This window comes from Pipistrellus kuhlii, unplaced genomic scaffold (assembly GCF_014108245.1).
Source record: "Pipistrellus kuhlii isolate mPipKuh1 unplaced genomic scaffold, mPipKuh1.p scaffold_m20_p_12, whole genome shotgun sequence".
Taxonomy (NCBI): Eukaryota; Metazoa; Chordata; class Mammalia; order Chiroptera; family Vespertilionidae; genus Pipistrellus; species Pipistrellus kuhlii.
Window position 1 is genome coordinate 17,325,706 of NW_023425427.1, and position 65,735 is coordinate 17,391,440.

Sequence of the window (65,735 nt, forward strand, 5' to 3'; positions counted from 1 at the left end):
GACCGGAATTGAACCCAGGACCTTTCAGTCCCCAAGCCGACGCTCTATCCCACATGTGTCAAACACAAGGCCCGCGGGCCAAATCCGTCCCGCCAGGCCTTGCAATGTGGCCCGCACCGCGCTGTCATCACTGCACTCCGCTGCGTTCCATCACAATGACAGTTTATGACTGTTCAGTAAACCATTCGGCCCGCAATTTAGGCTGGATTTTAGATTTTGGCCCCTTCTCTGATTGAGTTCGACATCCCTACTCTATCCATTCAGCCAAACCGGTTTCGGCGAAAGAATTTTTTTTTAAAAAAAGGTGATAGAAGAGCAAAGAAGATATAAGTGGATCATGCAGAATAAATAAAGCATTACCTTTTAAGAATCAGAAGTCTTCCCAAAGAGAAAGGAGAAAAAAAGAGATTTTAACAAGAGAGTGTTAAAGCTGGAAAAGAGCCAAAAAGGGCTGTAGCTTAAAAAAAAAAAAATTCACTGAAGAAGCGGTGGTGTATGTTGGCAAAGAGAAGTGCAAAGTTGAGGGGAGGGAGAATTTATAGTAGAGGAAGTTGGTGTGAAGTTTTCCTTTAAAGATGCCCAGCAGAGCAAAGAAGGAATGAAGGCAAAGGCCACTGGGAATAAGGTAGGGCTGGAGCTCAAACAGCACAGGAGAAAGAAAGCAACTGGGCTCCAAGTGGATTTTTTTTTTTTTTTAATTAACTGACCCAGATTTTCTTGTTTGAGGCCAAAGGCAACTGCAGGGTTTAAGAATCTTAAAAATAAATTATAAAGATCCTAATCCTTATAATTGCCATTGGCCCAAGATAACGTAAATTATAAAGACCATAATAGAATTAGAATGAGTTTCTGAGAAAAATACCAAATACCATTTTAGAAGAGAAATTGCACTTTATTGCTATGCTGTAGAAATACTGTCATGAATCAGCCTGCTTTAGGTCCTAGCCACTTTGGCTCAGTGCATAGAGCGCAGGCTGGGGACTGATGAGTCCCGGGTTCGATTCTGGTCAAGGGCACATGCCTGGTTGTGGTCTTGATCCCCAGTAGGGGGCCCCGTGCAGGAGGCAGCCAATTAATGATTCTCTCTCATCATTGATGTTTCTATCTCTATCCCCCTCCCTTCCTATTTGAAATATATATATATATATATATATATATTCAATATTTTTTAATATATTTTATTGATTTTTTTTACAGAGGAAGAGAGAGGGATAGAGAGTTAGAAACATCGATGAGAGAGAATTATTGATCAGCTGCCTCTTGCACACCCCCTACTGGGGATGTATCCACAACCAAGGTACATGCCCTTAACGGGAATCGAACCAGGGACCTTCCAGTCCACAGGCCGATGCTCTGTCCACTGAGCCAAACTGGTTTCAGCTATTTTTTTTTTTTAAACTGCTTTTGCTTTCTCTCTTTATCAGCCACAGGGTAAATATAGAAACTTTGTAGCTACATACAAAGACACAGAAGATAGTATGTAACCTAACATATATGGTAAAGCTGAGTTACTTGTCTTTGTACATTGCAACCCAGTGCCTACATCCCAAGAAGTGTTTTACTTGGTTCAGGATACACAGGGCAGGTTAAAAGACTGAACAGAGAAAAAAAATTAAGGTTAAAAACAAAGACCATAATATGAGGGAGAGGAAAACTAGAAGGGCTATGCTACTGATATAGAAAATAGAGACATTAAAAACATGGAATTCAGTCAAGTCAGCGAGGGGAAAATGGAGGCAAGACAAAGGAAGACTCAACACTATGTAACATCTTGATAGCTTCACTTTGAATTTCAAATCTTGAGTCAAAATTTTCAATTATTAAAAAAAATCAACAGATTTGAATCGTTTGATATAGTCATGTAATTTAAAATAACTATAAAAAGTTGCAAATCAATGTCTTTTTTTTTTTTTTTTTTAAACGAAGACTTAATGGCAGGCAATAAAGCTAGATACCAATCACCTTGCCTTTAAGCCACTCACTGCTCTTCCTACTCAGGGGACAAAACCAAATTCCTCACACCTGCATTCAGAGCCTTCGTGGGCGGGCTGGCCTGACTCAGAGGTTGAGCATTGACCTATGAACCAGGAGGTCACCACTGGATTCCTGGTAGGTGCACATACTGATCAGTGATTCTCTCTCATCATTGATGTTCCTATCTCCTTCTCTGAAATCAATAAAAGTGTGTGTGTGTGTGTGTGTGTGTGTGTGTGTGTGTTAAGCCTTTAATGACCTAGCCACTGCTGTACCCAAACAACCTTAACTCCCCTGCTCCCTAAACCGGCTCCTCACTCCCCGGTGCACAGGCCTCCTGACCAATCTTCTCTCCCTAGGGGTTGGCCATCCCACCTGCCTACCTGACATGGCAGTCTCCCTCCGCCTACAGGCTCTGGCTGCCCCAGGCCCACACTGGCGAGGGGCCGTCCTGCAGCGTCTCCGCAGCCCTGCAACCCTCCCTTCCTTCCTGGGCCTCCCGGGCGCGGATTCTCCGTTTGCCGGGGCCCCTTCCCTCCCCACGCGAGGGCCTTCTCCCTGCTCCAGGCCCTTCTCCCAGGGGCTCGCCCCTGCCTGCCTCCGCTCAGGCACAAGCTCTGCACTCGGCCTCTCTTAGGACTTTCCCACCTGGGGCGAAACCAGACCCTGGACGTCCAGCACCCCCTCCCCACTCACCCTCTCTCACCACCCTCCCGGGGCTCCCCGCAGCCCCCCTCTGGAACGCCGGTTCCCCAAACCTCCCCGCGGTCGGCCGCAGCCAACCCTTCCTATCCGGCCCGGGCGGCGGGGGTCAGCGGTGACTCACCGGAGGGGAGGGCTGGCCGGCGCTGGGGGCCGGAATGCGCTCACTTCCTCGCCGCGCACCTGCCCGGCGCTGCTGGAGCGCCGCCCGGCCGGGCCTCCGGCGGATGTTTTCTGTCCCCGCGCCGGCGGCCGCGCCAACCCCGGCGCCCCCTCACCTGGCACCTCCGGGGCCGCAGGAATCACGGGGTTGAGCCCTAATTGCTAACACTCCTATACACACACACACACACACACACACACACACACACACACACCCTCAGAAGCTGGGCCTCCAGCCCCAAGAACCTACAAAGATGCGCACGCAACACACCCCAATAGACATGCAAATGGATTCAACCAACACCTCCCCCGCCACTCCCCCACTCTGGGAGAGGGATCTTTCTTCCCAGAAGAGCCCCCTACTCCTACATCTTCAGTACACAGTTCTCACTTCGGTCCCCATGACCCCCCATCAATGCCAATCCCCACGGGGTCCCCCGTCGCCTTCCAGCATCACCGCCACCACCTGCATGCTCTCTAGCTCTCCTCTAGTGCAGCCCCTAGTAGGCTGGCTCCAGGCTGCAGGAACAGAAGGTAGTCTATGGCTCAGCCTTCAGGTGTCAGCTAGTGTCCCTCCCGCAGAAAGGCAGCAGCAGAGCGCCTGACCTCTGACCAGGCTGCTGGGCCCTGTGGTAGGCAGGCCTCCTGATTCACCTGCTCCAGCCAAGGCCATGCCTCCCACACAGCGGCCTACATCAGGGCACCCTGCTTCAACCAGGAGGTTCCTCCGCTCTCGGCACTCCTCTCAAGTGGAAAGGCCATCAGCCCCGGTGAGGGTGAACGTGTGGTACCATCTGCATCTCCTTCCATTAGGCTGTCTCCTTGGGAGAGGGCAGAGAGGGAGTTTGAGGTGGGCTGAGGAGTTGCTTTTGAATAGTAAAGAGGTGAAAGGCAGGGTAACTTTCTGTAAAAGTCAGCCAGTCTTGGAGTAGATGAAACTGGAGACTTGGATGGAAAATAAAATACATGCCAAAGTGATTGGCCCTGTAGGCAGGAGGGGAGCACCTGGAATAGGAGCCTGTGGGGTGTAGAAAAATGAAAGAAATCTAGGTTAGCCAGAGGACATTAGTACCAAAGAGATAGCCAGCATTAGAGTAATCAGAAAGGAGAAACGTGAGAGTTTGCATGAGTGAGGATGGAAAGAAATGGATCAAAATCCATACGAAAAAGCAGGAGGACTAAGTAAGCTGGTAGGATAAGAAAATATCTCTTCCCAGGGTAGAAATGAGGGTACTGGCCCAGGGAAAAGTTTTATCAGCAACACTGTTGCTCAAACCAAACACTTAGAATCTCAAAGACACGAAGACCAAAACCAGAATGCTCCTAGAGGTAGTTTTTGAAGGAGGTGGTAGGGATGACATGGAGCATGAGTGTGAAAGGGACACAAGTCCATGTCTGGTCATAGCAGAAGCTCAGTGTCACTTAGAGGAATATCTACCCATCTTGTCTCTGAGCTCTAGTGCCATCCTCAGTAGCTGATATTTTCTGAGGGCTATGTGCTGGGGACAGATAACATGCATTATCTCATCTAATATTCTTAGCAACCCTATGAGTAGTTCTATCCCAATTTATAGATAAGGAAACAGGTTTTGAGAGGTGAACTAACTTGCCCAAAGACACACAGTTCTTAAGTGGAGTCAGGATCTGAATCCAAGTAGTCTGACTCTGCAACCTTTGCTCTTAATCACCCATCTTGGGTTCTCCACAGCCTGCAGGAAACCCAAAAGAGGATGTTCAGGGATGAATCCCTAAGTCCTCACTCCGTAACATACAGGAAACTGGGGTGGCTCCTGCGTTAGAGCATTTGGAGGAAATGTTCCTCTGAAAGAACCATCGCAGTCGGGGAGACGGCGTATCTGCTGTACGCTTGGGTGATGAACAATGGAGAACCCATCTCTGGATGCCTGTGGAAAAGAGACAACCTCCCCCCTGACCCCCGTCTCTGAAGGGCAGCCATGTCTCTAGGATACTTCAGGGGGACCCTGCCCTGGGGTCTGAGAGAAACATGCTCCACTCCAGGTGCCTGTTTGCTCTCCTGGAGCCTCTGGCCGTCGCACCCTACAGCAGCTCCTCGGTTTGGCTGGGGCACAGGATTAGCCATCCCCAGGAAATGCCTCCCTCCGGTCCAGGCAGGGATCCCAGCACATCCACCCCTGGAGAGAGTGTGTGTGGTATTGTGGGGTGGGGTGGGAGATGGTGGAATGCTTCCTTCTCTCCAGGTCAGAGAAGAGATCTGGGGACCACCTGGGGGCCCTCACCCCTCCCACCTCCTTGTTGGGGGAGTGCCCAGTCCGGTGCCCCTTCCATGGCCACCTCCCTCCCCCTAGCTGTGCAGGGGCATGAATCAGCTCTCACAGCTTGTTAAAGCTGGACCTCTTGTTTTCATGCCCTCACCCCAGGAAACAGTTACAGCTTTTCCAGCTCTACTCAGCAGGGGGCCAGGGTCCTCACTTTATAAACATCTCCAAGCCTGTGAGAGCAGAGGGCACGGAGATGGTGTGAGACAGGAGCCCAGGAGAAAAGACGGACACGAAGACTTGAGGAGAGAAACAAAGAAAAGCCAGGGAGACAAGACCGGAGGAGCCTGACAAGCCAAGAGGGTCCCAAAGGGCTGTGCTCCAGGAATGGCCCTCAGGATGCTCTGGGGTGGACAGGCTAAGGGGATCCCGCGAGGCTGGGGGATCATCTGCTTGGTGATCTCTCTGCTCCTTCAGCACCCCGGAGTCCACAGCAAATGCTACTTCCAAGCTCAAGGTAATGCTGGGTGAGGCATTGGGAAAGGAAAAGGAGCAGAGAGCATTCACTGGATGGAGGGGGGCTCAGAGATGATTGGGGTCACTCAGAAACAGGAAAGACTAAACATGGGGAGAGCGTGCCCTCGGCTCTCTCCTACCCCAGGATGATTCCGTCTGCCGCCACCGCTCCCCTATACGCTAACACTTCCTGTTCTTCCCTAGCCCCCTGCCGCTATGAGGGGAAATATTTCACCCTGGGCGAGTCCTGGCTCCGCAAGGACTGCTTCCACTGCACCTGTCTGCATCCTGTCGGTGTGGGCTGCTGCGACACGTGAGTGACCGTAAATGGCCAGAGAGAGTGGCTCTGATGTGAGAGAGGGCCGGGGCATGGTTACTAGATTCTGTCGTGCTAGAGTGAACAGAACAGCAGTCTGAGGCTGGCTGAACCTGAAGGTAACAGTAAGAGTGTGAGAGAGAAAGCTTCAGGCTACGCAGTGAGGGAGGCAGGGGTGGGGCTAGAAGGAAAATATTGCTGCTATGAAATAAAAGTAAATCCAGCTATGATCCAGCTATGGCGGTGAGAATTTAGTTGGGGGAACAGAGGGGCCCTGAGGGGAGCTCTGGGAGGACTGTGGGGAGGAAGGGGATGCGGGAGGGGAAGGTGGCCCTTCACTGTGCTGACTCCTCCCCCATCCTTTGGGTCCCCAGGTCCCAGCATCCCATCGACTTCCCTGCCGAGTGCGAGGTCCGGCAGGAGGCGGGAACCTGCCAGTTCTCCCTGGTGCAGAAATCTGACCCTCGGCTGCCCTGCAAAGGGGGAGGGCCTGACCCAGAGTGGGGCTCGGCTAACACCCCTGTTCCTGGGGCTCCTGCTCCCCACTCCGGCTAATCTCAACCGACCGCCCTTCTGCTGACTGCCCACTGCTGCTGCCACTTCCAGGGAAACCACTAGCAGCTGCCAATTTATTCCGAATAAATAAATTAATGCTACAGCTGAACGCCTGCTTCTCATTGTCCGTGCCACTGGGCCCCCGGTGGGGACAAGGGGCCCTACTGGAGTCCAGGTGCCGGGTTCTGAGGATCCTGAAGGAGGGAGTGCTGCGGTGGGCCAGGTTCAGATGGTTATGGTGCTGGTACTGGGGCCCGGGGCTGCATACGAGGCCAGGGTCGGGCTTGTGGGCAGCACCTTGATGGGGAGGTCCCAGCTGAAGGTGTCCACGGGCACTTGCTCGGGCCCTGTCCAGGTGACAGGCTCGGGCTGTTCCACAGGAGGCAGGAGTTCCAAACCCGGTTCTCGGGATGTTACAAATTCAAAATGCAATCGCCACTTCAGGGACACTGGAATAAAGACATAGACAGGGGCGTTAGAAGCTAGAATTAAAAGCCAATGGCAGGGCATGGTTAGCAAATTACAAAAACCTGTATTTGGGAGGAGGGGGAGAAATCACAGGACAGGGAGCTAGGATCGAGGTTTGTTGTTTTTGTGTGTGTTTTTTTAAGTAATCCAGTGGGTTAACCAGAACGTGACAATAAGGACAGCAACGTCAAGAATCTAATAGCCCAAATGTGAGACAGTCAAGATTTGATAGCCTAAAACCGCGGCTCGCGAGCCACATGCGGCTCTTTGGCCCCTTGAGTGTGGCTCTTCCACAAAATACCATGGCCTGGGCGAGTCTATTTTGAAGAAGTGGCGATAGAAGAAGTTTAAGTTTAAAAATTTGGCTCTCAGAAGAAATTTCAATCCTTGTAGTGTTGATATTTGGCTCTGCGGACTGATGATCTGCCAACCCCTGGGCTAGGCCGTGGTCGGCAAACCGAGGCTGGCCCCTTGAGGGTTCTGACGCCACTTCTTCAAAACAGACTTCTCCAAAATAGGCCGAAAACCGACTTCTGAGCACGGGCCACAAAGCTTCAATCGCACTGTATGCGCGCCTGCACGTGGTATTTTGTGGAAGAGCCACACTCAAGGGGCCAAAGAGCCGCATGTGGCTCGCGAGCCGCGGTTTGCCGACCACGGGGCTAGGGAATCAGCGATCAGTGAATCGCAGGTCCCTGTGAGAATGGGTAGGGACGGAGAGCTCCAAAGCGGTTCAGCGTTTAGGGGTCAGTGCATCTAGAAAACAGGTTGAAGAGCTCAGAGAGTGTCAAGGGTCAGACACTGGATGCAGGGTGTGTGTCAGTGTTGGGAATCAGGATCCATCACATTGTACCTAAGAACGGTATTTTGCTCCCTCTCCCCCACCTCCGACAGTGGTCAGGGTCTCACCAATGGCGGTGCAGAAGCCTGGGGTGGAGCTGAGAGGGATGGGGAGGGAGAAGCTGGTTCTGGTCGTATGGAGGCAGGACTCCTGGTGCCGGGCGTGAGTCACGTGGGACACTGCGGGGGCACCCCCTGCCCCACGGCGCCGCTGGTACTCCGGCTGCACCCGCTCCTCTGTCTGCAAACTCACTGAAAACTGGGAGCAAGAAAAGTGTGTGCCAGCAGGCACCGGGAGCTGCCGGCTCCGGGTGAGAGGGCAGCCCACCCTCAACCTGCTTTACAGGGACCCCACTATCCACGTATACATACCGCCCTCTTTACGCAGGCCCCTCTGCTGCCCTAGCCCTTCAGGCCCAGAGTCCCATAAGCCCCTCTCCCTCCTCACCTGCAAACACGCTACAGTTCCTTCCCCTAAGTTTAAGGTTCCCACCACGTCCTCGCCAAGTCTGTACACAGATTTGAAGATGCCGAATGTCCCAACTTTTCCTCGGCCATCACTGATATTGTATAGATCTGGGGAAACAGGACACTGTAAGCCTCCAGTTCACACTGGAGAAGGCCTAGGGCGTGGAGCCAGATGCCAAAAGGTGGGGCTCTTCTTTATAATCTAATCTGGGGGGAGCTATCAGTGGATCCTCAGAAGCATGCGGCAGGGAGGAGGACTTGCCCCTGAGACAGGAACACCTTGAGGGGAGGAGGGGGTGAGACAATCTGGAAAGGATTCTCACGGAGGCTGCGGCAGGATGTGGCCGCCATGAGGCGCTCCCCAGCCAGCTCGGCTAGCCATGTATCCTTCTTCCCACCTTCATCCTCCTCCAAGAACGGACTGGATGGGGCCACAGCCTCATCCTGGGGAAACCGGACATCCTGAAGGCCTAGGAAGAAAATGAGCAGAGAAGTAGTGCTGGGAGGGAACAGAGTGAGAGCAGAAGGTGGGTCTGGACTCCAGCCTCAGAGGGCTGGAGGTAAGGGGGGACATGGCTGGGACACACATCTACACCTCTTCCCCAGAGCCCTCCCGCTACGGCCCCTGCATACCTCCCCTGAGACCAGGAAGCTCCCCTCCAGCCCCTCTCACAAGCTCTCTAAACCCCACTTCTGCTTTGGTGAGGCTCTTCCTAGCCCTTCCCCCCAGGAACCCTTACTCACCTGTCAGCACAAGGACTCTCAGAGGGACCCTGAGCAAAGTGATGGGTGAGTTGACACGCTGGCAGCCGATGGTCAGTTTGTAGACATACTTAACTGACTGGCCTCGGAAGGAGGGCGGTCCCTCTATGGGCAGCACTTCGCTGTAGGAGTCTGGTTGGGAAGCAGCAGTCAGGGCGGCGGAGGCAGGCAGAGCAGCCCTCCCTCCGGGGAGCTCCGGCGGGGTGGGAGACAGTCACTTACACGATTTGGACTCCCCGGGGTCCAGCCTCAGGTCACAGAATAGGATCTTTGGTGGAGTGGAAAGGATACACTGACCCCTCTCACCTAAAAAAGACAAGGACCGCAGTTTAACGATCCCGTTGGCCGGTGCTGGACGAGGCCAGCACATCAGGTGGGGGCAGTAAGCACTGCCAACAAATGACAGCTCACGGTAAGCTATCCCCCTTTTCTTGTGAGATAGCAACAGTCTTACAGCCCCAAAGCAACAGCTGCATTCCCCTCCCCCACCCCACCCCCATACTCCCAAGGCACGGAGACTGTAATGACCCGCTGGAACAAGTTAAAACGTCACCCTTCGGACACCATTACCCCGTTCCCACCAAATGCCCCATCTCTAACCTCGGTGTGGTAGAAAGACAGTCTGGCTCTCAGGCTGAACATCTGGCTGATTGGAGTCCGGGGGAGGCAGTGCTACTCGACTCTCGCTGGCATGGAACTGGCAGTGGATCTGGGCGCTGGCCCAGGCCAGAGCCTCACTATGGGAGGGAGTAAGGGAGGCATCAGCGGGGAGTTCCTGACCTCACCAAAGCTCCCCCAAACGCCCTCCCTACCACACACACTGTCTAGGGACCAACATGGTTAGGTGCTGTCTTAGGGCCGGGAAATCCGGGACCCCAAAAAAGAAGCCATTATTACCAGAAGGAAGAGGGGTGTGGGGAAGGCAGAAGAGGGCAAAGGGGATGAATGGTGGTGGGAGACTTGACTTTGGGTAGTGAGCAGCACACTGTACAATATACAGATGGTATGACAGAACTGCACACTTGAAGCCTATATAATTTTATTAACCAACATATTCAAGAAAAAGAAAAAGAGACCACTGAGTAGAGAAGTGCACTGTGGGTAAAAGGGAATGGGGAAAGCGGGAGGACGGAGAGTGGAGGGCTATGTCAGCCCCATGGGTTAAACGGCCTCTGCTGCAATGACAGCACAATGCGCAGGAAGGGGTGTGTAGCCACAGGACCAGCTGGGCTCTGGCTCCGCACTGCAGACACCAGGCCTTCTCCCAGAGGGCCACTCACTCCTTCAGCACCAGCACTCCCACCTGGATGCCGAGGTGGCGGTGGGGGGCAGAGGGTTGGTGACGGTCACCACGCACTCCAGCGCCTCCCCCGCCAGAAACACAGGACCTCGGCTCAGCTCTGCCACCACTTCGATCATGTCAGCTCCTGACTCGGACCTGGGAGGGAACAAAGCGGGTCAGAAGCCAGGCCCACGGCAGGGAGGGGTGTCTGCGTGGAGCCCGGGGGTGAGGACGGAAAAGACGGGCGGCCAGCACCCCGGTGTCGGAGGGAAGCGCCTGCCTCTGGGTGCGGGGAGGCGGGCGGTAGGGGCCGGCGCTGCCCAGGCGGAGGGGGCCGCTCGGGCCCCAGCTGCCCTCCTTCCTCTCGGTACCTGGCTAGTCCCCCGCCCCCCCTAAACCCCCAGCCCGGCCTCTGCCCCCTTCCCTCAGGTCTCCACGTCCCGTCCCCGACCACGGACCCCCGTCACCCGGCGCCCGCGGCCCGGGCACCGCGCCAGGTGGACACGGGGGTCCCGGCGCTCAGAGGCCTCACCTGTCCGCCCCTCCCGGCCCGGCCCCGAGAGTGACTGGCGTCCGCGGTGGAGGCGGGACTTCCCTTCAGCCCCCTCCCGGGGCCGAGCCCCTTCCTGCCGGAAGCACCCGGCGGGCCGGACCGGAAGGGGCTCGCGTCCTGCCGCCGCGGGTCACCTTCCCACGGCCCCGGCACCTGGGCGCGGGCGCTGTCCATCCCCGGCCGGCGGGACCCGGCGCCCACCCCAGGGGGACCTGGGGCCGCGGCCCGGGTTCAAGGCGGAGGCCGCCGCGCGCGCGCCCAGGCCGGTCCCGGGGGCGGCGCCTGGCGGGCGGCCCCTCCCCTTCCCGCTGGCCCAGTAGTCGCCCTTTGGCCGGGCTAGCTCATCATCGCGGCCCAATGACGACGAGGCCCGACCCTTCCCGCCCAGGCCCCGGAGAGACGACGACGGGGAGCCCGAGGCGGCGGCTTCACTGCCGTCGCCTCCGCCGCCGCAGCAGCAGCCACAGCCCCCGGGCTCCACGGAGGCACCTGCTCGCCGCAGCTTCTTCCCCCAGCGGCCGACCCTCCGGGACGGCACCGGCACCGGACCCCGATCGGCACCCGCTTCTGCATTTGGTTGGCGAGATACTTTGTATCCGAAGGCGCGGGACCTGGGGCCATCGAGGTCGTGGGGACCCAGGATCCAGGGAGCATGGGAACCGGAGTCCCCGCCTCGGAGCAGACCGGCTGTGCCAAAGGGGACCCACGGGTTTACTGCCCTAACGACACAGGAGACTCTGAGGCCGTGCAGGTTACTGACTGCGAGAGCCCCGAGGACAGCCGATCCCAAAATGAGCTGGGCTACAGCAATCCGGAGGACCCTGGGCAGCTGATGGCTTCCTACGAGGGGCAAGCTGAGGGCTACCAGGTGCCTTCCTTTGGCTGGCGCATCTGCTTGGCTCACGAGTTTGCTGAGAAGAGGAAACCCTTTAATGCCAATGACATCTCCCTCAGCAACCTGATAAAGCATCTGGGCATGGGCTTGAGGTGAGTAGATCCCACTGCCTCGAGTCCCGGAGGCTTCACTTTGTTCCGGCACAAGACTGCCGGCAGGAGTGGGCAGGGGTGAGAAAGCAGGTCCGTGCCTTGTCCCAATCAAGTGGCCTTTATCCCCAACGTATTCTCAGCCTTGGGTTTGAAGAGTAAGACCGGGTCACATCTTGTTGCAACCCTTTCCTCCCAGTCACCTGCCTTTAAGTAGGAAAGAGCAGAAACATCTAGGCCTGCGGCCAGCCTTTCCCGTTAAGCTCCCTCTCAGACACTCCCTCTTCTCCAAAGGTTGGTCTTCGGAGTTAGCTCTGTGTTGTGGTAGGATAGGAAAGGATAGTGTGGCCGCTGAGGTGCTGACACAGTGTTGTTTTATTTGGGAGGGGGTGGGTCTCAGAATCCCCTGAGCAGCAGGCACACCGCATTCCAGTCCAGCACCCATCACGCTGTAGTTCCCAGGCTGCCTGCTCTCAGTCCTGAGAGGGTGATGAGGGGTGCTGTTCGCTCCGCTCTGATCAGAGAGGCACTGCCATAGTGTCCCCAGAGCTCTTAGGAATAGCCTTCCAGAGCCTTCCCTGGTGTCTCCCTTGCCCCCGCACTCCCTACCGAAGGACTGCAGACGCCCGAGGAGCTCACTCTGGCTGTAGGACTCCTCTAGAGCCCTCCGTTCCCCAACGAATTAAAAAACGAGAGATGAGAGAATGAGACCTACTAACAGGAACAGGTGGATGTGAGGGCAAAGGCAGGTCATCCTGAGTCATTCTACAGTAAACACAGAGCCATGGAGGGAGTCTTGAGGGCTGTGAAATGCAGCCCTGATATGCTTCCCTACCCTGGCTGGGTTGCTCAATGGTTAGAATGACGTTCCATTCACCGAAAGGTCGAGGGTTGAATTCCCAGTCAGGGCCCGTGCATGAGGCAATCGATGGATGTTTCTCTCACATCGATGTGTTGTTGTTCTCTCCCTCTCCCTCCCTTTCTCCATCCCCTATTCCTTCCTCTTTCTCTAGAATCAATGAAAAAATATATCCTCTGGTGAGGATTTTAAGAAATAAATAAATGGATCCTTTCCTTTCCCATTCAGTGCTTTGGGGTTAGGTGGGGAGTCCATTTACCTAAGCCCAGCCCTGGGTAGTGGGAAGGGTCTGGTCCTCTCCTTTGCTAGTAACTCAGGGTGGCCAGCACCAGAGAAAAGTCATCCCTAGCTCAACGTTTGGGTCAAAACAGAATGTAGACACCATGTTTTATTTGGGAGGGGGTGGGTCTCAGAGCCCAGGTGCTAAGAGAAGCACTTTGGGGTGCATGTGGTGGGGACATTGAGGTCAAGAACAGATGGTGGCTCAGTTGGTTGGAGCATTATCCTCTACACCAAAAGGTTGCAGGTTCAATTCCCAGTCAGGGCACATACTTAGTCGGGACACATACGGGAGGCAACCAATCAATGTTTCCCACATTGATGTTTCTCCCACTCTCTCTCTCTCTCTTTTAAGATGTTTCTCATCAACGTTTCTATCCCTTTATCTCTCCTTTCCCCTTCCTTTAAAATCAATAAAAATGTATCCTCAGGTGAGGATTTAAAAGAAAAGCAGGTGGGTATCCTACCCGTGTCCCTCTGTGTGAGCTGAATCAGAGGCCTGACGCTACGCTCAGGCCCCTGGACCTTGGCTTCCCATGTCAGGATAGGGTGCAGGCCATTGACACAGGCTTTGGAATGGGATGAGGTCTTGCCCTGGGGAGAAAGCAGGGGTGAGACAAGGAAGACTTCTGAGTGATAATTCTTAAGTTGGGGCTGAAATTATGGAAAAGGCCAAATAGGTCAAGAATGGTCAACTGCCAAATTCAGGGAATGGGAGAAACCTAAGAGAAAGCTGAACTGAGGGTACTCTAATCAGGAGCGCCAGACAGACAGAGTTCTCTAGGCCTCTGTGTGGTAAGAACTCAGTTTGATTGCTCTCCCTTCCAGACCGAGTCCATTCATTCTAGTTCTATACTAGATACTCCTTTGTTCTGCTTGTTCTCATATCGCATTTCTTCCTCATTGCCCTAATGCCCATGCACTCTCTTTCTCTTCACCAATCCTTTCTGGCCTCTCAGAGTCCAGTTTCCTCTAAGTTGTCAGGAAGGATCATCTGCCATCTTCTCATCCTTTGTCTTCCCTCCCTTTCCTCCTGCCCCCCAGAATGTAACTTCCCTATTCTTTAGGCTCGTTTCTCCTCCCCTTGCTCTGGTCTGTGTTCCTCTCTCTTATGCCCCACTGTTTGTACAATCATGTAAATTCAGCAAATATTTATTGACTGTTGACCATGTGCCCTGCCCTGTGCTTGAAGCAACGGATAACAATCAACTAGTCTTTGTCACTGTCCCTTTCCCCAAGGAACTTAGAAGTATGTCAGACTCACGTGAGGAACTCTGAAATAACAAGACAGCATCTGATTGGGAATTGAGATAGTGTATGTACAAGTAATGGTCATACCTGACACAGGTATTCCACTTTATGGCTTTCCTACCTAGTATGTCATTTGCTCATTCCATGAGGTGGGTAGTTTGATAGGACAGGAGTCATCCTCATTTTGTAGATGAGGAAACTGAGGCTCAGAGGGTTACTTACACAAGTGCCTGGTTGTAAGTGTTGCGCTTGAATAGTGACTATAAAATGGCTGGGTAGGGAGTAGAATTGGGAGAGAGACTTGCAGGGCAGGGGTTGCAAGAAAGTAAGATTAGAAGACGGGTCTAGGACAGATGTCATTGAATCCCAAACAGAACCAGTTGCCCATGGGACTCAGAGCTGTGACAAACCCAGGGAAATGTGGAGGTTTTTTTTTTTTTTTAAGACTTTACCGGGATATTACAAAAGAGCAAAACCACAAAGCTTAAGCTTAGAAATCATAACTGGTCCTTTCAACACCTCGGACAAAAGCTGCCGGGTAAGTAAAGCAGTGGCAGTGGAGTTAGAGGTGAGGAAAGAGCAGAAAGCTCCTGAGGAGACTAGAGAAAAGTAACAAAGTCAGTCCCACACTGTAAGCGGGGGACTGGGAAGATGAGGGGACCTTGTTCTGTAGAGAAGCTGAGAGGAGGAGGTTTGGGAGCAAAGGTGTTGGATCCCTAGAACATGTGATGGGAAATCACAGCTGCGTGTCCAGAGAGAGGTAGGTGGCTGCAGCCAGGAAGGCACTGCCCACAGCCCTTCCGTTCACTCTGCCTCTTGCTCTCAGGTACTTGCAGTGGTGGTACCGGAAGACTCAGGTGGAGAAGAAGAAACCTTTCATCGACCTCATCAACAGTGTACCCCTGAGACAGATCTATGGTGAGCCCCACCCCAGCTCTGCCCTGCTCAGAGAGGGCGCAGAGTGAGGCAGAGATGTTTCCACTTAGGCAATCTTTACTGCCCCATATCTTAGAGGTCCCCCCCCCCAGCTTTATTGATATAATTGACGTAACATTGTATAAGTTAAAGTATACGTGTTGATTTCATATTCCCATGGTTTTTAGAGGAACCCATCTTCATAGTCTAGAAAGTGAGAAATGGCTTGTTTCCCTCTACCCATTACCCTAGTAACGGTCCTCATTCTCTTTCTAGGTTGTCCCTTGGGGGGCATCGGGGGAGGCACCATAACCCGAGGCTGGCGAGGCCAGTTCTGTCGTTGGCAGCTTAATCCTGGAATGTACCAGCACCGGACAGTCATTGCTGACCAAGTAAGAGCGAGGTGGTGGAGGAGAGGGCCAAGACAGTACCTCCCCACACCAGGAAGGACCTCTTGGCCAGTGTAGGATGTGGCAGGCAGATGTGTAAATGATTCAGTCCAGTAAGACCTTTTAGGATGCTTTCTGTGTACCCAGCTCTGTGTACTATAGGGATGAGACACTCACAGAGTACACACTCCTTGAAAGAGTTGACAGCCCTGCCTGGCACCTCTGTGCCCTCCATTTCACTAATAAATGCCTCCTGCCTACGTGCTGTCCACTAGCTGAGCCAGTACCCAGCGACAGAGTGCAGAGAATTCCCAGAGCACTTCACCTGGTTGAAAGAACACATGGTAGGACCAGACGGGAAAACAAAACCAATGACTGCAAATGCCTGAGGAAAACAGATGCATATAAAGCACCAGCTGCTCACCCTGATTTGCCAGCCCTCAGCCAGAGGCCAGCTCCTCTGCTGGTGATCACTCTCTGGTCTCTCTGGCTGAGGGCCTGAGAAGCCCCTCATCTCCCAACACAGACTTCTAGCCTTCTTCCCTTTCTGAAGCTTTGCTTCTTTTCCCTCTGTTCCTTCCTGGGCTGAGATTGCCAGAGGCATGTGATCTACTTTTCATCATCTCTCTCTAGTGACCTCTCATGTTGAGCTGTCCACCAAGTTCCTATTTCCTGTCTAAGGGATGCCTCCAGCTTCAGCTCATCTTCAAAGGAGAAATGACTAGCAGACGTTGAGTCCAATTAATGACAATGCCCTTCCTGGTTAGTTTTACCAACCCTGCCCAATGGTCCCAAGCTTCCTTTCTGGCTCATCACTCAGGTATCCCCAGGGGAATGCCTTCCAGAATCATGACTCTACAGTTAAAGTAATTATTGCATGCTTAACATGTGTTAGCATTTTTGTGTAATATTTAATACTTAAAGACAATCCTTTAAGGTAAGTATATTATTATACCCGTTTACAAAAGAGGAAACTAAGATCTAAAGAAGTTTAGTAACGTGCCCAAGGTCATATGGGCTGGTAAAGGGAAGCGCTGGGATTCAGTTCCCTCTGTGGTTCAGAGTCCATGGTCTTGCCCACCCTTTTGTTGTTCAGTGTTTGAACGTCAAACTTATGAACCTATGAACCAGGAGGTTATGGTTCAATTCCTGATCAGGACACATGCCCGGGCTGCAGATTTGATTCCCAGTGTGGGATGTGTAGAAGGTAGCCAATCGATTATTCTCTCTCATCATTGATGCTTTTGTCTCCCTCTCACTCCCTCTCCCTACCTCTCTGAAATCAATAAAAATATATGTGTTTTTTTTAAAAAGAGTCATGGTCTTAACCATTATCTACTATTACAAAACAAAAAACAAAACAAAAAAGGTATATATATGCTTAGCAATATCAGACATACTCTGAACCAAGGGAAGAGCTATCAACCCCTCAACCCCTACCCTCCAGAAGCTTAAATCTTTTTTTTTTTTTCCCCAAGTTCTCACCTGAGGGCATATTTTTACTGATTTTTTAGAGAAAAGGGTACGGAGGAAGAAAAACATTGATTGGTTGTCTCCTATATGTGCCAACCAGAGATTGAACTGGTGACCTAGGTATGTGCCCTGTCTGAATTAAACCTGCAACCTTTTTGTTGTATGGGATGCTACTCTTACTAACTGAACCACCTGGCCAGGCAAAGCTTAAATTTAAAAAAAAAAAAAAATTTTTATTGATTTTATAGAGGAAGGGAGAGGGAGAAAAAGAGATAGAAACATCAATAATGAGAGCGTACCGATCAGTTGCCTCCTGCACACCCCACGCTGGGGATCAAGCCCGCAACCCGGGTTTGTGCCCTGACTAGGAATTGGACCATGACCTCCTGGTTCATAGGTTGATGCTCAACCACTGAGCCACGCCGACCAGGCAAGCTTAAATTTTTCCTGGGGCGGGGGGGGGGGGGTTATTAGGGGACTTTGAGAAAATAGACACTGTGAGGCCACATCAATGCCAAAATGAGAGAGACACTGAGCACAAAGGGACACCGCTGCAGACTTTGCCCTTCTCTTCCTACTCATGCCAACTCTGCCTGGCTGATTGGGAGACATAGCTGGAGAGGGGAACCTCCGGGAACTAGAGAGGGTCCCTGCCCTCAACCCATGGAGCCGTCAGAGTCAGAATGTCGATAAACACATTGTCACGTATCAGAGGCTGGGGGATACACAGGAGAATGACTCAATGATTGAAGAGAAGAGATGGCATTTGGCCTCAGCCTAAAAGAATGGGGGTGTTTCACCAGATGTAGAATGAGCATGGGCAAAGGCATGGAGGAAATGTAGTGTGCTCGAGGCATAGATTATTTGATATGACCAGAATATAGGTGCTTCAACAGGTAATGAGTCTAATGAGCAGGGACAGACCAGATCAAGGTCTTGAAATCCAAGTAGAAGAGTTTAGTCTGAAGGCCGTGGGGAGCCACTGGAACATAAACAAGGACTAACACATCTTGATTTGTCCATAAGAAAGATCATGATACCCAGGTGAGTAGGGCTAGAGGGTAAAAGCAGAGATGGTGAGGGCCTGGCTTAGGGCAAGAAGACCACGGTGGTGAGAAGGGAGAGGAAGTCTGGGAGATTGATGGAGAAGGAGGCCAGACTTGGTGGTGACTCCCTGAGCTTGGGGAAAGGCCTAGGGGTGAGTGAGGCTGTGGGGCAATGGTAACCATTGCAGGCTCTGGAACCGGAGGAGCTACTTTGAAGGGAGGGAGGCTAGTGTGAAGTGCCTGTGGATTACCAGGTTCTAGCCTATCTTCTTTCTTGGTTTAGTTCACAGTGTGCTTGCGTCGGGAAGGGCAGACTGTGTACCAGCAAGTCCTGTCCGTGGAGCGCCCAAGTGTCTTGCGCAGCTGGAACTGGGGCCTGTGTGGGTTCTTTGCATTCTACCATGCCCTGTATCCCCGAGCTTGGACTGTCTATCAGCTTCCTGGCCAGAATGTCACCCTCACCTGCCGCCAGATCACACCCATCTTGCCCCATGACTACCAGGTGAGATTCCACCTCTGTGTTTCCTCCATTGTCCTCCCTTCCCTGGGACCTGTCTCTGCTGGAAGTCCATGACCTGTGAAAGAGGTTGGAGCATGAACATTATACTGGGTTTCCAGGATCACTGCCCACCTGGTCTTCTGTCTCCTGGTAGATAGCCTGCCTGGGAATATAGGGGGATGCTAGTGGGAATCAAGAATATTTTGGGAGGCCCAGGCGATGTGGCTCAGTAAGTTCAGCATCGCCCATGCAGCAGGAGTCCACTTGTTTGATTCCCAGTCAGGGCATATGCTCAGGTCGCAGGCTTGATCTCTAGTAGGGGGCATGCAGGAGGCAGCCGATTGATGCTTCTCTCCTATCAATGGTTCTCTCTCTCCCCCTCTCCTCTCCTTTCTCTGAAATCAAAAAAAATTTTTTTTTTAATTCTTTTATTGGGAGAATATATTGGGGGTATTTGAGTCAGGTCCTTGGTACGAGGCTTGGCCATGGAGAGTGGGCCCAGGAGGAGCCACACTCGGACCATCTGAGTCTGATCTCTTGCTCCCAGGACAGCAGTCTGCCTGTAGGAGTCTTTGTGTGGGACGTGGAAAACGGAGGCGATGAAGCCCTGGATGTGTCCATCATGTTCTCCATGCGGAATGGCCTGGGAGGTCGGGACGATGCCTCAGGGGGTTTGTGGAATGAGCCCTTCTGTCTGGAGCGAAACGGGGAGACCATCCGGGGGCTGCTGCTGCATCATCCGACCCTTCCAAATCCCTACACGATGGCTGTGGCTGCACGACTCACGGTATGGAGCAGCCTGTCCTGTACTGTACCTTAACCCAAACCCCTACTCCCAGCCAGCCCGAGCCCACCCCATCCCACGATGCTCTCTTCATTCCCTAAACACCCGAGTCCCACTCACCACGGCCCATAAGCCTGTGGAACTTGGAGGAGGTGGGAATACACAAGAGCTAGAGCAGACTGGAAGCCAGCGTTCTTTAGAGCTTCCCTTTACAGCTTTTGGCCCTTTAACAGGCAGACACGACGGTAACCCACGTCACAGCTTTTGACCCTGACGGCACTGGGCAGCAGGTGTGGCAGGATCTACTTCAGGATGGACAGCTGGACTCCCCTGCTGGTGATGGGGGGTCTCACAGGGAGGTGGTGGGAAAGAGGCTGTCCCTGTCTTGAGAGCAGGTGGGAGGCCTGGTAATGAATTGGCCTTGCTCCCATCTTTGGGATCCTTGGGGATGAAGGCTTCTGTGCTTCTCTCAGGTCCAAGCACCCTCTCGCAGAAAGGGGAAGGCATCGCTGGGGCTGTGTGTGTTACGAGTAAGCTGCCACCTCGAGGCCGGTGCTGCCTGGAGTTCTCACTGGCCTGGGACATGCCCAGAATCACGTTTGGAGGTCAGGGCCAGGTCTACCACAGGTGAGGGGACAGAGAGAGTATAGGGATCCAAGGTGGTAGGGTCTGACCTGGAGCCCATGTTCTTATCCCTCCCCTTTCTTCTCACCCCAGGCGATACACAAGGTTCTTTGGCTCAGATGGTGATGCGGCACCCGCCCTCAGTCACTATGCACTGTGCCAATACCCAGACTGGGAAGAGAGGATCTCAGCTTGGCAGAGCCCAGTATTGGATGACAGGTGTCAATGGGGCCCATCTCTCCCCTTTCTCCCAGGCACTCACACTCCAATTAGGACTCCTTAATTCACTCTCCACCCACCAAAGGCAGCAGAGTTGAGCTGGGCTTCACTTGGTGCCCCCACTCAACTGAACCCCCAAGTCCTTCCTCTCCTGGGAGGTCCACACTTACTAGACCACCCCCTCCTGACTCCGCAGGTCCTTGCCTGCCTGGTACAAATCTGCACTCTTCAATGAACTATACTTCCTGGCTGATGGAGGCACAGTGTGGCTGGAAGTTCCTGAGGACTCCCTGCCGGAGGAGCTGGGAGGGAGCATGTGTCAGCTCCGCCCCCTCCTCACGGAGTATGGTCGATTTGGCTACCTTGAAGGTACGGGCTGCTGGTGGCCATAGTATGGCAGGCCGTATCTGTGAGGCCAGTTAGTGCCCTACCACCAGGCAGGATGGTAAGTGTTGCCTGCCCAGGTCACTGGTTGGGATGAGGGGTAACTGGCAGGTATAGAGTGTGACAGCGCCCCACCCCCAACTCCAGAGGGCAAGCTAAGTAGGGAGGGGAATACGAAGAGGAATTCTGGCAACATTGTGTATCCCTCATTCCTCCAGGCCAGGAATATCGCATGTATAACACATACGATGTCCACTTCTACGCTTCCTTCGCCCTCATCATGCTATGGCCCAAACTCGAACTCAGCCTGCAGTATGACATGGGTGAGGGTCTCTTTTGTGCCTCTTCTGCCCCCTTTGCTTCCCCCGACCCTTGAACCTTTGTGGTCCCTCACATTATCCTTTCCCCCAAAATATACCTATACCCTGTTTACTGGTTTCCTTCTGGGGTCACACCCACAGCTCTACACCACCCCAAGGCTGCCCATTCTCTCCCCCCACTTGTATGTTTGCTTCCCCAGCCCTGGCCACACTTGGGGAAGACCTAACATGTCGACGGTACCTGATGAGTGGGGTAATGGCGCCTGTGAAAAGGAGGAACGTCATCCCCCATGATATTGGGGACCCAGGTAAAAGTCCTTCCACCTCAAGGTCAGCTTCCCTCAACTTTTGCACCCTCTCCCTACCACCAACACAAGTTAACCAAGTTCCCTTCCCTCCTGCAGATGACGAGCCATGGCTCCGGGTCAATGCGTATGTGATCCATGACACTGCTGACTGGAAGGACCTGAATTTGAAGTTTGTGCTGCAGGTTTATCGGGACTTTTACCTGACAGGGGACCAGGGCTTCCTGAGGGACATGTGGCCTGTGTGTCTGGTAAGGGATGCATGTACAGTGGCCAGTCCAGGAGCATGACTGGTGTTTGGGGACAGATAGCTGGCTGTTGTCTTTCCTTACCATCTAGGTCTTCCCTATCTTGCTCCCTCTCTAGGCCGTGATGGAGTCTGAAATGAAGTTTGACAAGGACCAAGATGGACTCATTGAAAATGGAGGCTATGCAGACCAGACCTACGATGCTTGGGTCACCACAGGCCCCAGGTTGGGGGACAGGGATGTACAGGGGGCCTGAGATGGCAACTAAGCACCAAGGGATGTGGGCCCAAGGAAGAGAGACTCATTGCCTGTTATATGGCATGGGAATGGCTGGAGCTGCCAGAGTGACCCCTAAACCCGTTTTCCCCGTCAGTGCTTACTGTGGAGGACTGTGGCTGGCAGCTGTGGCTGTGATGGTCCGGATGGCTGCTCTGTGTGGGACACAGGACATTCAAGATAAGTTTTCTTCCATCCTTAGCCGGGGCCAGCAAGCCTATGAGAGGCTGCTATGGAATGGTGAGTTGGAGTATTCCTAAGGAGTCTTAAGGCAGCTGTGGAAATACAAGGAGACTTACTTTTGCCCTTCCTCCACTCCAGGCCGCTATTACAACTATGATTGCAGCTCTCTGCCTCAATCCTGTAGCATCATGTCTGACCAGTGTGCTGGCCAGTGGTTCCTGAGGGCTAGTGGCCTAGGAGAAGGAGAAACTGAGGTGAGAGGGACTAGGAGGAGGAACCAGTTGGGTTTTTCTGGGAAGAAGCAAGTTTAAGAGACCGTGTTTCTGCCTTTGCCCCTCTAGGTATTTCCTACCCAACACGTGGTTCGTGCTCTCCAGACTATCTTTGAGCTCAATGTCCAGGCCTTTGCAGGAGGGACCATGGGGGCCGTGAATGGGATGCAGCCCCAGGGTGTCCCTGATAGATCCAGTGTCCAGTCTGATGAAGTCTGGGTGGGCGTGGTCTACGGGCTGGCAGCCACCATGATCCAGGAGGTAATGCACTGCCTTCCCCATCTCTCCACCATCTGTCTCATGGCCCAGCACTTCCTTAGCCCTCAATTATCTGCACTGCCTAACGCATGCCATCTATTCACCTAGAAAGCCTGCCTCTTTTCCCTGGCATGCATTACTGCTCTTGCCTTTAGTCACCTGTCTGTGGGTTAAATTTATCTCCCCCATTAGCTGGGAACTGCTTGAGGGCAGAGACCCCATTGCCTCCATCTGTCCAGTTCAAGAGACCATTCAGGGGGTGCCAACTAATGTGACTGCCATCTCTCCTTACAGGGCCTGACGTGGGAGGGCTTCCAGACAGCTGAAGGCTGCTACCGAACAGTGTGGGAGCGCCTGGGCCTGGGCTTCCAGACCCCAGAGGCATACTGCCAAAAGCGAGTGTTCCGCTCTCTGGCCTACATGCGGCCACTGAGCATCTGGGCCATGCAGCTGGCTCTGCAGCAGCAACATAAAAAGGCCTCCAGACCAATAGCTGAACAAGGCACAGGACTAAGCAAAGGGTCTAAACTCGGACCAAAGGGAGTCATGGCAAACCCAAGTCCAGAGTGAACCCCTGAACTATGGGAGGGAAGCACTAACATAAATCCCACCTGGCATTTGCTCTTCCCCATCATCCCAGTCTTCTGCAACCCTGAGCCACTAGGACAATCATGCTTCCCTTCCCTTCTCCCCACCAGCCACACCAGGAAAGGAGTTGAGGGTAACCCACGCATCAGAACCACTTATTTATTTCCTTATCCCATCCCCTCACTGCATGAAATGTTCAAGGTCAGTTGATTCCCCCAGGTCCATTCATGGGGTGATAGACATATATGGGTACAAATAAAGGACCCAGAAAGATGGTAAGTGTGGTGTGTTTGAGCCCTAAGGCATCCTGACAGGGCACAGAAGCTAAAACTAGCCTTCTCTTATTCCTTTTCATTTGGCCTCCCATCTAGCCTGAGTATCTGCCCTGCAAGATAACAGATACAGGGCTGTGGGCAGGGAGCCATCCCTCTTCTCTTGTGAGATTTGCATCCAGGGGAAGGATGGGACCCAGGCAGGCAAACTTTGAAAAGGGATCAGGGAGTGGCAATTTCAGAGGAGGTTCTGTGCCAGGAGCCTGAGGCATGTGGGAGGGCAGGCAGCAAGAGTTGCCAGGAGCCTGGAGCCCACTGTCTGAGCTATCCTTTGGTACCTCCGACTGCAGGGCCGACAGCTCCAGCAGATGAGGGAGGGCACGAAGCTGGCGGGATAATACTGAGAAGAAAAGACTCGTTAGAAGCAGGCCAGGTTTCTCCCACTAGTTCACCCATAAAACTATCCTCAAGCCCCTCACCTCCATGCTCAGCTGGCAGGCTCCCCCTGGTGCCAGAGGAGTACATAGCAGGTGCAAGGGCGAGACAGAAGAAGAACAGTAGGACCTGGAACAGGAGAAAAGGAAATGTTGAAGAGCTCCGGATTGCACCCATCCCTGCACCGGGAAGCAGGATCTTTCCTTCCATCACCATCCTTACCAGGACGCAGGCGCTGCTGCTGTTAGAGATCTGAGTCACCACGGCCTGCAGTCTCCTCAGCTGGTCCAGGAGGGACCTAGAAGATGGGACAGTTAGCAGCCCTAGCCTGGCACCCTGAGATACAATGAAGCCTTTCTGTAAAGGCCACCCCTCCACCTGTGCACTAGATCCTCTAAAAATTTAATAACATGTACACCTGTATACATGAGAGAGACCTAGAAACAGTAATTCTCTTTAAGTCCTGTTTTGGCAAATGACTTCCTCCTCTCTGTGGACAAAGTTCTTCATTAAAACAAATACACACCTCTGCCCTGCCCTGCCTTAAACTCCTTTGCAAACAGTCAGTGGTTCTACACTGCCTAATTAGCTACACACATAACCCTCACCAGGCAGTCTAGGTTCTCTATGTTCTGGCTCAACTCACCTATGTTAGGGTTCCAGCCAAACTGAACTATGCTGTGTTATCTCCCTAAAATGCTCCTTCCCATCTATATTCCCCACCCCAACTCCCAGAATCCTATCTATTATTAAATGTCATCTGCCCCATGAGGTCTTTCTCTTTTTTTTAAATATATTTTTAATGATTTCAGAGAGGGAGAGAGAAACATCCGTGATGGGAGAGAATCACTGATTGGCTGCCTCCTGCGTGCCCCACACTGGGGATCAAACCCACAACCTGTGTATGTACCCTGAGCAGGATTCGAACTGTGACCTGGTTCATTGGTCGACACTCAACCACTGAACCACTCCAGTAGGGTCCTCTTGTCTTTCTTGATACTTAACTTATCCTTTGTTATGTGTGATTTTATTCCCCATACTGTGAGCTTCTTACAATCAAACCAAATAAGGGCAAAGAATCAGACTTTGCATGTGGGAGCTGCCCGGTTGGAAATCAAGTGTGGAGCAGGGAAAAAGTGAGACAGCGGGAAAAGGGAGTGATGTTACAGAGAGGTGCTTACAGGTTCTGTTCCTCCAGGAGCTGTACTTTGTTCTGTAGCTCCAGGTTCTGGGCTGTGTATTTCAAGACCCTGAGGGAATAACAGGGATGTGGGAATATGGCCTGTATCCTCTCTTCCAAAGACCTCCCTCTTCCAACTACTGTTCCCCCAGCCCCAGAGTCCCGCTCCCGTTATACCTGCTCTCTAAACCTCCCACATACACCTTCTTCTTCCTGCGGCTCTCCTGAGCAGACTTCTTATTTCGGATCTTCCTCCGCACTCGTTTCAGGACTTGTTCCTCCATCTGAGAGAATAAAAGGAAAGGGGTCTCAGATCCAAGAGTTGGAAAGTTCAATCATCTTCCCAATGCAGGAATCCCTTCTACAGCTTCCCTTACCAACAGGCACTTCAGTTCTGGCCCCCAAGGACCAGCTGTTAACACCCTCACAGGCCAGACCATTTTTAACAATTTTATTGATTAAAAATCCTATCCTGAGCCAACACCTGCCTTCCATCCATTACACTTACCTAATACCTAATCTCTGGGGCCATACAGAAAAAATTAATGATCCTTAGCTATTTTAAGGCACTCAACATTTCCTCAGTTAATCTGGACAAGAATTTAACTCGTTTATCTCCTCAGAATAGACCACATCCTTTTAACATCTGGGCTCAAAAGTGGACACTAAGATGTGGTGTGGCCAGTATAATGAAGAACAAGATAGGAACCGCCCTTCTAAAGGCAATAGCTCTGTTGATACAGCCTCCAAACCCCATTCAACTTCTTAGTACCGGTAGACATAATACTACTAATGCACTAACACTTTTGAAATCTCTCTTAAAGAGAACAGGGAAATTGGTGTAAGCTCCACAAAACCAGGATCTGCCCCTGCATCTAGCATATTAACTACATCCCCCAGTTTCCTATTAACAGCAAATTTGCTAAGTTTCTCACTTCAGTCCCTTTTCAAGTTACTGATAAAATTAACAACTGGCCTATTTGGGACTCACAACCCCCCTCCAGCCTTTACTGAACCAATGGAAGTCCTACCTTAGTGAGAGGCAGTGTTTCAGGCAGAGTAAGCCCCTCCTGCTCCAACAGCCTCTTTTCCTCATCTGTCAGCATCAGCCCAACAATCTCCTGGGGTTAGGAAAGGTGGGCAGCAGAGTTGCAAAGGGATGTCAGAGAGGAATGAGGAATCCGGCCCCACCTCTGTAATGTGGGAATAATCCTCCTGTAAATCAAAGTACCTGCTCTGCCGGGTCCTCCACGTGCAGTGGCGTCATCTGGATCTCCTCTTTTCCACAGCTCCCACTAGCTGCAAAAGGGAAAGTGAATAGCCAGGCCCACGAATCCTCTCCTTCCCCCCAAACTTTACTATTTCATGCTCACCTAGATCTATGGAAACATGTTCTTGTGAGAGAGAGTAGGTGTGGTCGTGGTGGACAAGGCAGGGATTAGAGTCGCCAAAAATAGTCAACGAGTCTGAGGGACTCGGCAGGGAGTTCAGGAAATCCTCTACGTCCCAATCGCTCAGTGTCTGTACAGGGTTCAAATGAACAGTTCTTGACCTATATCACCACCCTTGCCCCACGAACACCCCAGCCCGCGCCAACCGGACTCAGAGCCCCCACCCACCTCAGAAAGCGGCAACTCCCAGTCCAGTGGAGCCTCCGAGGCCTCCTCGGGCGCCGCCCCCAAATCTCCGCTTTCCTCTAGCAGGAAGCCCAGCAGGTCCCGTTCACCCGGGTCCAACGCCAGCTCCATAGGGGAAATCTACTCGGGGGGTGGGGGGGAGGAGGGGAAGAGGACATAACACAGGAGTTCCCCCCTCCACCTGGCCCCAACCCCGAATCCCATGCACAATACCCACCGGCTGTCAGACGGCCCCACCTATCCGCTACTCCCTCTTCAGCCAGCTTTCCACCGCCTCCCCGTCTCGGTTTTCCGCAGCTTCCAACACAGCGGAAGTGACGCGCGGGCCCCCGAGGCATTCTGGGACTTGAAGTTCCCGGGAACGCGGAAGTGGGCTACGTGCGGCGCCACGTCCCGGGAGCTATGCAAATAGAGAGGACGTCCCTGCCGCTGCCGCACACCCCGAGGGCGGGCATTCTGGGCACCTGGCTCCGCCTTCGCCCCGGGCTAAGGAAACGGAGGATCAGAGGCTAAAGGGGAACTGGAGCGCAGCTGGAGCGCGCTTTTCCTCCCGGGCTGCGCCGCGCCCTTGCTTCCTGCTGGCGGAGGTGGCCGCTGGTCTGTGGGATCCCGAGCATCGAGAGCCGGAGCCAGAGCAGCTTCCTGCAGCTCCCGCAACCATAGAGCGCGGGCCCAGGGCGCCGCCCACGGGTGGGGGACGTTCCGGGGACGGAAGTGGCCTAAGACAGAGCCGAAGGGAGGGCGAGGCCGGATCCTGAGAGTCCCCGGGAGAACGAGCCGGCTAGCGGGCCGGCGGGCGGGGCGTAAGCCAGGCAGCGCAGGTACGTCCGACCGGGCCGAGCGGGAGCTGTTGGGTGGGGCCGCGAGGCCGGGCCCGGGAGGCGGGCGGGCGGGGCCCCTGACTCTCCTGCGCCTCCTGTTTCGGGGCTGGGAGAGGTCAGCGTCCAGTCTATTTCGGTTTGGGCTCGGAATTTAAAGTTAGACCCTTCTGCGGGAGCCAGGCCCTCCTGGGAGCGGTCCTCTGACTCAGATAAGTTTGGGGGAGGATGGGGAGTGGGGTGACAGTGAGGTGCGGGGCGGCGAGCGGCGTTGAGGTTTGCTAATAGGCGAGTAGGGGTGGGTAGGAGAGCTTTGGGTGAACCTGGGATTAGGGGGCATTGCGTTTAGGAATCAAGGTGACTTCATAAGTGATATAGCCCGAGATAAAAATGTAAGAGTTACTAGTGTGTCAGGTCGGTTTGATGGACGTAAAGTTTGGATGTAAGATCATTTTGTTTTCTAGGATGGCCAGCGTAAGTCAGCGTTCAGAGTCAACAACAGGAATTGGTTAGAAATTCCGTTTTGGGGGATTAGAGAACCATGGCATAGTCAGTTTTAAGACTAAACAGTGGAGGGACGGGTCAGGAAAGGGATGAATGTCAAAGCCGGTTTGGGGAAACAGGAAACAAATGAGGGTCAAGGTTAACGTTGGGAATTAGGGTCAGTTCTAGGGGTTGTGGTTGAAGTCAGGGTAGATGAGCCGAGGGAAGTAAAATTTAAGGAATTGACAGTTCCAAATCTGAGCTTTCCCATCATCTCATAGCACTCGCCCATCATTTGCACTCACTCATTCATCTGCATGCTTCTCAGTCATCTGCCGAATACCCTACGCCCAGCCCAACAGTACTGGCAAGTAACCCTGGTCCACGCTATGTGCTGTCCCCTGATTCTAAGCCTCCTTAATTTCTTGGTCTAAGTTGTAGATCCCCTTCCCCCACTCCCCAAACAGAAAAGAGGAAATGAGACCCAAAGAGGAAACTGGGTCTTGCAGATCCCACGCCCAGCCAGGCCACTGACCACACCCCCAAGTCACTCCCAGCATGACCCTGTCACTGACCATAGCACTGTCCCTTCCTCAGCCTGACCCCATCCCATCCCCCATCCCCAACTCCAGCTTTACTTAGACACCGCCCGTGTCCCTTCCTTCACTCTTCCTCCCTCCCAGCCTAATTTAGCCGCTGACCACAGCCCCATCTCTGCTCAGCCTTCTGGAGCCCGACCTAGCCTCTGACCTCACTTCATCACTCCCTGATTTAGCCACTGTCCACACAATTATTCTTCCCCTTCGCCCAGCCTGATCCGGTGACTGATTATCCTACTGCCATCTTCCCAGACTCCCTCTATGCCTTGTCTGTCCCATTTCCAGCCTGATACACTAACTAACCCCATCCCTTTTTTTTCTCTTTTTTTAATTTTAAGAGGAGGTATGCACATGCTTTTGATGTTTTTTTTTTAATATATTGCAGTTGGCATATATTAATTTCAGGTGTGCAACAGGGTGTTTAGGCATTTGTATACCTTACAAAGTGATCACACCAGTAAATCTAGTACCCATCTGGCACAGTGCACTAACCTTCTGCCCCTACCTAGTACTAACCACATCCCCCTCCCCTTCCACCATCCCCCCACCCCCCGCAGCCTAACCACATCCCCATCTTCACATTCCCAACTCAGCCTGATCCTTTCTTTCCCCCTTCCCAGTTTCTCACCTAAACTCAAGCTGCCCCAGCTTCTGAGTGGCTTGTTAATGACAAGAAGCCAGGCCCTTTGGGTCCTTGGAAACCCAGCCTGACTTTGGGTTCTGGTCCCTGATGGCTGACAGAACATACTGTCATATCAGATCCTGTCTGTTCTACCTCTTTAACTTTCTAATGAGTGACATCCTTCTCTCCCCTATTCTGTCTCCGGCTTCATTACCTCTCCCTTGTGCAAATGCAGTGTCTCGTTTCTCATCTCCAAGGTAACTGCCCAGAGGTATTTTTCTGAAGTCCAGTTCTGATATTTCCCTTCTCTCCTCACAGCCTCCCTTAGCCGCCTGCCACCCTCCAGTAGGTCACGTCCCTCATACTTCTCTCTAGTCCTGCCTGGCCTTTTCATCTAACCCTGACTTCCCCGTCACTGCTCCCTTGCAGGTACCTGTGCTTCAGCCAGCCTGTCTACTCACTTCCCCGAATGCTCCTACGTGATTTCCTGCTTCTTCACCTTTGCTTATGCTATTCTCTCTGCCTGGAATGCTGCCCCTGACTCATCGGCGGCGGCTGGGATAGTGGAGAGCTTGGGCTTTGGAGGCAGAGAGACCCGGGTTCGGATCGTGGCTTCACAGCTTAGGTGTGTGACTTTGGACAAGTACCTTGAACAAGCGTTGCACGTCTTCGAACCTCAGTTTCATAACCTGTAAGAATGGAAATAATGACACCTACCTTGCAGGGTTGTTGTAAGGATTGAATGAAATGTGTACAAAGCAATGGACATATAGTAAATAAAAAGACAGATCACTGATATTTTTATATTACTTTTTTTTTTTTAATCCTAACTTCTAAGGGCATTTCTCATGGAGACTCTTTGGTCCTTCCCTAACCTACAGGCATCCTCCCCTGAGCACACACCTCTCGGCTTTTACCACATCCTGCCCTCTAATGACAATTCTGTGCTTCACGTACCCACTGATCTGACTGGGAGCCCCAGGAGAGCAAAAACTGGGAGGGCTTACTCTTGGCTCCCAGCGTCTTCCCTGCAGCGGGACTTCAGAAATGCTGGGTGAATGGAGGGAGAATATCTACGCAGGGGGAGAAGAGATGTGGGTGACAGTTGTGCTTGCCGATAGAGGTGTACTTGTGGGGAAGCTGTGTGTGTGGGGGGGGGGGCGGTGAGGTCTTTATGGGAAGATAATGTGGTTGTGATGGGATCTGTGGAGGGGCTGTGTGGCCGAGATAATGTGTATCTAGAGACGGTGTAAGTCGCTTGGTGGGAAAGAGCTCTGCGCACAGGCTCTTTGGGGGTATATCTGGGGAGAAGGAATGCGCATGGGTCAGGGTAAAGGTGAGGAGAGGCTGTGTTGGGAGAGGTCAGGTCCAGACCTTTAGCTGCCCGGTCCAGCCCTAAGTGAGCCTCCGGCAACTTGAGGCCGGATATGTCAGTCTCACCCACAGCCCTCACCGCTCCCCCCTCCTCGCGGTTGCGGACTCAGAAGCCAAATTTGGTAACAGACTGAGTGTTACTCCCCCAGCCCTCTTCCACTCTGACTCTGTCTTCAGCTTTCTCTCTCCCCTTTGTCCCTCTCTGTAACTCCCTCCCTATCTTTCTGCATGTCTGTTTGTGGGTATCTGCTCCGACTCTGTTCTCCATGTGCCCCAAATTCCTTATCCCGAGTATACTTACATTCCATTCCTTGCTGGGATTTGACCTCCTGTCCTCCATTCCCCCCCTCCCCGCCACTCCAATTGCCCAACTCCTCTGGAATGTATCTCAGGAATGTCTTGAGGGAGGAGGAGTTCCCTGGGAGGGGGATATGAGGAGGAGGGGGTGTTGTTGTTGCTCTTCCTCCGTAAAACATGGAAAGGGTAAGAAAGTTCTGGGGCCAGAGCAGGAGCGAGGTATACTCCCAGGAGCCTTGTTCTGTGCCCTCCTCACCCTCAATTCACCCCTCCATGCCCTTTCCGCCCCACCCTCTCGTAACTATGTGGATGTCCACGCAGGACCGGCCTGAGAGTAGGGGTAGGCATGACTCAACTCCCTTATCGGGGTCTCACCAGAGGTTTCCGTACTTGAGGAAGAAGGGGGTGCCTGTATGTCCGGAGGAAATGGGGGGGGGGGGGCTGTGTTGCAATTTCAGCTTTGGGTGTAGGGTCCTTTCAGTCTTGCCCTCTGCTCCTCTGACTCCTCCACCAGCTTCGCTCCTCCAGAGACCCCACATCCAGGTCTGTCCACCTACTGAGAGACGTGTCCGAGCAATGGGGAGGTGGGCAGAGAGCGGGAACTGGGGAGACTGGGAGGGTGCTCTCTTGTTTGGGAGTAAAGAGAGAGCAAGCCGTGGCTTCCTCTCTTTTGAGACTCTGGGCGTTGAGGATGTCAAAATGGTCCATTAGACCCTAACCCAGGCCCTGCCTTGTCTCCTGTTTCTACCTAAACTTTTCAGTCCCCTGTATCCCATCCTTTTCTACCTTCTTCACCCCCAAAAATATACCCCTTCCCAACTTCCCTGGTACTCAGCTGTCTTCTGTATCCCAACACCTAATTCTGCTTCCAACTTTGCCCCTAATCCTGCTCTCTCTCCCACTGGGGCTAGCAGTTTACCAGGAGGGGGCCCGGTAGCCTGCATGTGCTGGCTCAATTAAGAAGCCAATCCCCTTACGGAGCTGGGTCACATCATCAGCTGCCGGGCAGACTTGTCTTTCTGTGCACTGGGCGCCACCTGCCGCCTTGAGTGGCTCCTCCAGCCCACTAAGAATTGGTGCCAGGAGGGCGGTGGCAGGCAGGTTGGGACTAGAATCCTGAGAAGCACTGAAAATACCACCGGGGAGGGAGCGGAGACAGAGGGAGAGTCTGAGGAGGACTTGCTGAAGAGGTGAGTGTAGGAGGGGTTTGAGGATGTGTTGACTTAGAAGGAGCGGAGACTGGATTAGACAAACTGGGCTCTTCCTCTGACCTGCCTTGAAGCTGCCCCTCTTTCCCCCCTTCTTCCACAGGGTCTGGTTCTTTCTGCCAAACTGAAGAGTTGATTAGATAATTTCTGAGGTCCCTTTGGAATAGAGGGTCATTATTCTAGCTTGATTGCCAGGGAAGCCAAATATGGGCAAAGCTCCTTGAACATCTCGTTAGAGGAAAGCTGGGGCCGGAGTGCGTTAGGTGGCCTGAACGGCCAGCATTTGGTCTTCCTGCCAGACGAGCCAGAGCCAGTGCCTGCAGGCTTCAAAAGCCCTTGGGGATTATCTAACACAACATCTTCATGTTGTAGAGAAGGAAGCTGAGGCTGTGAGAGAGAAGGTCACCTGATGAGTCAGGGCAGAGCTCTGAAAATCCCAGACAGGGAAAAGCCAGCAGGCAGGATTCCATGTGAGACAGACAGAAAAAGACCGAACCAGGGAAACGATGAAGACAAGGCAGAGCCGGGCTGGGAAAGGAGCAGAAAGAGATGAGGAGCAAGAGAGAGACACTTAGAAGAAAGAAAGGAGGCACAGAGAGAGACACTTAGAAGGAAGAACGGAGACACGGATTCTAGTGGTGAGGACAGGGCGCTGTCCCAGGTGACTTGGGATTCCAGACCTGCTCTTGCACCTTGCACACCAGCTTCTCCCTCTGATGCCTTAGGTGGTTAGAACTGGTCCTTTCACTCTTTGAAATTATTAAATAAAACAAAAACAGCCTCATTACTCTCTGTTTTGGCGAGTCCCTTCCAAAAACACCCCTCCCTGGGACTCCATGGGGGAGACCTCCTCTCCCTGTGGGGGAGTCCTAACACCCTGATGCCGTGGGCCAGGTGTAGCCAGGCTGGAGAAGAGAAGCCGCCACCATGGTTGCGCTTTCGCTGAAGATCAGCATTGGGAATGTGGTGAAGACGATGCAGTTCGAGCCGTCCACCATGGTGTACGATGCTTGTCGCATGATCCGGGAACGCATTCCAGAGGCACCAGCTGGCCCCCGTGAGTCTGATTACCCACGTGGCCCCGGGGCAGGATTGCTCCATCCCTTCTGTGTTCCCAGGCTCTTGTCCTTGAGGGATGACCCTGCTGCCCTCTCAGGCTACTCACCCCTCAGGTCCATGCTCCATGGTTCCCGCCCTCCCCTGTTAGCCCGGAGCCGCTCAGGAAATAATGAGGACAGTAATGCAGCCATTCAGACACTTTGGAGTCCTTATAAGTCTGAGGTGATCCATCCTCTCTTTTAGCCAGCGACTTTGGGCTGTTTCTGTCCGACGATGACCCCAAAAAGGGTATATGGCTGGAGGCCGGGAAAGCTTTGGATTACTACATGCTCCGCAATGGGGTGAGTATCACCTCATCAAGGAAAACCAACATCCTCTTCCCTCAACTTCCTGGTTCCACCTCCTATTTGCAGCACTCACATCTGTTGTCTCTCTTCCCTCCCATGCTTTCTATTACAAGCAGTCATAACACCCTGCTTTTGAGTGAGCCATTCGAGTCCTTCTTATAATCTTTCCTCCCGCTGGCCGTGTTAAAAGGAAGTAATGCCTCTAGCTTAAAGCGGGCCCCTATCTCCTATTCCTGCCCCCACAGGACACCATGGAGTACAGGAAGAAGCAGAGGCCCCTGAAGATCCGCATGCTGGATGGGACCGTGAAGACTATCATGGTGGATGACTCCAAGACCGTCACTGATATGCTCATGACTATCTGTGCCCGCATCGGTAAGGGGGCTGAGGGCTCAGGAGGGAGGCTCCTGCTCTGGCCGAAGACGCTGCTACCTACCCCTCCCTCCTTCTCTCCCTCCTCCAGGCATCACCAACCATGACGAATATTCTCTGGTTCGGGAGCTCATGGAAGAGAAAAAGGAGGAGGTGACGGGCACCTTACGAAAGGACAAGACGCTGCTCCGAGATGAAAAGAAGATGGAGAAACTAAAGCAGAAATTGCACACGGACGATGAGCGTAAGCAGAAGTAGAAGGCAGTGGGCCCTAGAAATGGTCAGGGCGGCAGGGGTCCGCCATTTGTTTTTACTGATTGAACACCTGCCTTTGCAAGCGCAGTTTTAGACCCCGGGGATGCATCAGTAATCAGACAAAGCCCTGTACTCACAGGACTTAGCCTGTGAGTGAGAGGAGGTAGGAAATGAAGGAATGAACATACAGAAAGCCAGAGATAGCACGGGGGCCATGGGGCTCGGCGCTGAGCAGACTCTGTGTCCCAGTGAACTGGCTGGACCATGGCCGCACCCTGAGGGAGCAGGGCGTGGAGGAGAACGAAACGCTGCTGCTGCGGAGGAAGTTCTTCTACTCGGACCAGAACGTGGACTCCCGGGACCCCGTGCAGCTGAACCTGCTCTATGTGCAGGTGCGGAGAGGACCCGCCTGGGGCACTGGAGGGAGGGAGGCGGGCCCGTGAGGGGCACACAGCATTCACCTCCTCTCCCTCTGCTCGCCAGGCACGAGACGATATCCTGAATGGCTCCCACCCTGTCTCCTTTGACAAGGCCTGTGAGTTTGCTGGTTTCCAATGCCAGATCCAGTTTGGGCCCCACAATGAGCAGAAGCACAAGGCGGGCTTCCTTGAGTGAGTGACTCACATTCCACATCCCGTCAGCGCCCAGGACTCTCTGCCTCTGTGGCCCCCACCGTCTGTCTCCATCCCAGGCCTTCTCACCCCGCTTTCTCTCCTGAGGTGCCAGGGTGTGACCACACGGGGACCCTTTTAGCTTCTATCAGCCATTTGTCTCCGTACTGGCCCCATGTGGAACATGAATATAGTTCAGATCACTTCCCCTGCTATGTATGTCTGAAGCAGGCATATAGCTTTCTTGAGATTTCTCTGGAGAATTTCACTGCAGTAGGCAGAGGGAAGCATAGGGAACATTTTTGCTCAGAGGGAACTTTAGCTTTAAAAAGTCTCCAGTCTTCATCCTCTGGGATTGCCCAGCATGTAGAGTTTGGAGTCTCTTCCTCAGCTTCCTACAGGCATGGTCATCCTAGCGAGCGCCTTCTGCTCCTGGCTCCCTGAAATCCTGCTCTTGACCCTCTTTCCCTCAGGGACTGAGCCTCCAACTCAGGTTCCCTTAGCCCCTTTCCCTGTAGGGAGAGACACAGGCTGCATTCAGGAGCTAATGCTAAGTCACCTCGATTTCAGGAACAATCCGGACTCTGTTCCCTCAGAGTCTTCCTTCTCCTTAAAGCTAACACTGTCCTAGACATTTCCTCACGCCCCTAGGCCCACAGTCATGGCCCCTATGTCCCTGATGCCATCCGCCCACTACGTGCTGACCCTCCCTTTTCTGGTGTAGCCTGAAGGACTTCCTGCCCAAGGAGTATGTGAAGCAGAAGGGAGAACGTAAGATCTTTCAGGTGAATGGGGACGGTGAAATGTTTGGGATGCTGTGGGAGCTTTGCCGCTTAATCCTGCTGATTGAATGGATCCCTTCCCCCTCCCATCTGCTCCCACCTCGCTTCTGCCCGCCACGCTGTGCTCCCGCCTCTCCTGTGCCAAGAAAGCAGAAGACTTGGGCTTGAAGTCTCGGCTCCATCACTGTGATTTGCCGTGGAATTCAATTCAATATTCCTGTTTTCTTTTGTTTACCTCTAACACGGGATAACAGTACCTACCCTGCGGAGGGTCGATAGGAGAATCGTATGAGAGAGATTCTCATTCAGATAGCCGAAATCACTGTGTGTATGTCTTTGTACAAATGTCAGGCGTTGTGCCCCTCTGAATATTCAGCCCAAAGGCCATCTAGCTGACCTACTTCCTAACTATCCATTCACGCTTCCAGAATGTCTGCAAGTTCCTTACCTGCATCCCTTCAACTTTGCTCCTGCAGATCCTTTATCAGCCCCAACGCTTCCCCCTCTCATTTCTCATGCTCTGCACTCCCTCACCTTTCCTTTGTCCCCCTAACATTCTCCCTTACAGTTAACGTCCCAGCCTAACTCCTTGTCTGTGATATCTTCCCCACAGTTTGCTAAATCTTTTCTCATTTCATGCTCTAAGGCACACAAGAATTGTGGACAGATGAGTGAGATTGAGGCCAAGGTACGCTACGTAAAGCTAGCCCGTTCTCTCAAGACCTATGGTGTCTCCTTCTTCCTGGTTAAGGTGGGTCATGGACCTTCTCACTGCCCTCCTTGCTTCCACTCTTAAGTCTGATCCTGCCCTCCGTCTCGTTTCCCAGATTCTCTACCCTGTGGAAGCTTGCCTGTTGTCAGTTCTCCACCACCACATCCCTCCCTACCCTTTGTTTTCCCTCCCTTTCCCTTTTCCCTGAAGTAGCCTTGTCCTGGGCCCATCCATACACACCCTAGTTTAGCGCTCCTGCCCACCTCAGCACCCCCTTGTGGTCTTGATCTGAACTGACCACTCACTTGTCATTCAACCTCTGACCTATAACACCAACAACAATCTCCGCCTCACAGGAAAAGATGAAAGGGAAGAACAAGCTGGTGCCCAGGCTTCTGGGCATCACCAAGGAGTGTGTGATGCGAGTGGATGAGAAGACCAAAGAGGTGATCCAGGAATGGAATCTCACCAACATCAAACGCTGGGCTGCCTCTCCCAAGAGCTTCACCCTGGTGAGCCTGGGGGGCTCCGAGGGAAGGGCTTTCGAACTTCCAGAGAACGGGCAGCTGCAGAGGTCTTCCCCCCTCCCTTGGGGCAGGTGTACTGAATGTGACTCAGACAGAAAGGAGAACGTGGGAACTATTGCAAAATATGGAGGTTAAAGTGAAGGAGAGACTCCTAGGGAGTGAGGTGACATTTAAATGAAATTCATTCTTTAAGATAAACAGAACAAAATGGTAAACATTAAACTGGGATCACAGGAAATGGGGAGAGGGGAGAAAAAGATGATAGAAAACATCCCTTTCCTCTTTCTGCAGCAACTATGCACTGTAATATTCCCCTCTGGCTTTATGTTTTGCCATTATGAATTGAAACTGATACCAACTTGACGAAATGCCCTAATGAGAGAAATTAGTAAATGCTAGTTCTCAGTTCTCAAAGCTGGTGCTAACCTTCAAGTGTGGTCATTTAATGGTAAATGTTAGTGTCCTTCTAATTTTATTACCCTGAGAGAAAAGAGATTTCCTAAATGGCATGTGTGGCATAAAGACCACTCCTCAGAAGTAAAATATTTCCTTCCAATGAGGAATATAGAGAAATAGGAGATGGATGAAAATGGAGAAATAGAATGAGGTAAGCTTGTCCTAGAGGGCAGTTAGCGTGGAAAGAAACCCCATCAGCTCGACATTGGGGCCCCCATCTTGCCCTTTTCCATCCTGGATAGATTACCAGGCTTTCCCCCTAAACTCCCCCACCCCCTTGTCATCCTAGGATTTCGGGGACTACCAAGATGGCTACTACTCAGTACAGACAACTGAGGGGGAGCAGATCGCACAGCTCATCGCCGGCTACATCGATATCATCCTTAAGAAGGTGAGCACTGCCCACCAGCCTCCTCTTTATCTTCTTTACCTTCTCCCCACGCTGCTCTGTTAGAAAGGGGACCCAGCTTCTGCGTAATGGCTGATTGGGGGGGAAAGAGTTAGCCTTTTCCTCACCTCCTCTTCTCTAACTCTTGTTCCCTTTTTCCTTTCCACAGAAAAAAAGCAAAGACCACTTTGGGATGGAGGGAGACGAGGAGTCTACTATGCTAGAGGACTCCGTGTCCCCCAAAAAGTACGAAGGGGGCCGGGCTGATCCCATCCCTCAGGGGCGGGGAAGGCAAGCCTCGACCCCACATGGTGTTGCGGGGTGCGGAATACTGAGAGCGGGCCCGTAACAAGTCGAAGGTTGCAAGGAGACCTCACACGCCCGCCACCCAGACCGCAGGCCCTGTGAAGGCGGCAGAGCTGGTGGGAAGGGCCTGAGAGGAAGAAGGCCTGAGGGCTCCTCCGTGCGTCCCCTCTCTAGGTCGACGGTCCTTCAGCAGCAGTATAACCGGGTGGGGAAGGTGGAGCACGGCTCCGTGGCCCTGCCTGCCATCATGCGCTCTGGCGCCTCTGGTCCCGAGAACTTCCAGATAGGCAGCATGCCGCCTGCCCAGCAGCAGATCACCAGTGGCCAGATGCACCGAGGACACATGCCTCCCTTGGTGAGAGCGCCCCCACTGCCGCCACAGCGCCAGCCCCGCCCCCACCCGCAGCTGGGCCCAGCCCCAAGTGAGGCAGTCCCTTCCGCTGTCCCTATTCATATCCCCCTCCCTGGCCCCTCAAGTCTTCACATACCTTCTCTTGGCTCTAAGTGTCCCCTCGTGCTCCTCTCCCTGTAGACCTCGGCCCAGCAGGCGCTCACGGGAACCATCAACTCCAGCATGCAGGCTGTGCAGGCCGCCCAGGCCACGCTGGATGACTTCGACACTCTGCCCCCTCTGGGTCAGGATGCTGTGAGTATGGGATGGAGGAGAGGTCAGTGGTGCTGAAGCTGGGACTCCAGGGAACAGGGCTGGGGTCCATCAAAACAGAGCAGATCCTGAGGTGTGTTTCTCTCTCCCTCAGGCCTCTAAGGCCTGGCGGAAGAACAAGATGGATGAGTCAAAGCACGAGATCCACTCCCAGGTAGATGCCATCACAGCCGGCACCGCCTCCGTGGTGAACCTGACAGCAGGTAGGCTGCACGCCGAGCTCACCGGGCGGTGGGCTCGGAGGAGGGCGAGCGTGTGCAAGCACGAGTACGGCAGGCTCGGGTGCGACTGCGCCCTGACTCACGGAAGGGACAGTGCGTGACGTGCCTCTCAGGACACGTGTGCGGCTGCGTGCCTGTGACTGTGCTCCTTCCCGGCCATCGTCTCGTCTGCCCTGCCGCTCACACGTGCTCCCCTTCCTCCTCTCAGGGGACCCTGCTGAGACAGACTATACTGCGGTGGGCTGCGCGGTCACCACCATCTCCTCCAACCTTACGGAGATGTCGCGCGGCGTGAAGCTGCTGGCTGCCCTGCTGGAGGATGAAGGCAGCAGCGGCCGCCCCCTGCTGCAGGCGGCCAAGGGCCTCGCAGGCGCGGTGTCAGAGCTGCTGCGCAGCGCCCAGCCCGCCAGCGCCGAGGTCAGGGGCCACAGGGTGGAGCTGGGGAGGACAGAGGGTTCGAGCCCAGGGAAGAGGGGACAGTTCTAGTCCCAGGATGGACGTGGGGGAGCCCTGTAGGACCCATGGGCAGGTGGGCAGGGATTGGGCAGCTTCTGACTGGTGTTCACTCTCCACAGCCCCGTCAGAACCTGCTGCAAGCAGCTGGGAGCGTGGGCCAGGCCAGTGGGGAGCTGTTGCAGCAAATTGGGGAGAGCGATACTGACCCCCACTTCCAGGTTGGTGACTGACCCAAACCCTGGAACCCCAGCTCCTGGGAGGTGACCTCTGATCCCGAGGCCAGTTCCTAGTCCCGCTGCTCTGAACTGACCCCTCAGGGCCAACCTGAACCTGTTGGCAGGAGTGATACCTGGAACCTCCAATCCTTTTTTTCAGGGGATGAGAGTTCAGAACCTCTGAGTCCAAACTTAACCTTCTAACTGGCTCACCCTTGGTCCTAATTGATGATATATGTTAGCCACCTGTCCTCTTTTCCCTATCTTTCCCGTACATAACCCCAGCCCTAACTCGAGGACATCTCAAACCTCTCCAGTCCTTTAGGCCTCACCACCCTGAGGACACTATTCCTCTAGCCCCTTCCCCACCCTATGCCAGTTACCTCAGTTGACTTGTCATCCTGGATTTCCCATGCAGATATGTGCACCCAGAGGGTCTGGGGTTCGATCTCCCCACGATCCCCCCACGGTAACGGCCTCTGGCCTGGGCCTTCCCAGCTTTGTCCTCTGAGCCGCATACACTCGCTTCTGCACCTCTCCCCAGCCTCCTGGGGAGCAGGACATGATGGGAGATGGGAAATGGGAACGGGAGGGTAGCGCAGGGACTTATTCCCAAGACTCCAGGGTGACTGCTCCCAACCAAGATTGAGAAGAAATGAAGAAAAGAAGCTGGGGATGAGAGGGACCCTCAAAAGTACCCCCTCTGTCCATCCCACCGTAACAGTGCTGCCCTTCCCTCCCATCGCTGACCGAGTGTATCCGCCTCGCACATTCTCCCTGTGGTGTAGGCTCTTTCTCTCGGTGTGGGTTCTGTCCTACTGGGTGCTCAGGGCAGGGGCTTAGGGTAGGTTCTGGTTGCTTCTGCATACTGTCCTGTGATTGGAGTCAGTGGGAATAATGAACCAGCTTACGCCTCTGAGAAGGGTCCAGGGATCCAAGCCTGATCTCAGGCCACGCTGACTGCTTTTCTCTCCCAGGAGGTGCTGATGCAGCTAGCCAAGGCCGTGGCAAATGCCGCAGCTGCCCTGGTCCTCAAGGCCAAGACCGTGGCCCAGCGGACAGAGGACTCGGGTCTTCAGACCCAGGTTATTGCTGCGGCAACTCAGTGTGCCCTGTCCACCTCCCAGCTGGTGGCCTGTACCAAGGTGAGTCCCAGAGGTCGCTGTAGCCCATGCCGAAGGCCGGTGCTGCCACCCACACACGAGCCTCTTATGTTATCTCTTTGGTCCCCGTGGTCTCATTGCCCGACCCAGTGACAAGCACTCCACCTCATGACTCCATTCCCTTGCCTTCATTTCTGACACTCAGTTTGCCCACAGGTGGTGGCACCTACCATCAGCTCACCTGTCTGCCAAGAGCAGCTGGTGGAGGCCGGACGACTGGTAGCCAAAGCCGTGGAGGGCTGTGTGTCCGCCTCCCAGGCAGCCACAGAGGATGGGCAGCTACTGAGGGGGGTTGGAGCGGCAGCCACGGCCGTCACCCAGGCCCTGAATGAGCTGCTGCAGCACGTGAGGGCCCACGCCACGGGGGCCGGGCCTGCTGGCCGATACGACCAGGCCACTGACACCATCCTTACTGTCACCGAGAACATCTTCAGCTCCATGGGCGATGCCGGTAAGGACGCGACTCCTGGGAAGACGGAGAAGCCCAATGAGGTTCGCAGAGCCCATTGGGCATTCCCTTGCAGACCCGCCACCTCCCCCTGAGGACTCGGCACAGGAGACTGGGTTCCTGTGCTGCAGCAATAGAACCCCTGCTCTGCCTTGCGTGGCGGCGCAGAGAAGAATATACCAAAGTGTATAGAAAAGCCAATGGGAAGTGGCTTTAGGCACTTTACCCCACCCCACCACTCCCTAAAGCCTTTACAAAATGTGTCTCATCCTCTTTGCTGAAAATACCCATTGAAGACTGTTTTCCCTCCCATCAAAGCCCACTGGGAAATTTGTTTCTCTCCAAGATCCTAAATCCAGAAAATCATAACGCCAAGGAAATCTCTCAAGAATTTCCCCCCAGTCTCCTTATGGTCACAGAAAGCTTCATCTCTGCCTTGTCTGCACCATTGTCCTGCACCCCTGTCACCCCCTCAGTGTCTCAGGTCCTCACCTGATTATGCCCTGTCCCCTCAGGTGAGATGGTACGACAGGCCCGCATCCTGGCCCAAGCTACCTCCGACCTGGTCAACGCCATCAAGGCTGATGCCGAAGGGGAGAGTGACCTGGAGAACTCCCGCAAGCTGTTAAGCGCTGCCAAGATCCTGGCTGATGCCACGGCCAAGATGGTGGAGGCTGCCAAGGTACAGAGGCCTCTGTGCAGACTCCCAGGCTGGGCCCGGAAGGGAAGTAGACCAGTCCAGACGGTCACCCTCATCTGATGGGGAGACCCAGGTGAAGCAGAAGCTACGAGAGAACAAACACAGGAGCTCTTAGGAAGTAAATATGTCCCAAGCTGGTGATCCAAGCTTCCAGTCAGTATATGATTCCCAGAGTCCTTGCTGCCTGATTGGCAGCTGTGCCCTTTTTCTTCCTTTGAGTCCAAGGTCTGCTCTTTCTACTTTTCCCTACTTTGCTGCCACCATCTGCCTGGAATAGGGCTGTGTGTCCGCCTCTGCTTCCCGGTCTCTCCTGTGAATGCGCATAGGCCTCAGTCCCAGGGCCCCCGCTGCTAGCACTGCAGAGACAAAGCAGTAGGACACGGGAACACAGGGCGCAGAGGACCATCAGGAAGAAGCCAGACGACTCCCCCGTCCCCTGGGCTCTGGGTGTTCCAGTTTGCAGGAGTAATCAGGCCCCCTGCTCTGGTATTCCTGAGGTCCCTGCTCCAAACTGCTGTCTTGTCCCAGAGAGTCCTGCTCACCCCATTTGCCAGTGGGGTTTTGTAGAGAGTGTGGGGAGGAATGTGATCCGTTCCCCAAAGAGGAAACGAAACAGTTTCACCTAAAGAAGGGATTTCAGCTTCTCCAGGGGAATGCAGGGCCCACCTCAGAGTTCCCATCCCCTTGCCTGAGGGCTCCTCTCAGTGGTGACCGCTTTCAGTGGGGACATTAGATACGACTCCAGGAGAAGAAGTCTGAGTCTGGAGAGGTCAGAGCAGAGCTTATAGAGGGTGCCGACTGTCTGTCTCCACCTCTCAGGGAGCAGCTGCCAACCCTGACAGTGAGGAGCAGCAGCAGCGGCTACGGGAGGCAGCCGAGGGCCTACGCATGGCGACTAACGCGGCTGCGCAGAATGCCATCAAGAAAAAGCTGGTGCAGCGCCTGGAGGTGAGGCTGGGAAGTAAACCAGGAGCAAGAGTACGCATGCAGCGGGAGGACTGAAACGGGAGGCACATGTGAAGAGTGTCAATGTGGCATGGGCAGGGTAGGCCAGGGGCCGGGCATGGGAATGCCCGGGGCTTGTCCTGACTACTCCATCCTCACAGCACGCAGCCAAACAGGCCGCCGCCTCAGCTACGCAGACCATCGCTGCGGCCCAGCATGCAGCCTCCACCCCCAAGGTGTCTGCTGGCCCCCAGCCTCTGCTGGTGCAGAGCTGCAAGGTGAGACTCCAGGAAGCACTGGGTGGGAGGAGGTGTGGGAGAAGAGGGACTTTCCCCCAGCCTGGGGACAGGGGGTGACTGTCATGACATTTTTCACCTACAGGCTGTGGCGGAGCAGATTCCACTGCTGGTGCAAGGCGTCCGAGGGAGCCAAGCCCAGCCTGATAGTCCCAGTGCCCAGCTCGCTCTCATTGCTGCCAGCCAGAGCTTCCTTCAGGCAAGGCACCCTCTCCCCACCTCTCAGACCAGACCAGACCCTTCCCACCCCCACAATTTAACCTCTGCCCAGAGCCTCTGTCCCAGCACTCAGCCCAAATGCTCACCGCGTCCTGACTATCACCAGTCCTTGTACCAAGCCCAGAGGAAAGACAGTGCCCTTAATCTGCCGACCTATTCCCCTGCAGCCAGGCGGGAAGATGGTGGCAGCTGCGAAGGCCTCAGTGCCCACCATTCAGGACCAGGCTTCAGCCATGCAGCTGAGTCAGTGCGCCAAAAACCTTGGCACCGCCCTGGCTGAGCTCCGCACCGCTGCCCAGAAGGTATGGGAGCTGGCTGTCTTTGGAAGGTGGGGGTGGAGTCCAGGGATAAAGGGGGAACCTGCAGAATAACCTTAAAACAGGAATAATCCTGTAACCTGAATCATCAGTGGGACCTAGTGGGACCTCCTACATCCCAAACCCCCATGTCACTGTAGGCTCAGGAAGCGTGCGGGCCTTTGGAGATGGATTCTGCGCTGAGTTTGGTACAGAATCTAGAGAGGGACCTACAGGAGGTGAAGGCAGCCGCTCGGGACGGCAAGCTTAAACCCTTACCCGGGGAGACGGTAAGCATTCTTAAGATCTTACTCTTCCTCAAACCCCGAAGTCTTCCTTCCCACCTATGCCCCAGAGCTTCCCAGAATTTCATTTAACTGCTGGCTTCTCAAGTTCCCTCTTCCCAGTTCCCCTTGTATCTGACGCCCCACCTCTGAGACTCCCCTTTTATCCCTAGATGGAGAAATGTGCCCAGGACCTGGGCAACAGCACCAAAGCAGTGAGCTCTGCCATCGCCCAGCTGCTGGGGGAGGTTGCCCAGGGCAATGAGAATTACGCAGGTCTGTGGGCAGGGCCAGAATGGGCATGTGGTGAGGGGTACGGGGGAGCAGGAGCTGGATGACAGACGGGGCCTGGCCGAGGAGACGACTGGGACCAGGGCCTGGTGATGAAGGGGTTTCCCCCCCTTCCTTCCTCTCCTGTCTTCCCAGGTATTGCAGCTCGGGATGTGGCAGGTGGACTGCGGTCCCTGGCCCAGGCCGCTAGGGGCGTCGCTGCCCTGACAACAGATCCTGCAGTGCAGGCCATTGTGCTTGACACGGCCAGTGATGTGCTGGACAAGGCCAGCAGCCTCATTGAGGAGGCAAAAAAGGCAACCGGCCACCCAGGAGACCCTGAGAACCAGCAGCGGCTTGCCCAGGTCAGGTACTGGGAAGGGTCCACTTCCTCCTTTGTCCCCAGGTCCCATGAGGCCACTCCAGGGGGCAAAGCCTCACTGCACTGACAGAGGGACAGCTCTCCGGTCTGCTCTGGAGATCCGGACCCCACCCTTTCTCTCCATCCTGGCACAAGTGCCTCCGTTAGGCTGAGGCAGGGGCCAGCTAAACACCACGTTGGGGGAATTGGATCGCTGTTACTTGATACCCTAACTTCAACCTACTCAGCTACAACACCCCCTTCCCCTTTCGCTTTCAGAGGCAGTAGAGCAGTTACATTTTGTGTCTCACGGGTGGAGGCGGGGATCTCCCATTTTGACACCTCATCTCCTTCCTACCTCAGGTGGCTAAAGCAGTGACCCAGGCACTGAACCGCTGTGTCAGCTGCCTCCCTGGCCAGCGAGACGTGGATAACGCCCTGAGAGCAGTGGGAGATGCCAGCAAGCGTCTCCTCAGTGACTCGGTAGGACTGGGGGCTTCTCCTTCCATCTCCAGACCTATGCATGAGCCTGGCTTCCCAGACTTACTCCCTTTCATTGCTCCCAGACTCTGGGCCCACCTCCCAGCATTCCTTTACCAAGCTCTCCCTCATATCCTCACATCTGCTGCCTCTCTGACCCTGCAGCTTCCTCCCAGCACCGGGACATTTCAAGAAGCTCAGAGCCGGTTGAATGAAGCAGCTGCCGGGCTGAACCAGGCAGCCACAGAGCTGGTGCAGGCCTCTCGGGGGACCCCTCAGGACCTGGCTCGGGCCTCAGGTCGATTTGGACAGGACTTCAGCACCTTCCTGGAAGCTGGCGTGGAGATGGCAGGGCAGGCTCCGGTATGAAGGGGGTTAGATAAGACACCTGTGTGACCCTGGAGTCCTTCCCTGCTCCCAGCTCCTGCCCCTCCCCAGTCTCTAGCAGTACTTGAGTGTGCACAGAAGATACCTTTTAGAGTCAGGTAAGAAAGGACTGGACAATCTGTTGACTTCCTCACCTTCCACAGAGCCAGGAGGACCGGACCCAGGTTGTGTCCAATTTGAAGGGCATCTCCATGTCTTCGAGCAAACTTCTTCTGGCTGCCAAGGCCCTGTCCACAGACCCGGCTGCCCCCAACCTCAAGAGTCAGCTGGCTGCAGCTGCCCGGTACATAGGAGAGACTGGGGAAAGGGAATTTCACAAGATGTCCCTGGCTTAGAAGCGGTTCCATACAAAAGAGAAATAGCTAGACTCCCGATGTATATGGGACCCAGGAGTGATGACCTGTGCACCCACTCACTGAACTCTCTGCTCCTCGCAGGGCGGTGACTGACAGCATCAACCAGCTCATCACCATGTGCACCCAGCAGGCACCAGGCCAGAAGGAGTGTGACAACGCCCTGCGAGAACTGGAGGTGGGCGTGTGGCAGAGTTGAGGGTGAGGGAGGGGCTCCGGGTTTGGGGTGAGAGGGGTGTCTTACGTGGCTCTCCACCTGCACAGACGGTCCGGGAACTCCTGGAGAACCCAGTCCAGCCCATCAATGACATGTCCTACTTTGGCTGCCTGGACAGTGTCATGGAGAACTCAAAGGCAAGTGCATCCGGGAACCCAGGAGGGCAGGGCAGGAATTGGAACGAACCAGGGGCTGCTCTGCCCCACTGATGACAGAACCTGACTCCCCCGATACCCTCTGTTCCTCAGGTCCTGGGTGAGGCCATGACCGGCATCTCCCAAAATGCCAAGAATGGGAACCTGCCAGAGTTCGGAGAGGCCATTGCCACAGCTTCCAAGGCCCTCTGCGGGTTCACCGAGGCAGCTGCACAGGTTATTCCCCGTGGCTCCTGGAATGCCCCTGCTCTCCCTACCCCACCTCCTCACAGCCTGACACACCTTCTGTGTACCAACCGACTCTATGGACACGGGGTCTTTATCCCTCTTGGGGTACAGAGATCTGTCAGTAATCATAGAACACCAACCGTTCTGTCCAGTGTCACCCCGAACCCTGGTGCTTTGGGTTATGATTACACTGTCCAACACTGGGCCTTGTCCAGCCCTCTTTCTTGGTATATACTAATTAGCATATGTCCATCATTTTTTCACGTAATTATTACTTCATTAACGTACCAATGACTAAATTTCCAGTTATCTGAGTTACCATTTAACTTTGCCTTTTTCTACATTATAAAATATTAAACAACCTGTGGTAGCTGAGATATTTTGCTTTAGTATATAAATTCTTAATACTAGCTGGAGAGTTCATCTTGACTTAAAAGCCTGCCATCTAGCTCCCTCAAACTCCCCCTGTTCTCCTCAATCTGGCTCCTGTTCCCTTCTGTGTTGGGTGGCCTGCTTTAAATGGCTTGGCTTATTCTGGAAGAGCATGAAGAGGAAAAAGCAAAGCTATCGTGTGTTGAAGTACAAACCAAGCCTTATGATAGTTTTCCAAGCATACAAAAATTTGGCAATCATTACACCCTTTCCTCTCTCCAAGTCTCTGAAACTTGGAGGAGCTGTAAATGTTCATTAGCCTAATGACCGCCATAGTTTTAGAACAAAGAGGCTTTGCAAGCAGGGGGTGGGGTGGGGAGCTTTCTATAGCGTCACTATAGTTTACACATACCTTTAATTTATTAGTAACTAGTGCTCGCTTCAGCAGCACATATACTAATTTGTTAATAACCTATTGATGGTTTAACTTGTTAATAACCACTTCATTAATATTGTTTAATAACTTAAGTTGTGAACACCTAATTTGTGTAGTTTATTAATAGTTCTACTCACACAGAACCCCAGTCACTAAACTTACTTCTACTCTCCTTTGTCCCACTATCACTATTTGATTCCTACCTGAAGAGTATTCTTTAGTCCTCACCCCAAATTTCTCTCTCCCCAGGCTGCTTACCTGGTTGGTGTCTCTGACCCCAACAGCCAAGCTGGACAGCAAGGGCTGGTGGAGCCCACACAGTTTGCCCGTGCAAACCAGGCAATTCAGATGGCCTGTCAGAGTTTGGGGGAGCCTGGCTGTACCCAAGCCCAGGTAACTCAAAGGAACAGGTACCATGGGCAAGTCTGGGAAAGGATACTGAGCCGGGATGGACTGGCCCCCCGGGGAAAGGGGAGATGTAGGGCATGTGGCGAAGGAGTGGGCGGAGAGCCATCTCTCAGCTTCCGCACACAGCTTCTCTTTGGGTAACTGTTTTTTCCTGCCTCATTCCTCATCATTGTTTCAGTTACTGCTGAGTTCACAATTACTCTGTAGATGCTTGAACTTACTCTCCTACGGACTTCCTCCATTAGTCTTCCTGTCTTTTATTTCCCCCTCCCTCACACCCTGTTCATCTTTGGGTATCTCTGTCTTCCACATCTTTCCTAATTAGACTTCCAAAGGTATTAACTCTCATCCCCGAACCCAAAGCGGCTCCTCCCTGAGTGTGCGCCCTCATCATGGCTCTTCCACGTGTCTGTCTCCTCAGGTGCTCTCTGCAGCTACCATTGTGGCCAAACACACCTCGGCGCTATGCAACAGCTGCCGCCTGGCTTCTGCTCGAACCGCCAATCCTACCGCCAAGCGCCAGTTTGTCCAATCAGCCAAGGAGGTGGCCAACAGCACAGCCAATCTTGTCAAGACCATCAAGGTTCAGTTTGAATTCTCAGCCTTTCCCTGACCTGTCCAGTCTTCTCTCCCCAGAGTCCCCCCGCCATCATCCCCCCAGGCCTTTACCAGATCCCTTCTTCCTGAGCCCAAGCCCTTTCCTGTTCTTACTGGTCATCACCCGCCTGTCCCCACACCTTTAAGCCCAGGAGGGAGCCCTGGGCTTCACCTCCTTAGCCTGTAATCCGTCCTGAGGGTCTCTCTGCCACCCACTCGCAGGCGCTAGACGGGGCCTTCACGGACGAGAACCGTGCCCAGTGCCAAGCAGCCACAGCCCCTCTGCTGGAGGCTGTGGACAATCTGAGTGCCTTTGCCTCCAACCCTGAGTTTGCCAGCATTCCTGCCCAGATCAGCCCTGAGGTGAGGCAGCGTGAAGGGAGGACTGATGGGCCAGCTGCCACCTCATCTCCTTGGGCATCATGAGACTCACCTCCCTCCGCCTCCTCTCCCCAGGGCCGGGCTGCCATGGAGCCCATTGTGATCTCCGCCAAGACCATGTTGGAGAGCGCCGGGGGGCTGATCCAGACAGCTCGAGCGCTGGCAGTGAACCCCCGGGACCCTCCGCGCTGGTCGGTGCTGGCTGGCCACTCCCGGACCGTCTCGGACTCCATCAAGAAGCTCATTACAAGCATGAGGTATTGAGGGATGGAGAAGCGGTGTGTGGGGGGACGTGCACTGTGGCAGAACGCAGGGGGTAGGTGCTGAGGTGCAGTTCGATGGGATAGTGTCAGGGACGCCTGCTGTCGGGGTCAGAGGATACGGGGAGAGACAGGCTAGCTTTGTTTTAGGGGACATTCTTGGTGGTAGAGCCGGTGATGTGTCTGCAGGGACAAGGCTCCAGGGCAGCTGGAGTGTGAGGCGGCCATCGCAGCTCTGAACAGCTGTCTGCGGGACCTCGACCAGGCTTCCCTCGCCGCAGTCAGCCAGCAGCTCGCTCCGCGCGAGGGCATCTCTCAGGAGGTAAGGAGGAAAGCGGGTATGTGACAGGTTGTGTCTGAGAAGAGAGAGGACAGCCTTGAAGACGGGGATTCAGGAATGGGCTTCACTGAGACCCCCAAGAGGCCGCAACATGCCACGGGGAGTCGGTTTGGTGTGGAAGGAGGAAGTGTGAGGTCTGTGTGAGCAGAGGGTCCTAGTCCAGGCCCCAGGCTAACGTCCGCTTCCTCTCCAGGCCTTGCACACTCAGATGCTCACTGCAGTGCAGGAAATCTCCCACCTTATCGAGCCACTGGCCAGCGCTGCCCGGGCGGAAGCCTCCCAGCTGGGACACAAGGTATCTGGGGAGGCACGTGGGCGTTCCGGGGGGAAGGTGGAAGAGGGCGCCTGGCCCAGCTGACCACCACCCCAACCCCCGGCCTCAGGTGTCTCAGATGGCGCAGTACTTTGAGCCCCTCACCCTGGCTGCAGTGGGCGCTGCCTCCAAGACCCTGAGCCACCCACAGCAGATGGCACTCCTGGACCAGACTAAAACCTTGGCAGAGTCTGCCCTGCAGTTGCTGTACACAGCCAAGGAGGCTGGCGGCAACCCCAAGGTATTGAGGGCTGGGAGGGAGGGGCTGCTGGTTAGTGGTTAAAGAAGCAGGAACAGGACCGCCCTCCACTCACTCCCTCCAACCCACAGCAAGCAGCTCACACCCAGGAAGCCCTGGAGGAGGCCGTGCAGATGATGACAGAGGCTGTAGAGGACCTGACAACAACCCTCAATGAGGCAGCCAGCGCTGCTGGGGTCGTTGGCGGCATGGTGGACTCCATCAGCCAGGCCATCAACCAGGTTAGCGTCTTGGGATGCCTGTGGGCACGGAGGCTACCCTGGGCGCAGGGGCAGAGACCCTGACAATCTCCCCCCTTCCCTCATTCTCCCCCTCAGCTAGATGAAGGACCAATGGGTGAACCAGAAGGCTCCTTCGTGGATTACCAGACAACTATGGTGCGGACCGCCAAAGCCATTGCTGTCACCGTTCAAGAGATGGTGAGTTTGGAAGGGTATAATTGGTCTGCCCTCGGGGAGCTGAGTTTGGCCATAACTTCGCCCTTCCCATTATTACCAGGTAACTAAGTCCAACACCAACCCTGAGGAGCTGGGCCCTCTTGCTAACCAGCTGACCAGTGACTACGGACGTCTGGCCTTACAGGCCAAGCCTGCAGCAGTTGCTGCTGAAAACGAAGAGGTAAACATGGAAGCAGCTGTGACCTTCCTCCTGCTCCTCAGAGAGCCCAGCGGCAGGTCCATTGTCCCCGTCATGCAGCCTTCGTGGCTGTCGCACCCACAGCTCCTCTAGTCTTCCATAGAAGGGGGAACGCACCCTCAGGGCCAGTCCCCTAAAGAGCCGTCAGAGCTTTGTGTGGGGACAGGTTCAGAGCCTTCAGGTGCAGGGATGAGGGAGGCAGCCTGGGATGTAGGATTTCCCAGTCTGCTGCCGCTGCCTCTGTCAGCCCTCTGCTGGGCCTCTGGCTGCTGCTCTGTTCTGCTACAAGTCTGCATGCCCTTCTCCGTTCCTTGTGGCAGAGCCATGAAGCCCTTCCTTCCCTAAGCTCCTGGCTTTCCAAGAAAGCTAGTAATTGGAGCTCAGCAAGACACACCTAATCCCCACCCCAAAACCCTCCACAACCACAAACAGGCCACGTTGTAATCCACGGCCCTGTGATTTCAAATGCCCCAGCATAAAGTGCTTCTCCACTCCTCTTCACTGCTTAGCACCGTCCTCACCAGCCGGCACCCACACGCTATTATTACCCATGTGTAGGAGGTGACCTCCTGTCGAAAGGATATGAAACAGGAAAAGTCTGTGCCGCGACGCATGTTCTCTTAAGTACTTGGTGACTCTTCCAAGCACAGTGGACATGTCTGTGCCTCTGGCCAAACCCATCTCCCTTTTCCATCTGCTCACAGATAGGTGCCCACATCAAGCACCGGGTACAGGAGCTGGGGCACGGCTGTTCTGCTCTGGTCACCAAGGCAGGCGCCCTGCAGTGCAGCCCCAGTGACGACTACACCAAAAAGGAGCTCATCGAGTGTGCCCGGAGAGTCTCGGAAAAGGTGACAGCGCTCCTCCATGCAGATTGGGGACTGGCCTTTCCCAGCCCTCTCCTCTGTGCCTTCTCCCAGTGACCTACCGCAGTCACCATCTGACGCCCCTCTCCTAGGTCTCCCACGTGCTGGCTGCACTCCAAGCCGGGAACCGTGGCACCCAGGCCTGCATCACAGCGGCCAGTGCTGTGTCCGGCATCATTGCCGACCTGGACACCACCATCATGTTTGCTACGGCCGGCACGCTCAATCGCGAGGGTGCGGAAACGTTTGCTGACCACCGGTGAGGAGGGAGTGGGGTCTCCGGGAGGAAAGGTGGGATGAGGCCTGAAGAGGCTCGAGGGCAGGGGACCTGGGGAGACCTGACTGGCCTGGGCCTCCCTCAGGGAGGGCATTCTGAAGACTGCAAAGATGCTGGTGGAGGACACCAAGGTCCTGGTGCAGAATGCCGCCGGGAGCCAGGAGAAGCTGGCACAGGCCGCCCAGTCCTCTGTGTCCACCATCACCCGCCTCGCTGATGTGGTCAAGCTGGGTGCAGCCAGCCTGGGAGCCGAGGACCCTGAGACCCAGGTATTCACCTAACACCCCTAATTCTGGTCAGATTCATTCCCGTTCCCCCTTTTCCTCCCACAGACCAGAGCCTCTGTTCTCCCCGCAGGTGGTGCTGATCAACGCAGTGAAAGATGTGGCCAAGGCCCTGGGAGACCTCATCAGTGCGACAAAGGCTGCGGCCGGCAAAGTCGGGGATGACCCTGCTGTGTGGCAGCTCAAGAACTCTGCCAAGGTTGGAGACAATGAGCACAACCTCAGGAGAGGGAACGGATCAAAGTGCTTCCTCCTGTTCCTTCAAATGATCCCCTCCCCACTCCTCTGCCACCCCTAGGTGATGGTGACCAATGTGACATCGCTGCTCAAGACCGTGAAAGCCGTGGAAGATGAGGCGACCAAAGGCACCCGGGCCCTGGAGGCCACCACAGAGCACATACGGCAGGAACTGGCGGTGAGCACGCGGCTGGGGCTGCAGGGCCTCGAGTCGGAGAGGGATCGTGCCAGACTGAGGCTGTACCTCACATGTGTTCACAGAAACGTAAACAGTCACACACGTTCCCCTCGCTCCTCGCCAAACTTCTCAAGTGAGCTACACGCAGGGCTTCCCCTCCTCACCTTTGTGCTCCTCAGCATTTTACAGCTGTCTTCTCTCACCGCCGTCCCCCTACTTCCTCCCGGCACAGTGGCCCGTTTGCTGCCTCTGAGTGTGGTAATGAGCCTCTCTTTAAAATCCTTCCTTCCTTTGGCTTTCGGGACGCTAGTTTTTCTCTCGCTCTGACATCTCCTCTGTAGTCGTCATTGCATCACCTTCAACCTAGCGAACGAAGAGGCCATCCCCACATTGTACAGACAGCCTTCTTCCTCTGTTCTTGGCAAATCCAGCCGCTTTCATTATTGTTCTCTCAGAAGCTGACTTTCAGTTCTGAGGTTAGTTATGTTCAACGGCCTGTTTGACATTGGCCCTGGGACGCAGTGCCTTCCAGCCAGCTCTTCTTCCCGACATGCTACCGGTACTTCCTTCCTGATGATGGTGGTAACAACCTCCCGGGCATAAAGATTCCTGTCATCTTTGACTTCACTGCCTTACTCACCATATCAGGCCATTGCCAAGTCCTTCCAACCACCCTTCTCCGTTCTTTCCTCTCCGGTCCCAGTCAGCACTCACTCGGCTTTCTACTCGCCCTCCCTCACTGGGTCTGCCAAATCAGTTCTCAGGAGCTCCCTGCCTTTATTCTCTGGCAGTTTCACCTCTCCTACTCACCTTTCTCACTTCTGAACTCATCCTTCTGATACTGTTTCCATCTCTAATTGGAGTTGTCCAAATGGAAACGTTTCCCTTTCTGCCTCCCAGACCTGATGATTCCCTTGTCCTTCCCATCTCAGGGAATGTCACCTGTTAGTAACTTAGTTCCTAAAGCCAGAAACCCAGCTTTAATGCTTTTTCTCTTGTTCCCCACGTCGAAGCCCGTTAGCAAGTCTTGTTAATGCTCCCTCCAGATCTCATTGTCTCTTTTCCTCATCTCTGCCACCACCACCTCATCCAAACCATCATCAGTCCTTAGCTATATTTTATTTTATTTTTTTCAGGCTTAAATCATCACTTTGGTCCTTAGTTATATTTATGCTATAGCCTCAATCTCATCGCCCTGCTTCTTTACTCACCCCTCCACACACACACACACACACACACACACATTCATTTTCTCTGCACAGCAGTCAGAACTCTCTTTTAAAATATAAATTTATCGTGTCACTTTTCTAAAGGTGACTTTACGAAAGGTGACTGACGCCTTTAGTCACCTCCCTGCTTCTGTGGCAGATTCTCGCTCCTTACTCTCCATGGCCACCCCCGGCTCCTGCTCACTTCCCCGAGCCCAGCCTGCCCCTCTCTTCTGTTCTGCACCCCACTTCCACGCCAGGCCCTTGTGCTTGCTGCTGTTTGAACACTTGGCTCCCTTCAATCCTTCAGGCTTCAGCTTCAATGTCTGCTCTTTAGAGAGGCCTTCCCTGATCATCTATCTGCAATAGGACCTCTTTTGTTTTGTTTTTAAATCATATTTCTTAAAAATATGCTTTTATTGATTTCAGAGAAGGGAGAGGGAGAGAGAAATAGAAACATCAGTGATGAGAAAGAAGCGTCAAGCGGCTGCCTCCTGCAGGCCCCACACTGGGGATCAAGCCGGCAACCCGGACATGAGCCCTCACCAGAAATGGAACTGTGACCTCCTGGTTCTTAGGTCAATGCTCAACCGCTGAGCCACACTGGCCAGGCAGAACCTCATTTTTATTTCTCATCACAGCATCCACCTCCTTTCCTTCACAACCAAAATCAGTCTTTAGCATTTCTGCTTATTTACTTTTTCATCTGTATCCAGAACTAGAATATAAGCTGCACAATAATAAGGACCTTGTCTATCTTTTTCCCCATTGCATCCCTAGCACCTCACACAGAATCTGCCACCTAGCTGATCTTTAATAATTGTTGGAGGGACACATACATCAAAATATTTCTTATTACTTTTACATATTATGTAAAATTTAAGTTCTTTTGTCTGATATTCAAGGCCCCAACACCCTTTTCTCCACCATCTATATAGTCTAGACCAGCAGTTGCCAACCGGTGGTGATCTGAGGACCACTGGTGGTCCATGAGGTCCGCTGGTCTAGAACAAGCCTGAATACCGTCCCGCTTGATATCCTGGGTATTCACATGCTACCATTTGCCTAAAATACTCTTTTGTCAGAGAAAAGGGGGCCTTTGAGATAGGTTCAAGGGGTTTGCCTGGGACAAACTGCCACTGCCCATTTCTGCTCTGGTTGTAAGCCTCATGGGGTTCCTTAAAGTTTAGTAGATGCATGCCTGTGGGGGGAAGGAAGGAGGGGGAAGGAGCTGGCACGCTCTGTACACCTCTGGACCTGTATCTCTTAAGACCCCAGTTCCTTCTTGCCCTCCCTCAACCACTCACCCCTTCAAGGCTTCTCTGTAGTTTAGGAATAAAACCCACCTCAAAAGCTGTTTCCTTAATTTCAAGCAAAACCCCCCCCCCCATCATTCCAGTCAGAAATGATGACAGCTGCCTGCTATTATATTAGCTATGAAAGTGTGAACTTCTCCCCAGGACTTGACCTACAATAAATACTCAGCGATGCTTGTTGAGTGAACTCAGGGATGAATGAACCAGATTACCTAAGTGGTATGTTACAGTCTCACTGTAAAGTTTTTTTTCTTCTTCTGTTCCAACAGGTCTTCTGTTCCCCAGAGCCTCCTGCCAAGACCTCTACCCCAGAAGATTTCATCCGAATGACCAAGGGTATCACCATGGCAACAGCCAAAGCTGTTGCTGCTGGCAACTCCTGTCGCCAGGAGGATGTCATTGCCACAGCCAATCTGAGTCGCCGTGCTATTGCAGATATGCTTCGGGCATGCAAGGTAGTAACCCTGGCAGTGAGACAGCTTTAGGGCAGAGCATGGTAGGGGAGAAACTACAGGGGTTTGGGGGGCCTGAAGCTCTTTGGGATCCTAAAGTTACTATATTACTCCGTGGTATAGGAAGCAGCTTACCACCCAGAAGTGGCCCCTGATGTGCGGCTCCGAGCCCTGCATTACGGCCGGGAATGTGCCAATGGCTACCTGGAACTGCTGGACCATGTGCTCCTGGTAAGGAGGATGTTTCCCTCTCCTCCCTCCAGCTTCCTGAGTGCACAGCCCTCTCGCCATAAGTCTCAGACCCAGCTCTCTAACACACCTCCTCCCACCCCCTCATCCTGTTTCCCAAACCTGTTCTTATTTCCAAACCTCCATCCCACTGGGACCCCATCATTCTTAGCATCTTTGGTTCTCCCACTCACCTCTTTTTTTTTCCTCCTTATCTCCTTTGTTCCCATCTGATTTCCTCCTCCTCTACCTTCGTCATCTCTTCTTTCTCCTCATTTCATCATTCTCCTTGCTCCTTGCCAGCCGGTAAGTGACATAGGCTGTGTGGTGTTGGAGGGCTGAGGTATGGAGTGATTTAGGGATGGCGTCGGGAGGCCATGGTCTGCCCCGTTTTTAGGTCGGAGAAGAAGCTAAAACCTGATGCTCTCTGCTCCCTGTCCCTTTCTTCCCCAGACCCTGCAGAAGCAAAGCCCAGAACTGAAGCAGCAGCTGACGGGACACTCCAAGCGTGTAGCTGGTTCAGTCACTGAGCTCATTCAGGCTGCTGAGGCCATGAAAGGTGAGGGGTGACCAGGGGCAGGGAGGAAAGGGACACCTTGGTCACGGGAGATCCTTGCTTCCCAGTTGGACTGCTCTGCACTAGCTTCTGCCACTAGTCCCCAGAGGTACCAGGGGCCTGGCGACGCTAACCGTGTTGCCCTGTGCCACTGACCTCCCTTCTCTGGCTTAGCCCCTTCCAACCCCCTTCATCCCTCCAGGAACGGAGTGGGTGGACCCAGAGGACCCCACGGTCATTGCTGAGAATGAGCTGCTGGGAGCTGCAGCCGCCATTGAGGCTGCAGCAAAGAAGCTGGAGCAGCTGAAGCCCCGGGCCAAACCCAAGGTCAGTCCCGCTCCCTCCCTCTGCTACCCTCCTGACACCATAACGTCCCCACGTCGGCCCCCTCTGACTTTGCATCTCTCTCGGAAACCTTTGTCTCCATTGCAGGAGGCGGATGAGTCCTTGAACTTTGAGGAGCAGATACTGGAAGCTGCCAAGTCCATTGCAGCAGCCACCAGTGCCCTGGTAAAGGCCGCGTCAGCTGCCCAGAGGGAACTGGTAGCCCAAGGGAAGGTAGGTACACGGATACCTGGAAGCGTAGGGATGGCGGCAGCTTTGTAACGGGAGGCTTGTAAGCATGGAGAGCACAGGTCTCAGCAGGCTCTCCTCCTTCCCCCACAGGTGGGCGCCATTCCCGCCAACGCACTGGATGATGGGCAGTGGTCCCAGGGCCTCATTTCTGCGGTGAGTGTACAACACCCGCTAGGTCTCTCTGAGCTGGGGAGACCTGACAAGGCTAGAGAGAGGGGTGGACCAGGGCAAGAGGCACAGTTTGATCCTATCTCCTCCCTTTAGGCTCGGATGGTGGCCGCAGCCACCAACAACCTATGCGAGGCAGCCAATGCGGCCGTACAAGGCCACGCCAGCCAGGAGAAGCTCATCTCGTCAGCCAAGCAGGTGGCCGCCTCCACAGCCCAGCTCCTCGTGGCCTGCAAGGTCAAGGCTGACCAGGACTCGGAGGCAATGAAACGGCTCCAGGTGAGGAACCCTAACCCATCCCATTGTACCTTGGGCCGTGCTGCTTCAAATTGCACCCCCAAGACGTGCTTTTCTGTGGAGGGCCTCTCGGTGGGGAACACTCCCTGAATTCTCAACCTCATGCCGCCCAGATTGCCGGCAATGCAGTGAAGCGAGCCTCGGACAACCTGGTGAAGGCAGCACAGAAGGCAGCGGCCTTCGAGGACCAGGAGAACGAGACGGTGGTGGTGAAAGAGAAGATGGTCGGGGGCATTGCCCAGGTGAGCTCTGCCCCGGGCGCTCGGAGGGACACCGTCCGCAGGGCAGTCACGTGGCCCGTGCTGGCCCCAGCTGCCCTGTTCCCCGCGGCACGTACCCGCTGAACTGAGTTCCTGATCTCCGCCCCTCAGATCATCGCTGCCCAGGAAGAGATGCTCCGGAAGGAACGGGAGCTGGAAGAGGCGCGGAAGAAGCTGGCCCAGATCCGACAGCAGCAGTACAAGTTCCTGCCCTCAGAGCTTCGGGATGAGCACTAACGCAGCCGCTTCTATTTAACGCAGACCCAACCCAGAGACTGTGCCTGCCACTACCAAAGCCTTCTGGGCTGTCGGGCCCAGCCTGCCCAACCCCAGCACTCCCCAAAGTGCCTGCCAAACCCCAGGCCCGGCCCTGCCTGGTCCTGCTGCACATCCCCCGTCCCCTCCCAACTCCAAGTGCCTTCGTGCCCTAAGGCCCCCAAGTGCCTGCCGCTCCCCAGAGTATTAACGCTCTAAGAGTATTATTAACGCTGCTGTACCTCAATCTGAACCTGCCAGGGCCCCAGCCCGTTCCACCCTGCCAGCAGCTTCTGGCAAGTCCCCATAGCCTCAGCTCTACTCGTCCTTTTTTATACTGTCCTCCTCCTCCTTGCACCCCCAGCTACCTATGGGGGCTGTGGGGCCAGAAGCCTCAAACAGGTCATGCTCCAATAAAGGTGATTCTGCCTGCGACTCTGCCTGGCTTCATGAGGAGATGGGAGTTTGGGATTGAGATAAGAGAATGGGATTGAGTTCTGCCACCAGCTTGATATGACTCAGGAAGGGAGTGGGACAGACTTTGGCGATCAGCCTCCTCCTTGCACCCAGATCCCTAAAGTCATCCTAGTCGGGAAGCTGTCCCTGAGAAGTCCCCTATTTCACTGGCCAGCGCCTATGCCTCCCCAAGTGTCTATGTCTGCTGTGGCGGGGACAGCAGCTGCCACTGTGCTTCGTGGCTACCAGGGACACTATCCTTCTTAACTGCTCGGAGTATGTGAGCAAATCCAGCCTTGGCCAAATCTGAATTTTCAAAAGCTAAAAATAATAAGCCTATAAAATACAAGTATCTGAGCCTGAGAATTATAGTCACAGATTGGGTTGAGGCATTTAACAAGCAAAAAAATTCCAACAGGGCTGCCTTAGGTAGGTTCTGTTGACTGGCTTGGGCACTTCTAGCCCCTCTGAGGTCTTGTCCTCCTGCCTAGGTTAGAACACCAGGAGAAAAGGATCTGAAAAAGCCTGACCCAGGCGTGAGGCTGTCTGGTTCGGAGCAGAGCGCCCCTAGTGGCCAGGCCCGTGCTGGTAGCCCTGTCCCAGCTGCCTGCTGATCTGGAGGTTCAGTGGAGGAGGTGGGCTGGGAGGAGGGAGGTGAGAGGTGGCTGCTTCCACTTCCTTCTGCTTTCGCCCCCTCTGCCCGCACTGCCTGGACTATCTGGCAGGTCCAGTAGAAGTGCCACTGTTCTCATGCATGATCCTTGAACCAACCCTGTTGCCCAATATGTTCCCTTTCTTCTCCTTCCAAACAGAACACAAACACCACTCATCTGCTGCTCCTCGGGGCCCCTCTCACCTTCCTGAGGCCATGGCATCTTCTCCCACCCCATTAGAGTGGGTATAAAGAAGACAGAATCACTTTGTCCTCCCCAGGACAGCCCATTAGGGAAGGTGCCAACTTCCTACCCTTGCTCCTGTCACCTGTGATTAATTCATTCAATATTTACTAAGCCATGCCCGTGCTAAGCACTGGAAAACAGAGATGTATTATCACCTCCCTGACGCAGGGGACTGGCAACTCCAGGACACACTGCTGTGGCCCTCTAAGCCCAGATTCAATGTCCTCGCATGGTGAGTTGAGGATCTTTGGGCTCAAATCCCTTTTCCAACCTCCCAGCAAGTGGTATCTAGACGGGAACTCCAGCTCTGAGCCCAGGACAGCTGTTCACTCCTGCTACCACTTCCCTGTCATGTTTCCACGTCCCCAATCACGCACTCTCACTAGTGACGCCTTGGGGAGTGAATGGAGTACCCATTAAGCCAGCAGTTCTTACAATGTGGTCTTCAGGCATAGGGGTTCCCAAGGCCCTTTCAGGGATCCATAAGGTCAAGATTATTTTCATAGTAATACTAAGACATTATTTTCCTTTTTCAGTGTCAACATTTGTACTGATGTAAAAACCTTAGTGGGTAAACTGCCATAGCACAAATCAAGACAGTGTACTAATCGTCATTGTATTCTCACCACCATGCACTAGCAACTTAACAAGTGAATGCTAGTTTCACTTAAGACCGTCCTTAATGAAGCCGTGAGACCTTATTAATTTTATTAATCATCCCTGGAGTAACAAGTCTTCAATATTCTCTGTGATGAACTGGGAAGTGGGCAGAGAGCTTCTGCTAGACACAAGAGTATCGAGGAAAGCACTTAGTTTGTTGATCTGTGAGCTGAACCAACTGCTTTTTTTCATGGAACTCCCCACTGATTTGAAAGAATGACTGACCATGATTATCAGACCTGGGTAGCAGGGGAACAAAGTGAGTCTGCCAATTCAGAGAAAAACCTGACAGTATTTAGTGCCAATGATAGAACTGGAGCTTTCAAGTAAAAATTAGAATTTTGAAAGCCTGTATCTGCTACCATGAGCTTCACAACATCCCAAAGCTTGAAACACACTTTCCTATGGAAACCACTCCTGATATTCAGAAATATGATTTAAAAAATAAATGTGTCAACATTTGGAACATTTGTATAGCTTGGTGAATCAATATTTTCCACATGACTGATGCATGATGCTACAAAAGTGTCCCTGGGTAAAACCTCCCAAGTGCAACACAGACCAATGGACCTTAATGTAAAATAGGAAAAAAGGCTATTGATATGGTTTCAGGCTCCACATCGCACCTAAACTTTGAGAAACTACCATTTGTCAAGTGTTGGTGTGAGAGCAAGAATATCCACAATTACCTGATATATATACCCTGTTTCCCCGAAAATAAGACAGTGTCTTATATTAATTTTTTCTCCCAAAGTTGCGCTAGGTCTTATTTTCAGGGGATGTCTTATTTTCGGGGAAACACAGTGTGTGTATGTGTGTGTGTGTGTGTGTGTGTGTGTGTGTATCACTCTCTTTCCTACTGTGTTTCTGAGTGAGACTAGATTTTCTTCACATACAGTACTTCAAACAAGCCAAACTATAGCAACAGACAGAAAGCCAAGTAGATTCTGAGAATGCAGCTGTCCTCTATTAAGCCAGAGACTGATTTGCAAAAATGTAAAATAACTGCCATCCTCACTAATCTGGGGAGGTGAATATAGTTATTTTTCACGAGAAACATGATAACATGATTTATTTCTATGAAGTAATGTTTAAAAACGTTCTCAGTTCCCATTTTAATACGGAAAATATTGATAGATGTAACCGACTTCAACGAAAGCTTCTTGGATCTTCAAATGCCACTCCATTTCTAAGAGTGTAAGGTAGGGGTGTCGAACTCAATCAGAGAAGGGGCCAAAATCTAAAATCCAGCCTAAATCGCGGGCCGAATGGTTTACTGAACAGTCATAAACTGTCATTGTGATGGAAACACAGCGGAGTGCAGTGATGACAGCGCGGTGCGGGCCACATTGCAAGGCCTGGCGGGACGGATTTGGCCCGCGGGCCTTGTGTTTGACACATGTGGTGTAAGGGGTTCTAAGCCCATTCCACATAATATTGGTATTTTTTTGGTATCTGGGACCCAGTGCATAAAAAATTCACCTGGCAAATGTTGACCAAGTGCCAACTCTATGCCTGATGCTCTGCTAGGCATGGGGGGGGGGGGGGGGGGGGGGGGGTCCAGAACTGGACTCACAGGCCAGGGCAGGAGGCAGACAGGTAGGAGAAGGTTCTAAGAGGGACTTTGATGAGAAGCAAGGAGCCTGCACCGGGAGCAGACACCCATTACAGGAGGACGTGAAGGAGGAAGTAGCCAGGGATGCTTCCCAGGGCAGACATCCACCTGAGTCTTTAAGGCCGGCGAAGGGGAGCGCATGTTAGGGAGAGGGAACCGGACGCATAGAAGGTTGAGACTTTAAGGAAAGTACGGCCATTTCCAGCGCCTACAGAGGCTCAGTAGGAATGCAGCATGAGGTGCGAGCCTGGGTGCTGGAGGTGAGGTTGGGGAAGAACGGGCCCAGAGGCGTCCTCCATGGGTTTGGGAAAGCAGGGAGGTGGAGGGAGTTCGCAGTAAGAGGTCAGGCTTGCTCCGCGAGGAGCAGCAGCAGCTAAACAGACCGAAATACATTTACGTTCCCTCCTCCCGCCCCCCCCCAGCCCCTGCCCCGGCCGGGCCCAGGGTTCCCACGGTTCCCACCCGCCCCGGCAAAGCCGGGCCCCCGGCCCTGGGCCCCTGGGGAGCGAGGCGAAGCGCTCCCCCAGGCCTCCTCGGCCCGGCCCCCCTCACCACTCGGAGGCGGCCCTCCACTTCCTTCCCCCCAAAATCCCCATCCCCATTCCCATCCCCAGGAGGGGGCGGACCCCGCCCCGCGCCCGCGGTCCCACCGCCGACCCCGGGGCCGCAGGGGGCCGGCTCCCCCGGCTCCCGACACCGACGGCTCCGCACCTCCTCCCCACGCCCCAGCTGCCCGCCCTGCCCGGCCCCGCCTCCCCGCGGGGAAACGGCCCAAAAAAGGGCAGAAAAGCGAGTTCGGCGTGAACTCGGCCCCGGGGGGGAGAGGAGAGTCCGCCGGGAGCGAGGCGGGGCGGGGCGGGGCGGGGCGGGGCGGGGCGGGGAGGGCCCGGGGGGAGGCGTGTCCGCGGGCGGCAGCCGCGTGGAAACTATGCGGGGCACGTGGGGGCGGCGCAGAGGAGGGGCCCGGCTCCGGGGGCCGAGGCTGCACGGGGGAGTCAGCGAGGGCAAGAGAGGGCAAGCCCGCCCTCGGGGGCAGCAACCCGGGCCGCGCCCAGGGCTCGGGGCTCCCCTCCTGCCTCAGTTTCCCCAAGTCCCCGGCGAGGCTCCACGTCGGTCGGCCACGCAAACCCAGTCTCTGGGGCCGGGGGTAAACTGAGGCACCCGGGCCTTGGAGGAGCCCCTCCTCCCCGCCAAGAGACATTCGATCCGGGGGGGATTTGCAGGAAACTTCTAAATTAAGGCCGGCGGCTGCTGCGGCGGAGGGGGGCACGCCGGTCCCCGCGCCGGGCAGCTGGCCGTGAGCTCACGCCCCGAAATAGCCCCGGGGCCCCGGCCGCAGCTGCCGCCGCGCCGGGCTGTCACTCAGAGGCCGCCGAGCCCCCGGCCGAGGGTCCCCTCCCTCCCCTCCGCTGTCCTACCCCCCTCCCTCCGCGGGGCAGGCTTCTTTACCGGGCGGTCCGGGGGCCTTCCCTTCCCTTCCGACGGCGGAGGGAGGCGGGCGGCGGGCGGGGCCGCGGGGGGCGGTCCCGAGGGGGTGGGCGCCGGGGGCGGCCGCGCCCCCCGGCCGGGCCGAGCTTCTGCCCCTACAAGGTTTGGGCCGCGGCGGGGGAGGGTCCCGGCCCCCGGCTCCGCCCGGCTCCGCCCGGCCTTTTAGGCTCCCCCGCGGCCGGAGCGCCCCAGTCCCCCCGGGTCCTCCTCGCCCGCCGCCCGCCGCCCACCGCCCGCGCCCGGCCCGCCGGCCCATTCCTCCCGGACCGCACCGCCGCCGCCGGCCCGACCCCCGCCGCAGCCATGGACGCCATCAAGAAGAAGATGCAGATGCTGAAGCTGGACAAGGAGAACGCCATCGACCGCGCCGAGCAGGCCGAGGCCGACAAGAAGCAGGCGGAGGACCGCTGCAAGCAGGTGGGGGGACCCAGGGCCTGGGACAGCCCCATGTACCCGCACCCCCAGCCAGGATGGGGTAGGCTCTGCCCTGTGTCCCTTACCCTAAGGGACTGCTCTCCGAGGCTCTCTCCCCGTCCAGTCGGGGGTTGGACCTTCCTAGGACCCCTAGGGACCTAGCCAGAACCAGACTTCATCGTACCCACCATAGAACCTCCACACCCACCAGAACCCCATACCCACAGTCCCCCAGTGTCCACTCCTGCCCCTTGAAGAACAAGGATGGGCCCTGCTTCTTGGGGCTGGAAACTCTCTCTACCCCCTCTCAGTGCTCCTGGCTGCACTGTTTCTCCTCTTCCTCCCTGACAGCCTCTAAATCTCTTAGTGCCCCCTCACACACCTCTGCCTGCCTCCTCCTGGACCCTGGGCCCGGCTGATGGGTTGTCTCTCTCCAGCTGGAGGAGGAGCAGCAGGCCCTCCAGAAGAAGCTGAAAGGGACGGAGGATGAGGTGGAGAAGTATTCCGAGGCCGTGAAGGACGCCCAGGAGAAGCTGGAGCTGGCCGAGAAGAAGGCCACCGATGTGAGTGTGGACCTGGGGGGGTGGCACACTGGGAGGGGTCCTGGACATGGGAATGAAGGGAGAAGGGACCCCTCTATTCCAGCACCAGGACAGAAATGTCTTCCCTCAGGAACCCGGGCCAGGGCAAGCTTGCACAAATAATCCCAGGCAGTGGGTAAATCAAAACCACCTACCACACTTCCCCCAGAGGACGTAGCCTTGTAATTCCATTTGGCTCCAGCTCTTTCGACATACAGTGATCAGGCCGTGAGTCATCGAGGGGGTGGGTGGCACAAGAATTCACCATCCACCTCGATTAATCCCTCAGCCGAACATGGAGAGGAGCCTGCAGCTACATTTGTGGGGGGTGGGTCTGGGTGCTGTGAGGCAGTGGGAGGGAGAGAGGAGTCTGAAAGCGGGGCCCGGCTTGAGTTACACTCCGGGGGGGGGGGGGGGGGCACTAGAAATTCCCTGGCCCTGACCTCTGGCTCCGGCAGCCCCGCTGTGCACTGGGGCCCCTTATTTACCCTCATTAAGTTGTCAGCCTCGAGACCATGCCAGGCCACAGGGCAGAGGGACAGGGCCACAATGCCAGGACAGCTGCTTTGGCAGGCAGGCCTTGCTCACTCAGATGTCTCTGCCCACCCCCCACTCTCTAACCAGGCTTTCTCTAGCTCCTGTCCACTCCCAGTCCCCCACCTTGAGGTAAGAGAATAATAGTCAGACGACTCTGGACATGGTTACTCGGACCATTCATTCTCTGCCTCGGTTTCCCCATTTGCCTTGTACCCAGGATTGCTTTAAGTTTAGGATGAGCCTGTGGATGTGTTGGTGGGATGGGAGGGGATTAGCATAAGCCCGGTCTGAATGTGAGATCGGAAACGGCATTCCTGCTTGGGTTGACCGTTATCCATGTTTCCCCATCCCTCCTCCTCCCCGCCTCATGCCTACCCGGGGCTGGTTTCTCTGACCTCCAGCCTTTGGTTCTGGTTCTCCACCAGCCTTGGCACTTGGGAGGGAACTGGCCTGCAGCTGCTAGCAAAGACAACCCTGGGCATCTGATACTCTATAAATAACCAAGGCCCAGTGCAGCTGGAGGCAGGACTGGAAACTCAAGGAGCTGTGGGGGCTGGAGGGACGAGGGTGGACAGGGACAGAGCCGGGGAGCTGGGCGGCAGTGCCAGGGGTAGAAAGGAAACTGCCCAAACTTATTTTGTGACCTTGAACACAACGCTTCGCGTACACCGTTCCTCCCTCCACGTCTCCCCTCTTTCCTGCTCTGTTTGTCCCATGGGGACAGCAGTGTCGGGCTGTTGTTAGAAAGCAGTATCCATAACCAAGAAGAGCTTGAAAAGCAGAAAACGGTAAATGTCAGTCCTGTCATGAGGATCCCAGGGCTTCCCAGAGTTGTCACCCCGCTGTCATGAAGAGTTTTCCTTTCACAGAGTCTCATCTTTCTCTAGCGTTGCCCCCCCCCCCCCACCTCCCCATGCCATGGTTCCCAACCCCCAGTGCTGTTCCCAGAGGCCTTCCACTTTGAGTCATCCGGCCCCGTGCCCAGGATGGGCTCTTGTCACTGTAGGTGGCCTTCAGCACCTGGAGGACAAGCTACCACCTTCTATATATGGTGCTGTTTCCCTCGCCCTCCAGTACCACCAGCACCTGCGTTCCACCCCTCTGTCCCCAGTGCTGCCACCCCTCTCTTCCCTCTCACTCACTTCTTCCCCTACACCAGTGGTCGGCAAACTCGTTAGTCAACAGAGCCAAATAATCAACACTACAAGGACTAAAACTTCTTTTGAGAGCCACATTTTTTTTAAGCCTCAACTTCTTCTAATGCCACTTCTTCAAAGTAGACTTGCCCAGGCCTTGGTATTTTGTGGGAGAGCCACATTTAAGGGGCCAAAGAGCCGCAGTTTGCCGACTACGACCCTACACTGAACCTTTCTCCTCTCCAGTCCTAAACCTCAGAGTCCCTGTATCTTTGTGACCGAGGAAGCACCAGGGATTAGTAACGCTTATGGTGTGTGGACTCGGTGTAAGTGTCCAGACACCATAAAGGTAGGCAATGTGTTCACGTGCTGTTTGCATATTATTTTATTTCCCGCAAATCATCAGAATTGCTCAGGAGCTTTTTTTTTTTTTTTTTTTTTTTTTTTAAAAAAAAAAGGGGGGGGGGGTTTCTAGTTCCTGGAGATCTCCATTTAGTGGATCTAGCAAGGAGCTAGAGAACCTGTTTAGTTATATAAGCCCCAATTGTCCTGTTGATTAACAGTCTGTGAAGAAGGATCTGCTATTGTCAACTGGGATTTTAAAAGAAAACTGAGGCTTAGAGGGACTAAGTAGGTTGCCCAAGATCACACAAGTGTTGAGTGGCTGAGCCGTGGCTCCAAGAGAAGAGTCAACTCAGAG

At 54.3% G+C, this 65,735-nt stretch overlaps 6 protein-coding genes across 12 annotated transcripts in view; 4 read left to right on the plus strand and 2 right to left on the minus strand.

Moving 5' to 3' along the window:
• Positions 1–5,397: 5,397 nt before the first annotated feature.
• LOC118716343 (microseminoprotein, prostate associated) lies at positions 5,398–6,611 on the plus strand. The gene is made up of 3 exons (XM_036433422.2): positions 5,398–5,592; positions 5,796–5,904; positions 6,282–6,611. Exons 1-3 carry the CDS (start codon positions 5,463–5,465, stop codon positions 6,460–6,462), a joined length of 420 nt encoding a protein of 139 aa, XP_036289315.1. The 5' UTR covers positions 5,398–5,462; the 3' UTR covers positions 6,463–6,611.
• On the minus strand, positions 6,508–22,111 carry RGP1 (RGP1 homolog, RAB6A GEF complex partner 1). 3 transcript variants are annotated; one of them, XM_036433389.1, is made up of 9 exons: positions 21,990–22,111; positions 10,304–10,438; positions 9,601–9,737; positions 9,223–9,306; positions 8,983–9,132; positions 8,562–8,708; positions 8,219–8,346; positions 7,840–8,029; positions 6,508–6,911 (listed from the first exon to the last, which is right to left on the minus strand). In XM_036433389.1, exons 2-9 carry the CDS (start codon positions 10,417–10,419, stop codon positions 6,688–6,690), a joined length of 1,176 nt encoding a protein of 391 aa, XP_036289282.1. In that variant the 5' UTR covers positions 10,420–10,438; positions 21,990–22,111; the 3' UTR covers positions 6,508–6,687. The 3 variants fall into 3 exon arrangements, with proteins under 3 accessions (XP_036289282.1, XP_036289281.1, XP_036289283.1); XM_036433388.2 differs by lacking the exon at positions 21,990–22,111 and adding an exon at positions 10,815–10,958; XM_036433390.2 differs by lacking the exons at positions 10,304–10,438; positions 21,990–22,111 and adding an exon at positions 10,154–10,279.
• On the plus strand, positions 11,488–29,833 carry GBA2 (glucosylceramidase beta 2). The gene is made up of 18 exons (XM_036433366.2): positions 11,488–11,822; positions 15,035–15,126; positions 15,400–15,515; positions 18,315–18,533; positions 19,078–19,317; positions 19,548–19,650; positions 19,788–19,941; positions 20,032–20,157; positions 20,354–20,526; positions 20,760–20,864; positions 21,062–21,169; positions 21,266–21,417; positions 21,533–21,639; positions 21,788–21,930; positions 22,012–22,127; positions 22,215–22,406; positions 22,698–27,336; positions 29,467–29,833. Exons 1-17 carry the CDS (start codon positions 11,488–11,490, stop codon positions 22,971–22,973), a joined length of 2,757 nt encoding a protein of 918 aa, XP_036289259.1. The 3' UTR covers positions 22,974–27,336; positions 29,467–29,833.
• Positions 23,137–26,629, minus strand: CREB3 (cAMP responsive element binding protein 3). The gene is made up of 9 exons (XM_036433393.2): positions 26,498–26,629; positions 26,252–26,399; positions 26,110–26,177; positions 25,910–25,999; positions 25,056–25,162; positions 24,880–24,948; positions 23,921–23,996; positions 23,743–23,827; positions 23,137–23,663 (listed from the first exon to the last, which is right to left on the minus strand). Exons 1-9 carry the CDS (start codon positions 26,624–26,626, stop codon positions 23,359–23,361), a joined length of 1,077 nt encoding a protein of 358 aa, XP_036289286.1. The 5' UTR covers positions 26,627–26,629; the 3' UTR covers positions 23,137–23,358.
• TLN1 (talin 1) lies at positions 27,199–57,684 on the plus strand. 2 transcript variants are annotated; one of them, XM_045580011.1, is made up of 58 exons: positions 31,161–31,251; positions 32,811–32,973; positions 33,219–33,316; positions 33,568–33,697; positions 33,786–33,938; positions 34,199–34,341; positions 34,433–34,560; positions 35,285–35,345; positions 35,989–36,093; positions 36,411–36,566; positions 37,327–37,428; positions 37,595–37,671; positions 37,906–38,086; positions 38,264–38,377; positions 38,490–38,598; positions 38,825–39,033; positions 39,192–39,290; positions 39,706–39,756; positions 40,265–40,432; positions 40,607–40,901; positions 41,414–41,580; positions 42,418–42,546; positions 42,705–42,821; positions 42,925–43,038; positions 43,226–43,360; positions 43,516–43,644; positions 43,812–43,914; positions 44,065–44,273; positions 44,633–44,752; positions 44,915–45,112; positions 45,280–45,419; positions 45,574–45,667; positions 45,754–45,843; positions 45,955–46,077; positions 47,147–47,290; positions 47,727–47,888; positions 48,125–48,265; positions 48,359–48,540; positions 48,733–48,865; positions 49,077–49,178; positions 49,267–49,437; positions 49,527–49,676; positions 49,773–49,874; positions 49,954–50,073; positions 50,796–50,942; positions 51,050–51,216; positions 51,320–51,503; positions 51,592–51,717; positions 51,817–51,933; positions 54,727–54,912; positions 55,033–55,140; positions 55,591–55,696; positions 55,896–56,020; positions 56,126–56,251; positions 56,360–56,422; positions 56,534–56,716; positions 56,848–56,976; positions 57,106–57,684. In XM_045580011.1, the coding sequence occupies exons 2-58, from the start codon at positions 32,844–32,846 to the stop codon at positions 57,229–57,231; spliced, it is 7,677 nt and encodes a 2,558-aa protein (XP_045435967.1). In that variant the 5' UTR covers positions 31,161–31,251; positions 32,811–32,843; the 3' UTR covers positions 57,232–57,684. The 2 variants fall into 2 exon arrangements, with proteins under 2 accessions (XP_036289247.1, XP_045435967.1); XM_036433354.2 differs by lacking the exons at positions 31,161–31,251; positions 39,706–39,756 and adding an exon at positions 27,199–27,336.
• A 4,741-nt stretch (positions 57,685–62,425) lies between these two features.
• The window catches only part of TPM2 (tropomyosin 2), a 7,576-nt gene continuing 4,266 nt past the window's right edge, over positions 62,426–65,735 (plus strand). For 2 of the 4 annotated variants that reach the window (XM_036433402.2, XM_036433401.2), the window contains exons 1-2: positions 62,548–62,784; positions 63,219–63,344. In XM_036433402.2, the coding sequence (XP_036289295.1) occupies positions 62,671–62,784; positions 63,219–63,344 (240 nt within the window). In that variant the 5' untranslated portion in view covers positions 62,548–62,670. Of the gene's footprint in view, positions 62,785–63,218; positions 63,345–65,735 lie in introns of all 4 variants that reach the window. The other 2 variants (XM_036433403.2, XM_036433399.2) reach the window with 2 other exon arrangements.

Bases quoted from the DNA above. Each gene is read 5' to 3' on its own strand.
- RGP1 (XM_036433389.1), bottom strand. From the start codon at position 10,419: ATGATCGAAGTGGTGGCAGAGCTGAGCCGAGGTCCTGTGTTTCTGGCG. The intron at 9,133-9,222 runs GTAAGTGACTGT...CTTCCCAACCAG, and splicing joins CCCCGGGGAGTCCAAATCGT to ACTCCTACAGCGAAGTGCTG. The intron at 8,030-8,218 runs GTGAGGAGGGAG...TCTTGCTCCCAG, and splicing joins GAACTGTAGCGTGTTTGCAG to TTTTCAGTGAGTTTGCAGAC.
- GBA2 (XM_036433366.2), top strand. From the start codon at position 11,488: ATGGGAACCGGAGTCCCCGCCTCGGAGCAGACCGGCTGTGCCAAAGGG. The intron at 11,823-15,034 runs GTGAGTAGATCC...TCTTGCTCTCAG, and splicing joins CATCTGGGCATGGGCTTGAG to GTACTTGCAGTGGTGGTACC. The intron at 20,527-20,759 runs GTACGGGCTGCT...TCATTCCTCCAG, and splicing joins TCGATTTGGCTACCTTGAAG to GCCAGGAATATCGCATGTAT.
- CREB3 (XM_036433393.2), bottom strand. From the start codon at position 26,626: ATGGAGCTGGCGTTGGACCCGGGTGAACGGGACCTGCTGGGCTTCCTG. The intron at 26,400-26,497 runs GTGGGTGGGGGC...AACCCTGTACAG, and splicing joins GGGAGTTGCCGCTTTCTGAG to ACACTGAGCGATTGGGACGT. The intron at 24,949-25,055 runs GTATAACGGGAG...TTATTCCCTCAG, and splicing joins GTGGGAGGTTTAGAGAGCAG to GGTCTTGAAATACACAGCCC.
- LOC118716343 (XM_036433422.2), top strand. From the start codon at position 5,463: ATGGCCCTCAGGATGCTCTGGGGTGGACAGGCTAAGGGGATCCCGCGA. The intron at 5,593-5,795 runs GTAATGCTGGGT...GTTCTTCCCTAG, and splicing joins ATGCTACTTCCAAGCTCAAG to CCCCCTGCCGCTATGAGGGG. The intron at 5,905-6,281 runs GTGAGTGACCGT...TTGGGTCCCCAG, and splicing joins GGTGTGGGCTGCTGCGACAC to GTCCCAGCATCCCATCGACT.
- TLN1 (XM_045580011.1), top strand. From the start codon at position 32,844: ATGGTTGCGCTTTCGCTGAAGATCAGCATTGGGAATGTGGTGAAGACG. The intron at 37,429-37,594 runs GTGAGCACTGCC...TCCTTTCCACAG, and splicing joins TCGATATCATCCTTAAGAAG to AAAAAAAGCAAAGACCACTT. The intron at 47,889-48,124 runs GTTCAGTTTGAA...ACCCACTCGCAG, and splicing joins ATCTTGTCAAGACCATCAAG to GCGCTAGACGGGGCCTTCAC.